The sequence below is a fragment of the Talpa europaea genome (genome assembly GCF_964194135.1).
Source record: "Talpa europaea genome assembly, chromosome: 13".
NCBI classification, from domain to species: domain Eukaryota; kingdom Metazoa; phylum Chordata; class Mammalia; order Eulipotyphla; family Talpidae; genus Talpa; species Talpa europaea.
Window position 1 is genome coordinate 7,371,530 of NC_140080.1, and position 72,089 is coordinate 7,443,618.

General features: G+C 41.7%; 3 protein-coding genes across 3 annotated transcripts in view; 1 reads left to right on the forward strand and 2 right to left on the reverse strand.

Moving 5' to 3' along the window:
* Positions 1-12,454: 12,454 nt before the first annotated feature.
* LOC311182876 (5'-3' DNA helicase ZGRF1-like) lies at positions 12,455-35,329 on the reverse strand (the record flags this gene model as incomplete). The annotated part of the gene is made up of 18 exons (XM_084251998.1): positions 12,455-12,612; positions 13,082-13,343; positions 14,091-14,225; positions 14,365-14,541; positions 15,421-15,544; positions 16,019-16,146; positions 16,893-17,040; positions 17,261-17,338; positions 20,863-21,022; positions 21,488-21,750; positions 23,989-24,103; positions 25,929-26,072; positions 26,682-26,821; positions 28,032-28,228; positions 30,149-30,333; positions 31,095-31,233; positions 32,562-32,614; positions 35,317-35,329. 18 exons carry the CDS (start codon positions 35,327-35,329, stop codon positions 12,455-12,457), a joined length of 2,619 nt encoding a protein of 872 aa, XP_084108124.1.
* Positions 35,330-36,535: 1,206 nt separating this feature from the next.
* LOC311182877 (5'-3' DNA helicase ZGRF1-like) lies at positions 36,536-52,362 on the reverse strand (the record flags this gene model as incomplete). The annotated part of the gene is made up of 9 exons (XM_084251999.1): positions 36,536-36,550; positions 40,206-40,391; positions 42,448-42,531; positions 43,162-43,235; positions 44,967-47,232; positions 48,130-48,315; positions 49,582-49,641; positions 51,328-51,408; positions 52,342-52,362. The coding sequence occupies 9 exons, from the start codon at positions 52,360-52,362 to the stop codon at positions 36,536-36,538; spliced, it is 2,973 nt and encodes a 990-aa protein (XP_084108125.1).
* Positions 52,363-56,367: 4,005 nt separating this feature from the next.
* Positions 56,368-72,089, forward strand: part of LARP7 (La ribonucleoprotein 7, transcriptional regulator) — a gene marked incomplete at its 3' end in the record, with an annotated part of 17,166 nt that continues 1,444 nt past the window's right edge. The window contains exons 1-12 of the mRNA XM_084252863.1: positions 56,368-56,472; positions 62,450-62,653; positions 63,092-63,192; positions 63,281-63,364; positions 63,492-63,656; positions 63,737-63,827; positions 63,903-64,253; positions 64,335-64,479; positions 66,114-66,265; positions 66,982-67,097; positions 70,084-70,243; positions 70,485-70,576. Of these exons, the coding sequence (XP_084108989.1) occupies positions 62,452-62,653; positions 63,092-63,192; positions 63,281-63,364; positions 63,492-63,656; positions 63,737-63,827; positions 63,903-64,253; positions 64,335-64,479; positions 66,114-66,265; positions 66,982-67,097; positions 70,084-70,243; positions 70,485-70,576 (1,659 nt within the window). The 5' untranslated portion in view covers positions 56,368-56,472; positions 62,450-62,451. The remainder of the gene's footprint in view (positions 56,473-62,449; positions 62,654-63,091; positions 63,193-63,280; positions 63,365-63,491; positions 63,657-63,736; positions 63,828-63,902; positions 64,254-64,334; positions 64,480-66,113; positions 66,266-66,981; positions 67,098-70,083; positions 70,244-70,484; positions 70,577-72,089) is intronic.

The window sequence follows — 72,089 nt, forward strand, 5'->3', positions numbered from 1 at the left end:
CTTGGAGCCTGGTGAGGACTGAAGGAACATGTCTGAGTGGATGTTGGATTTTTGTTCACGTGAATACAACAGAGAACGAGAAAGGTGGGTTCTGAGGAAGTGTCAGTCTTCAGACGTCTACCTCTCCCTGCAGGAGCTGCTGCACAGACAGACACCTCGGTAGGCTGGTGTGACAGGCTCGGTGGAGACATCCCTCCCTGGACGGGTGTCTTTAACGTTTTGGTTTGGCTTGGAAATGCCAGGTTGATAGGATTGTGAAATCTGCTTTGGTGGAAGACAGAGGACTCAGTTAAGCAGGGGAGTAAAGAAAACAAAACTTGATAGGCCTGTGGAAGTCACCGCTCCCCTTCCCCAAATCAGGTGGGGTCCATGCTCAGTGTTAGCGAAACACACTTGGCGTCTTGTGATTTGTGTCTGTCCTTGGGTGTCTGACTCCCCAGTTTTTATATCGTCACGAGATGTTTTTATGATACCCTGAAAGGGTATATGCCAAGACTTCCTGACATCAAAATATTTCTGTACTGTCCGTAAGATGTTAGTGTGTATTTAACTATATCCTAGGGAGGCCGTTAGTAATGGTAAAGAGTGTGAGGGTAAATTGCACATGCCTGATTCTCCACGTTTCTTTCCTTCGAAAGGAAAAAGCAGGGCATCGTTGGTGGTGCAGGGGTTAAAGACACAGCGCTGTCAAGCTATCACCAGCCACTGCAGCTGAGTTTGCTCCCCAGCCAGGGGGCTACCCACATGGCACGGCAGACCTCTCCTGTCTCGCCCGCTGCTCCCCTCAGCAGTGTATTTCAGTCAGTCTGCCTGTTCTGCTCCCTGCTCTGTCTCTGGTGAATCCTCTCACCCCCCACACTTCTGGCCTGTACCCCAGTTCTTGTATGCATGAATAAATATTTTTTTCAAGACAGGAAAAGTATTCCAACACTGCTAAGAAACTCACAGTTGTGTCCTTACTCATCCCATGCAAATGTGAAGATGACATGGAGTGTCCAGGCTTTCACTTTGTAAATAGCAATGTCTCTGGCTGTGGACTGTGGTGTCTGTGAGGTTGTTGTGCAAAAACAAAATCACCCTCTGTATCATCTTGGAATTCTCAGACGCCTGCTGTGTGTATTGTAGGTTTCGGGAGATCCTGTCTCTTGATGGTGGAACACTTGGGGAATCTTTTCCCAGTGCGAAGAACATTTTTTTCTTTTAAGTAAAAGGACCCTTCTAGAACAATCTAGTGTGATCCAAAACACACACACACACACACACACACACAAGCAATCCCACCCAGTTGCAGAGCCCTGTTTGTTCAGCACTTTGCTCAGTTGTGCTGAAAGCAAACCATTTCCATTTGCACCCAGATTTGCAAAGACATGACCGATGCCAGCTACCCTTCGCTGGACACCGCTAACACTCTTCACTTCAATAAATTCAAGAGGCACTTGTGTGGTCTGCGAGACCGTCCAGATGAAGCGGGGCTGCAGCTTTGGGGGGAGGGGAGGGGAGCGAGTGAATAGAGTCGGGGAGCCGGTGACCGCGGCCGCTCCTGTCCACCGCCTGAACTGTCCTGAGAGGTCAAACTGTTCATCTCCAGCCCCTCTTTCAGCCGCGATCCCGCTCCCAGGGAACAAAGGCTCAAAGCAGGCAGTGATCAAGAAACGGGAGCACAATGATTTAAACTCATCCCCGGGCCTTGCAAAGAAAGGGGGCTCGAGAGCTTGTAGGGAGAGAGAATTGGAGTTGGGGGGGCCGGAGAGGGGGGCGTGGAGATCTTTAGAAAGTCTTTGTTGCCTCTAAGAAGCTTGAACTTTGAGACGACCCAAAAGCCCTAAAGTTTAGGGTAGGTGTCGCGGGCCTGGGCTGCATCCCGTGCACACTGCGACCTCACAAGTGGTCTGGGCGCAAATAACCCGTAGCTGCCCCGCCGTGGCAGGCGCGTGAGGGCGGGGCGGCCGGAGGGCACCTCTGCAGAGAGTGCAAGGATGAAGGTGTGCCTGCCCCCGCCAGCCCCCCAGTTCCCAGAAAACCACCCCCCACCCCGCCCCGGGGAGGGAGCGTGGACTCCCCTGAAGGGCTGGATGAGGCGCCTGCCCAGCCCTGACCCTGGGGTGAGTGCCCGGGAAGCTGGGGCAGTGCCCACGGGGCGCCTTTACTCCCCTGCCCTGGCTAAGGAGCAACTGGCCCAAGCTGGCGGCGGTGGGAAGGGCTGGCTTCCCCCAGAGGGTGTTCGTGGGGTGCTGGGGGCCAGGCAGCTCCTTTCCGGAGAGCCAAGGAGGCCGGAGAAAGGACACACTTGACTTCAGGCTCCAGGGTCGTCGGTGGCCGTGGTGGGCGCTCCCCGTGCCACCTTCCCCCGCCCTGGTGCCCCGTCCTGTCCCGGGAGGGTCGGGGTCCCCGAGCCTGGAGAGGCCCAGCCGGGTGGAGCTTCCCGCCAGCCCGCCCGTCCTGCCCCAGAGTGTTGCCCGGAGGGCGGGTGCCGCAGAGGGGAGAGGAGTCGACCAGGGGAGAGGCAAGCTGGGGAGCTGGGAGATTCACCTCGCGGCCCCCAGCCTCGCCCAGCCCGCGCGGGGTGCTCTTGGCAACCACACTCAGGGGCTGCGTGGAGCGCGGCCCACTCTGCTGGCCGGTCACTGGGGAACCCCCCTTTCCCAAACCCTCCCCACCTGCTCTGCCAAGGCGAGCCCCACAGGCGCCTCCTCGCCCCTTCTGCTGCGGGACACCCCCTTCCTTCTCCTGCCAGGAGGGCGGGCGCTTTGGGCCAGGTCCCCAGCCCCGGCTGCTCTCTGCTGGCTCCCCTCGGGTGGCGGGACAAGAACAGCCGTGGCGTGACGTGGGGGGGGGGCCGGGGACCCACTCGGGGGAGCTGACCGCCCATCCCCGACCCCCTGCGCCTGCAAAAAGGGCCGTGGGCCACGCCGGGCCGGTGCCAGCCCGAGGGGCTGATGGCTGAGCCCGGGGACAAACACGATTACGAGCTCGGGGCCCCGAGTCAGAAAGTCCCGGAGACTTTAGGCTGTTAATCCCCGGCCTAATCCCCCCTTTGGCGTGTCGGCGCGGCGCGGCCCCGAGAGTGGCTTTGTCGTGTCTATTGGCGTTTAATCAAGCCGGGCCCGCTGAATGGGCCGCCGCTCTCCAGCGGTAATTAATTCCCCATCTCGCTGACCCGATTGTCTGGGGACAGCGCGGCGGCCCGGCCAGGCCCGGTGCCCCAACCCCCCCCACCCCCCCACCCCCGTGGGGTGCGGGCCCTCGTGCGCCGACAGCTCGGGAAGCTCTTTCTTGTCAAGTCGCTCGAGCTGTTGTCCTCGGGCACCTTCTAAACCTCAAGGACCCTTTGCTCTCCCCGGGCGTGGCCACCTCTGCGGCCCTTGGTGATGTGGTGAAAGGCCCCTGGGGTGCTGGAAGGACTGAGACCCAAAGGAAATGTGGCCACGCGCCTCGCCCAGCCCGGCCCTAACCTAGAGGACACAAAACCCGCCCAGAGCAGCCCAGGAAGGCCCCGAGCGCCTTCTCCCTCCCTTCTCGCCACCCAGGAGAAGACCAGCGCAGAGCGAGAGCAGAGCCCCTCGGGTCTCCTCTGGACAGAAACACAGGGTTTGTTGCCCATGGAAGCTACAGGGGAGTTGGGGTGAGAGCTGACCTCTGGCAGAGACTTCAGACCTGCAGCTTTGGGGACGAGGCTGCCAGCTCGCTGCGTGTCGGATCATCTGTGCCTCCTGCAGCCACCGTATTCTCCCCGGGCTCCCCGTGTGCGCCGAGGCTGGAGCAGGCCCGGGGAGAATGCCTGGCACGGGACCACTAGTCCTGGCCCCACAGAGCTTCCATTCAGAGAAACAGATTTTTTTTTTAAGTGGGGGGATACATAAGTGAGAAAGCCCTGGATTACACCCGGCCGCAAAGTGTCTTGTAGCACAGTGTGGCAGAGAGTGAGGCCATGTTACATTTTTTTTAAAGACTTACTTATTTATGCATACAAGAGCTGGGGTACAGGCCAGAGGCATTGGGGGGTGGTGAGACGATCCACCAGAGACATAGTGGGGAGCAGAACAGGCAGACGGACTGAAATACTCTGCTGAGGGGAGCAGGGGGTGAGTCAGGAGAGGTCTGCCGCGCCATGTGGGTAGCTCCCTGGCCGGCCAGGGATCGAACTCATGCTGCAGAGGCTGCAGATTGCTCCATAGGTTACGTCTTAACCCTTGCACCACCAGGGAGGCCCCCACGTTGTATTTTCAGAGCTAACGTGCCCCATGAGAACCCCCAAGTTCAGGGTGGACCTGCTAGGGGACTGATTCTTTTATTCCTTCCTCCAAGGACATCTCGAGCGTGCAGCGCCCTGAGAGCTGCTGGCAGCCGGGCCAGCTCGGTGCACGGTCAGCCGCGGGGCGTGTGCAGCTGCGGGGTGCGTGGTCAGCGTGGCTAATGCGGGGGGAGCCTCTCACCCTCCGCGCCCCCGAGGGGCCGGGTCTCCAGGCCCAGGACGGCGCGGCCCGGGCGGCGCTCCCTGCACAAGTAGCTCTTCTATGTCTTTATACGCACTTCCAAAAAAACTTCGCAAGTCACAGAAACAATTCAGAATTCAACTAAGAAAATACAGAGTGAACCATATGGCCCGGGTGGCTGGAGTCGGCTGCATTTTCCTGCAGACAAAGAAGGGATTGAGAGTTGAAGGAAAGGAGAAAAAAACCAACTTTCCGGCTGATGAAGCTGTTGTCTGGGGGCGATGATCCCAACGCTGAAGGCTTTATTCGGGGCCCGGCGGAGACGTGATATGTCATATGATTAGCATCTTTCATATTTACAAGAGTGGTATGGGCTGCCAGTCTCGAGAGAAAGGCCGCAGAGAGACGGGGGGCATATGCTGCAATGGATTTAGCATTTGAAAGAGAGAAAAGGGATCGGATAAATACACTTAAACGAGGATTTCGTTTTCCTCCTGTTGAGTTCTAATGGATTGTTGATTGAGATTTTAGGGGCCTGGAACCGAGGTGTCAGCAGTAATTTAAAGAAGGCATTCAGCTCCCCAGCGCCTCTTTTCTGCCATCCCCCTCCTGCCCCTCCCACCCGCTCCCATTTGCGCCTTCAAGCAGTGCGGGGGCGGAGCCGGCTTTACCGCGCACACACATGCACACACACACATGCACACACACATGCACACACACATGCACACGCGCACCCGCCCATGCATGCGCGGACACATATAATATCCCGAGTCTGGGGGGCCGGTGGCTTCATGGCTTCGGCAGAGGCGCCCTCTACAGCCCTCCTCAGGCGCCCACGGGTCCCCTCCCACCCCACCCCCAACCTTTTCCATCACACCTGAGCTTTGCAGGTGGCGCGGGCCGGCCAGGGATGGGCGCGCAGCGAGGCCTTCGCGCCCCCTGGCGGACCCGGGTGGTGGCCACAGTGTTTGTTGGACTTGACAGGGGCGTGGCAGCTCTGGCCGAGGACACCCCCTCATGGTGGGGGCCTTCCTCGAGGCTGGGGTGCCAATCCCAGGTCACCTGGCCACTTCTCACCTTCCCCCTCAATGCGTCAAGGCGCACGTGGTAAGTAGACACGCACGCCCGCGTTTTGACTGGATTCTTGATTTTTTGTTGAGTCCGTAAGTTCTTTGTAGGTCTTTGGTGTCAGTCCTCTGTCAGGTTTGTAGAGTGCAAAGCTTTTGTCCTAATCTGTGGGGTGTCTCCTCGTCTTCCTTATTATCTCTTTTGCTGCACAGGAGCTTTTTCGGGTGATGTAGTCCCAGCAGTTTATGTGTATGTGTTTTTTTTTTTTTAAGATTTATTTATTTATGCATACAAGAGCTGGGGTACAGGCCAGAGGTGAGGAGGGTGAGAGGATCCACCAGAGACAGAGTGGGGAACCGAATAGGCAGATTGACCGAAGTACACTGCTGAGGGGAGCAGCGGGGGAGTCAGGAGAGGTCTGCTGCGCCATGTGGGTAGCTCCCTGGCCGGCCGGGGATTGAACTCGTGCTTCAGAGGCTGTGGATTGCTTCATAATGCGGTGCTTAACCCCTTGCGTCACCAGGGAGGCCCCCCAGCAGTTTATCTTTTTCTTCATTTTCTTTGTTTTGGGGATGAGTCTTTAAAGATGTTTCTGAGGAAGCTGTGTGGAGGACCCTCAAATTACTAAAAAATGGATCTACTATGACCCAGTCATTCAACTCCTGGGAATCTACACAAAAACATTAAATCAAAAGGATTTTGATTTAATGCACCCCTATTTTCATCATCACGTTATTTACAATAGCTAAGTTATGGAAACAATGTAAATGCCCCCAAACAGATGACTGGATCAAGAAGATGTGGTCGTATACACAATGGAATTCTACTAAGCAATCAAAAAAAGATAAGCTTATGCCATTTGCAACAGCATGGGTGAGCTGGGAGGGATTAGGCTAACCAAAATAAGTCAGAAGGAAAAAGATAAGTATCAATGATTTCACCTATATGTGGAATATAGAGAAAATGAACAAAGCGTCAGAAAAAATAGGAATAAATAAAAACCTATGCACCCAGTCTAGTAAGTGAGCAAGTCCTGGCTCCAAGACTCAGGCCAGGAAAGAATAACTAGATAGTGATTTCAATCAGAATTTGCTGGCAAATGGAGATTCTCTGTAACTTGGTATTTAGGAAGATTTAAATATGTGACTATAGAATACAGAGTGAATTTTACAACTGTAGCGTGTCACGTCAAAATTTAGAGCAACGTAGCATTGCGAGGGATGGGAAAAGTCACTTTTTCTTCTCCTCTTCCACATCAGGATCCCCATTCTTCTGAGTGATGCTGATAATAGGACAGGCTGTGCCTGTGGGGGCCTCTGCTATATGCCAACCTCTGTACCTCCCTCTCAATTTTGTGGTAAATCTAACTGCTCTAAAGACAATTGTCTTTTTTTTTTTTTTAAAAAAAAAAAAAAGATAAATTCAAAGGACTCTCCCGGGGCGGGGGGCGGGGGGAGGAGCCAAAGATATAGACAAAAATAGGTATTACATACTGAGAGACCAAGTCCATCGTCTGCCCAGCAGAAGTTCCAGAGAGAAAGAAAATAGAGGTGATGCAGTTTGTTCCTAAGTGAATAGGTGAATAGATTTAAAACTAGAATTATTGTCTATTCATGCAGCAGAGTATTAGTGTAGGGTAAGGAAAAAGTATCAGGCTTTTCTGCCCTCCCGCCATTAGGACAGATGAGGGCACCCTGCGGTCCCGAATGCATGCCTGATGGCAGCACCTGGAGTGGGTACACCCGGGCCGAGAGACTGAGTTTATAAGGGCGGCGTCATGGGCACGCCAGCAGAAGCCAAGAATGAACGGAAGCCGAGGCAAGAAGAGAAGCAGAAGCAGAACCACGACCACGAGAGAGCAGAGCAGCAGAGAAGGCAGGAGAGCCCAGACAGAGTGAAGACTTGCTGGGGGCTGGGAGGCCTAACAGCCTCCCGGCCCCCCAGCACCCCTGCCTGCCCGTGTACCTGGTAAATCCCAGTAAAAGCCTGGAAAGCCACTGAGGGCTCTGACTCCTCCTTTACCCCGTCTGCTGGATCAGAGAAGCTGCGCTGTGGCCCAGTCCTGCCCCTACAATTAGCATTCAACATAATAAACTGATGATCCTCCTTGGAAAACATGCTGAGTCGAAAGACCAGAGTGGGGCGTATGATTGAATTTCCTATGAAGAGCGCAGGCAGGCAAAGCTAATCTGTGGTGACAGAGTGGATTAGTGATTACCTGGGGTGCAGGAGGGACTGACTTCGTGGGATGGCGTGTGTTGGAAACCAAACCGGCAGGAGAATGACTGGAGACGTGAGTGGAGGAGCTTATTAGGGACATGGAACTTCCGTGCACACGGGACGCGTGAGATGAGTTAGCGCGAATGCGTTGTGGCGTCCATCTGCAGCGGCGTGATTTCCCCGGGCACGCCCAGCAGCCCAGGTGTGAGAAGATGGGAAAGGATGTGTGGACTCGGCCATGGTCAGAGCTGTTTATCCTCAGGAGATAACTGCGGCCGTGAGACAGTGTCCCAAGGGGGATGAGTGTGTTGGAACAGTGACGTCTGGGCAGCCGGGGAAGACAGACGGGCTGGTAGATGGGCAGAACGGCCCCGAGTCAGGAGTTCAGAGATCACAACGAAGCAGAAAGTCTTGCAGTGATGGGGAGGCTGTGATCAGTGCCACCTTGGAGTCATTTAGGGTGATGAGAAACCCCAGGTGATTTTTTTTTAGTATACACAACGCGGCTTGAGCTCTAGGACTTATGTTCCATAAAGAAGGTGCGGCAGAAGCGCGGCTAACAGGCCAGCATGTAAAAGCAGGAGATCTTTTATATGTATTTCCTTGCACGTCACTAAAATATTTCTGGAAGTCAAGAAATTGACAATATGGGTTGACTCCGGGGAACTGGGCAGCTGGGCACACGGGAGCGAGGGAGACATGTCACGTTATTCTCTCTTGTTCCTCTTGAATGTTGAGCTGCGGGCACGCTAGCACCAGCTCCAAAATAGAGAATTAAAATCGAACAGAAAAGAAGGAAAAAGAAAGCAGATGTGATACAGTGAACAAAAAGCACAGAAATTGAGGTACTGGCGCTGAACTATATATATTCTGTATATCTATGAACAAATGCTAGAAGGTCAGCGAAAGAAGCCTAATTTGGCTTGACAATACGGGAGGAAATATTTAAAAAGAAGGCCCTTTCTAAAAGGCACTTTTTAAAAGATCGCGTGAACATTGCAGACTGGATGTCACTCACCGGCTAAGCCCTCGCAGCGTGCCTGACGCGGGCCCCAGATCACAAATGTCAAACGGGGCTACCAGTGCCCTGAAACCCACGCTGCCGACGAGACCGGCAGTGAGTGGTTTAGTCCTCGCCCCCTTGGACGGTCCAGGCTCGGCCATCACCCTCCTGCTGTGCACTCCCCTAGCCCAATGTCCATGTGCCTCACTCTGTGCTGCCTCCAGGCGGGGCCACCGTCTCCGTCACTGCGCACTGAAAAGGCTGGGGAGCGCTGCTGATACGTAAAGGAGGCCCCAACTGGTGAGAGGCGCAGCTGGTTAAATGCACACGCGTGTGCACACACCTGCAGACAGACACACACCAGGTATGAGACCTGGGGTCTCTTGGTGTCTCAGACTCCATCAGCCACGTTGTCTTCCCTACGAGTTCTCTTCGTGCACACCCAGCCCTCTCCCTGCCTGATCCCAGAGGGGCTGGCCTCGGCCTCACACCTGGACGCCAGCCCTGCCTCTGCAGACCAGGAAGCCGAGGAAGTAACAGATAAATGGGCTCCCAACTGTCTCCCCCCACCCCACTCCTGCCCTCCTACGGGCTCATTTACTGTATTATTAGGACCACATTTGCCTAATTACAGGGTAGAATAGTAAGGAAAATCAAAAAGCTAATAAAAGTTTTTTTAAAATCAGCTAGTTTCAGGCAGGGCGAAAGGAATTCAGAGGCTGGCAGAAAGGCGTGGATTGTACGTTCCCTTTACTTTCTAATCCAGTCAGGCTAATAGAAACCAAAAGCACAACTTGAACTGAACGTACATTTCACTCATGACTAATTACAAAGCAGGCATTTCAAATCAGTTGAGCTAATGTTTTTAGAGCAATTATTTAATTTTCAAGGTCCAATATCTGTCGAGTAAATCACCAATTTCCATTTCATTCTTATTTAATATAAAAAAATCTAATTAGTACAAAGCTATTTCACAGCTGTCTTTAAACTGAACCGTAGTGAGAGCATGCAGCAGTGGCTTTCCTTGGCATCTCCAAATCAAACATCCGCTTTGTTGAAATATTAAAGAACAATCCTGGGATTTAATTTTATTGTGAAGTTTCAAGCTGGCCTTCATAATCTCAGATTTTAACTTGTGAATTTCCACAACAAAGTCAAATATTGAAATGTACATTTCTAAAGGTAAAGACTGACTGCAGAGTATGACATTTATTATTTTCTAACCCACTGTTGATAAGAATTTTAACAATCACCAACTCAGCTATTAGTACATTTTTCGCTAGTCAGTTTTTCTTGTATTAAGTAGAAAAATGGATTTTCTAGTAGGAAACAGACCTTCCAAAACCTGAAAATATAAATTATTTCTTTCTCTAATAACTTTATATATATGCATATTTCTACTTTCACAGTTATATATATTTACATATATCTAGTAAAATATATTTATCGGATTGCTCAAGCAAATATATTGGTTTGTTTTTTTTTTTAAAGATTTATTTATTTATTTATACAAGCACTGGGTACAGTCAGAAGCGCGGGAGGGTGAGAGAATTCACCAGAGCCAGAGCGGGGAGCAGAGCAGGCAGAAGGACCGAAGGACACTGCTGAGGGGAGCAGCGGGCGGCAGGAGAGGTCTGCGCGCCATGTGGGACCCTCCTCCGGTGGCCGGGGAGCAGCCGGGGATCGAACTGGCACTGCAGAGGCCGTGGGCAGCCTCACAACCCAGTGCTCAACCACTGCGCCACCGGGGAAGCCCTAAGCAAATATATTGTTAATGAATTATTACATAAATTAACCGAGGAAAGTTATCAAGAATTAACTCTGAGTGGGTGAGAGAGGATTTCTGGTTTCTCTTTCACCTTTTCATAAAGCAGCACACAGTGCTTGGCCCTGATAGTTCTCTTAAATGCTTACACCCAGATGCCTAAGCCTGAGACTTTCAGACAGTCCCACTCTTTGTTTTTTTCCCTCTGCCTCAACTCAGCATTAGCTTGGATCCAGTTTGTCTTCAAAGCCTGCCTTGCCCCAAGGCATACACTTCCAGGCACTCTTCATCAAAGCCTGAGATTTATACTCTGAAGAAAATCATGCCTGGGGGCCTCCCTGGTGGCCTAGTGGTTTTCTCAGCACTGTTACTGCTACAGCCTGAGTTCGATCCCCAGCCAGGGAGCTACCCACATGGCACGGCAGACCTCTCCCGTCTTGCCCGCTGCTCCCCGTAGCAGTGTATTTCAGTCAGTCTGCCTGTCCTTTTCCCCACTCTGTCTCTGGTTAATCCTCTCACCCCCACACCTCTGGCCTGTACCCCAGTTCTTCTATTAAAAAGAAAAAGAAAAAGAAAAAGAAAACCATGCTTCCTTGCTCAAGTTCTCTGCTGAGAGGTTCCCTGTGGAGCTGGCTGCTCCTCTTCCTTCCTCCAGGGAGCTGCTTCTTCAGGACAGCCTGATTCTTCCACCAGTACCAAAGCCAAACTGTTCCCCCTTCTAGAGAGAATGGCACAGGGAAGAAGGGAGATAAGGGCCTGGAAAAGAAACAAAAGAGCAGAACCACATTCTCTCAGTCCAGCTGTGTACTCAGTGAGAGACTGCAGAGGCAGAAATGCCTTGTGGTCCCCAGCAGATGCAACACCTTTCCAACATCCTGTTACAAACAAGAGCTGGTTCCAGAATCAAAGGATTACATTTAAGAAGTGTCAGAACAGGGCCTCCCTGGTGGCGCAGCGGTTGAGCGCTGGGTTGCGAAGCTGCCAGCAGCCTCTGCGGCGCCAGTTTGATCCCCGGCTGCTCCCCTGCCACCGGAGAAGGGTCCCACATGGCGCGCAGACCTCTCCTGCCGCCCGCTGCTCCCCTCAGCAGTGTACTTTGGTCCTTCTGCCTGCTCTGCTCCCCTCTCTGGCTCTGGTGAATTCTCTCACCCTCCCGCGCTTCTGACTGTACCCAGTGCATGTATAAATAAATAAATAAATCTTAAAAAAAAAAAAAAAAAGTGTCAGAACAGCTGGCCGAAGAAAGCAAGAACATGACTTAGCTCTCAACCCCAGCCTCTGCCCCAGCCACTAGGGGCGCCTGTGGAACACCCCTAACGTCCTCTAGTAGGGGACAGACCTAGAGGAATTCTCCCTGGGGCAACCAGACCCGGAGGGGCTAATCCTGAACAGTCAGACCTGGGAAAATCAGTCCCACAACTCTGGCGAGGAACCCCGGCAGCCCCTGATCCAACTCCCTGCCATGATTTGAAGACCACCTTGGAAACTTCTGGGGAAAACCCTGTGATAATACAGCACACCGCTATGTATTTTAGTGCCCAGCAAATCAGATTACTCCTTGACCGTATTAAAGCCTGAAGGTGTGTGCACGAGTTTATTACTTAATCTCAATTTGGGCGTGGCTGTTACTACTGGTGGGATTTCTCTTCTTTTTGTTCTGTATCTTGGCCTTCTCATCAAGCCTTCGGTGCCGTTGTAGGGGGTTGGGGGTGGGGCTGGAGTCTAACCCGGGGTTTTAGTAGGGCCAACGAACAGTAATTTTAGGAAATAATTTATTTTTACTAGTACGATTTAATACTAATGGCAACATCTGCCTATCCTAATGGAAGCAGTATAAACTCCTTGAAAAATTTTATGTTTATTTAATATTAAAGATCGTAAAGTATTTTTTCTATAACAAGGGCTTTGGGATAATAAAAAATACAGTATTAAGTGAGTTTGCACTTAAATATAAATATATAATATCTACACCATGTCTTTTTGTGAATGAGATTTGTCCTTAGATTTATCTTTTTCACTCCTTTTCTTCTGCTTTTCTTCTGCTTGTTTGTCAAAATAATCTTTAAGGAGATGGTTCAGCTGTGGCTCAAACTGGTCTGCATGTTGTAATCCATCTTTCTTTCCTTAAAAAGATGTAAAACAAGAAACATTATATTGTATTTATTTTTAAAGATTTATTTTATTTATTTATGCATACGAGAACTGGAGTGTAGGACAGAGGTGCGGGGGCCGGGGGAGGGGGAAGGTGAGAGGATTCACCAGAGACAGAGTGGGGAGCAGAACAGGCAGATCTACTGAAATACACTGCTGGGGGGAGCAGTGGGCGAGACAGGAGAGGTCTGCCTTGCCATGTGGGTCAGCAACCTGGCCTGGGATCAAACTTGTGCTGTACTGGCTGCCGACAGCTTGACAGTGCCGAGACTTAACCCCTTGCACCACCAAGGAGGGCCCATACAGTATATTTTGTAGTGGCCCCAAAATATCATTTCAGTCACTTCCCACAGTGGCAAATTCAGAACTGTTTCCTACCAGAATCCTCCCAGGCACTAACAAAAAATCCAGTATACTTGAATTAAAAACATTTTTATTTACCTTCACAGTGTTGGATCACGCGCCCCCATAGTCGATTTTTCCTCAGACAGGCTAATTTCCCCACAATCAGCAAATGCCTCCTTCCTCTGGTCAAGGCAACATTCATTCTTTTTTCTGAATCAATGAATCCGACTTGCTGAGTCCTTACACAGGACAGAATAATCACCTCCTTTTCAGCTCCCTGAAAAGCGTCCACCGTGGACACCTGCACAGCTTTAATATCAGGATGGTCAAAGTCCCCAGCACTGAGTAAGTGACAAAGCTGTGGAGGAAGGAGGACAAGGCTTAGGCAGTGCAGTGACCGTGAAGAACACAAGCGCTGGGCCCACTCACCGAGGCCGTTTGAACTTTAATCACAGTTCAGCATTTAACGTTAGTTTTCATGCTCTGTTTTATGACTCAACACAGCTTTAGTTAGTTTAGTTAGCTAGTTTTTAAAAGTGATAAATAGGTAGATCACGACATTAATTATGAAGCCAAATCAGAAGTAATGATTTACCAAATTGCTAGGGAACTCATTTGGATATGTTAATGTAGAGTTGACAATAAGCTACTAATAAAACAGAAAAAATACTAAAAAAGTAAAAGCAATGACTAGTTAAAAGTAATTGGTTTACGTGTGCATTAGTATCTGGTATCTATCTTTGATTTCCTGGTAAAATGTAATAATAATGAAATAACATTTTGGAAAACAGAGATTCAATCCCATCTGTCCCAAAACACAAAGCATACACCATATTTTCTTCCCTCTAATTTGTTTATTTGCATTTTTGCCCCAACAGCTGTAAACGGAATTTAATTAAAGCTTGTTAGGTTTACATTTAATTATACAGAAAAAAAGCCAGACCAGACAAAAATCAGAACATTTCTTTTTTAATACGTTAACTATAGTCCCCAAAGTTTTTCAGGCACCAACCAAGCACAAGGAGGCAACTACAGAGGTGATATCAGATGCTATAACATTATAATGTGATGATATACGATGAATATCATCGTGTGTCATACACACCCGGTGCATCTGGGACTTGTATAATGTTATCACCCCAATCATAGAGCCCGCTATTCCGCTTGCAATCAGTGATTGAATCAGCTTGAGTGTAAAAGCAGCTTCTGCCACATTATGAAAGCTGTTATCTCTTTCAATCTGGAATGAGAAACAGAGCCTAAATTATATTTCCCAGAAAGGTTACGGAAAGAGCAAGAAAATCATACAGACAGCAACAATGAAAATTAAAACAGGAATCTAAGGCATGTTAACACTCATCAACATGAGTGTCATTTACCTGCTCCAGTCCTTTGACGTTATAGAAGCACAGGCTTGGCAGCCACTCCAACAAAGGGCTCCTCTCTGCCTCCGAGATGCCATTGATGAGGTGTCCTTCATAAAACAGATCGTTAGCAATAGCACTAATTGTAGGGTGACACCGGTATTGGGTTCTCAGTAGAACTGGCTTGTGACCCTAAGAAATGTTAATGCAGAAAACTAAGAGATTAGAACAGCATTTTTTTCCATAGGGGAAGAAGATAATATTTAGAAATTTTTAAATATTGCTACAGTGAACCCTAGGAAACAAATTATAACATGACTACATAGACGATCAAAATGATTCTTTAAAAAAATTACTAAAAATATTTTCACGGTACACTATTACTATACTGCCATTGAGCCGTTCACTTTACAGTGATTTGTTTTATGTTATGTGAAGCTCCCCAACAAAGTTTATCAATTATTTTTTTTTAAATGTTAATGCAAAGTAGAGCTGGTTTGGGGGACACGAATACACACTTTATAGGTTTTTAATTTTAGAGCAAAAGCAATATACTTACTACCCATGACTAAAACCTATCTGGAAAAGATTATTTTTTTAAAGGGGACACTTAAGTTACAGGATATACTTATACCTAAGCTGAGCGCTTTCTAAAGCAACTCCAATGAAAATTATTTTAAGGCAACTACTTGGCCTTCTAATATTTTCACTTTCTTTCCTTTTTTTTTTTAAAAGATTGATTTATGCATGCATACAAGAGCTGGGGTATAGGCCAGAGAGGCGGGGGGTGAGAGGATTTACCAGAGACAGAGTGGGGAACAGAACAGGCAGACTGACTGAAACACACTGCTGAGGGGAGCAGCAGGCAAGACAGGAGAGGTCTGCTGCACCATGTGGGTATCTCCCTGGCTGGCTGGGGGATCGAACTCATGCTGCAGAGGCTGCAGAAAGCTTCACAGGTTGCATCTTACCCCCTTGCGCCACCAGGGAGGCCCTAATATTTTCACTTTCTATCAACTACAACATGTATAACCAGTAAGTGATGAATCTGTATAAATTTAGCAGCACTACCATTAGGCAAAGTCGATCAAAAAGAGTCTGTTCCAGTCCATTTTCATGAGCCGCATCAGAACCTTGAATAGTAGGAGGGAGCTGCTTAGGATCTCCAACAAGAATCAGCTTTTCACATTCAAATCTAAAAACAGAACTTCAGAAATTAGTATAAGCACAGGAAAAAGCATGCATTGACACCAGTTACTGCACTGTATTCCAAAATGCATTTCAAAAATCAAAATACCAAGAAGCATTCTGAAAACTAACAAGACTTAACAGTGCTAATGACTATATTCAAAGGCTTTGAAAAGTTACACAGTAAATAAATCTTTATATTTCCCCCCCCCTTCTATTTAGGTAACATTGGTTTACAACACTGTGTATGATTTAGGGCTCTAGGTTCACCCTTCATCAGATGCATGTTACCACCCCACCCAAGCACCCAAGTCCTAGTAAAGAATCCTTTCTCCACATAAAACCTGCCAAGTGTCTGCATGGAACTAGGATTTCACAGAACACACTTTGGGAAACAATGGCTTTCAGAATGTGTAAACTCTCAGATTTAGAAACTTTCACAGATGTGAGGAAATGTTTGAAAGAAGAGTCTGCAGGTTACCTTGCAATGGGAAGGAGAGTGGCGGGTTCAGTCATCTGACTGCACTCATCGAGCACAACGACCGGAAATGTGAGCTCATTCATGCACGGAAAGGGGCAGGCTGCGCAGGTCACCCCAACTACTCGGACCTTTATTACAACATTATTAATGAACAACTATTTTTTTAAAGACTAATTTATTCATGCATACAAGGACCAGGGTATAGGCCAGATGTGCAGGAGGGTGAGAGGACTCACCAGAGACAGAGTGGGGAGCAGAGCAGGCAGACTGACTGAAATACACTGCTGAGGGGAGCAGCAGGCAAGACAGGAGAGGTCTGCTGCGCCATGTGGGTATCTCGCTGGCCAGCTGGGATCAAACCCACACTGGAGAGGCTGCGGACAGCTTCACAGTGCTGTGCTTAACTGCCTGTACCACCAGGGGAGGCCCATTAATGAACAACTATTAAGAAAGTAAGAGAATGTATTTATCAATCAACTTGTCTGCACACCTTAGTGGAATCTAAGCTCTCAGGGTCATTTACCTAAAGGAACTTTTCTTCATGGCCAGGACTAACAGGGTTCTGGGGCCTCCCTGGTGGCCTAGGGGTTAAGTCTCAGTGCTATCACCCCTATGGCCTGAGTTCTATCCCCAGCCAGGGAGGTGACCCAGAGGGTGCAGCAGACCTCTCCTGTCTCACCCACTGCTCCCCTCAGCAATGTATTTTAGTAGATCAGCCTGTTCTGCTCCCCACTCTGTCTCTGGTGAGTCTTCTCACCCCTGCACCTCTGGCCTATACCTCAGTTCTCCTATCCAAATAAATAAGTATTAAAAAAAAAAAATAACAGGAATCTGAATGGTACATAAATGAACCCGCATGGCGCTGCCCCCTCACCTGCTTCAGCAGTGCCCTGTTGGTGCCCAGTTTGTGCTGCTCGATGCTTTTCCTCACATAGACTCTCTCCACAGGAGTTAGGTCTTCTTTCATTAGTGCATGTAGTTCTTTTAATTGTTCATTCTCATTTTCTGAGCCAGCATGCAAGCTAAAAAAATAATTCCATAAAGGAACACACATCTTTACTCCATCTTTCAAAACATCACAACAGACTAAAATAAAAATTTTATAAGTTAAGTGAGAAAAAGAAAAGGCTTTCTCTACTATTCCTTAAAATTTTACCTGAAATTCCAACTTTTAGGTAAGCGTTACATAAAATTATTATAATTCTGTGAACATTCTGTGCTTCTGAAATTTAGTGTTCTTACCTATAAGGTAAAATTGGCTTGGCAATCTTCCTAATACTCCCAACTCGGACAAACTTTTCAAATCCAAGACTGAGAAGCCTTTGAGAAAAACAAGGTAAACTCAGATTTAGAAAATAGATTCTGATTTAGAAAGAATATTAAAAAAATTCATGTAATATGTATGTAATTAAAATTAATTTTGCATAACAGATTTACTTGTAGCTATGTAATTCAATGTGAAATGCCTAAAATCAAAGTAAACTCAATATACCTATTTTTTTTCATTTAATGCATTTTATAGAGAATTTAAAAATATGTAATATCTTATGTGAAAGGCTCTTTAAATGTTCATAAAATACCAATGTTAATATTTATCACAAGTGGGCCTCCCCTGGTGGCGCAGCGGTTGAACGCTGGGCTGCAAAGCTGCCTGCAGCCTCTGCTGCGCCCGCTGCTCCCCTCAGCAGTGTATTTCATCGTCTGCCTGTTCTGCTCCCCACTCTGGTTCTGGTGAATTCTCTCACCATCCCACGCTTCTTACTGTGCCCAGTGCTTGTATAAATAAATAAATAAAATCATTAAAAAAAATTATCACAAGTAAAATATTCCCTAAAGACACAATAACAGAAAGCAAGAATTACCCTATATGCAACATAGAGATGTATAAGGAAGAGTGTTAACCTCTTTATATACTTTCTCATTTAATACTCAGTCGTTCTGCACAGCTTCTCCTCGTAGTGGTAAGAACACTGAAACTCAGAAGTGAGATACTGCTGAGATCTCATAGCAAATAACGAGTTGCAAGTTGGTTTGTCTGCAGAGTCTATGACAGTCTTCTCCATCCACTGTCCCTCCCCAGTGAGGGGTTGAGGAAGAAGCCCTCGCCTATAAGATCAATCCCTCGTTGAATCTTAACAGCTCGAGTGCTAAGCCAGAAACAGAGCAGGAACTCAGTGAGCAACTCATCCTCACTTCACCCTGGGGTTTAAACAAACTACAGCTCTATAGTTTTCCTAAATATCTTTGCAGCAATTTATTAAATGTCAATACAGGAATAGATTTCAATTTTTCCATTTTGTATAGTTTTCATCTTGGAAAACATTCAGCTACTTTTTAGTCTGAATTACGAGTATACACTTTTTCAATGCAAAGTTTGTGTGACTTCTACAGTAGATGATGTAGTGTCCTCCACTACCATAGGGTAAAAATGTTGCATTTCTTCTCAAACACACTGTCCAAGGGCAGAGCTAACTATTATTTCACCTCCTGGCATAATGTGTGGTCCCAACCTACATGCAGCTGAGGCATAGAGCCAACTATGGAAACCCATTCCTCAGGCCTTTATTTCACGCCTACACAGGAAACAATCTCTTCTGATGTTTTCTGTTACCTTTCCTTATTTGGTGCTTTCCTCTTCATTCTAACTTCTTGGGTTTTTTTCTTTTCTAATAATCTACAGTTAAATTGTCATCTCAGGCTAAGCAACCTAAAGTGCTTTCTAGTTTAGGATCCAGGCAACTCCTCACTCTCTTGCATTAAAAATGTCCTCAAGGCAGCCATCCTGCCCTCTTGTGACCATGCAGGTCCTTCTCTTTTTCTACCTCTCTTTCCTAACAAACCATTCCTTTTAAAATGTAAGAAAAATGAAAACAAAAATGTCCTAGTCAGTGTTTTAGGCTATTTAGAAGAGTACAGCTGGCAGAAACTTTGTAAGGGCAATTTTGCAAAGTATATTAAGAAACTTAAAAATGTTCATAGCTTTAATTTTATTTATTTATTATTTTTTTATTTTTTAAAGATTGGATTGATTGATTTATACAAGCACTAAGTACAGTCAGAAACGCGGAGAGGGTGAGAGAATTCACCAGAGCCAGAGCGGGGAGCAGAGCAGGCAGAAGGACTGAAGTACACTGCTAAGGGGAGCAGCGGGCGGCAGGAGAGGTCTGCATGCCATGTGGGACCCTCCTCCGGTGGCCGGGGAGCAGCCGGGGATCGAACCGGCACTGCAAAGGCTGCGGGCAGCTTCGCAACCCAGCGCTCAACCGCTGCGCCACCGGGGAGGCCCTAGCTTTAATTTTAGACCTAGGAATTTTTTCTAAGGAAAAAATTGGAAATGGGAGGCAAAGATGTTTAACAATCTTTGTCACAATATAATTTATAATGGCAACATTTTAGAAAAAGCTACTTATCAAAAATTGCTTCAAGTACACTATAAACAAATCAATGACTATACAATGCTATGAAAAATTACATTTTCTAATATTTATTATCATAATCAACTTTAAGTAAAAAAAGTTGGACACAAAACCTTAAGTATTGCTGAATACCACATTTGGAAAACAAGTATCTGTGTATGCATAAAAAAAACTGTAAAGAAACAATAAGATGTTATCTTTATAATCTTCATATATTTCACCATAAGCACCAGCACTTACTAAGAAATGGACTTTTTCCTCCTAATCAAACTTTGTCACTTGTGTTGACATTCATATCATTAAACACTGGAATATTGGTAAACTATTACATAAATTTTTTTTGGTATTTTTTTTAAAGATTTATTTATTTATACAAGAGCTGGGGTACAGGCCAGAAGCGCGGGAGGGTGAGAGGATTCACCAGACAGAGCAGGGAGCAAAACAGGCAGACTGACCGAAGACACTGCTGAGAGGCGCAGCGGGCGAGACGGGAGGTCTGCTGAGCCATGTGGGTTGCTCCCTGGCCAGCCGGGATCGAACTTGTGCTGCAGAAGTGGCGGACTGCTTCACAGTGCGGTGCTTAACTCCTTGTGCCACCAGGGAGGCGCCCCTTTTTTTAATATATTTTTAATACAATCTCACACAATTACAAAAATTTTATACCTGCATAACAGGTATAAAATTGCTATTGCCTAGTGTGGATCTGTCTTATTACTGCCAAAAATATTTAAATTAAACTGGTTAGCAGTTTTACTATTATATGTCTATATAAACAGGTAGACAAGAGATTGACCTAGAACTCAGTTATGCAATTTCAGCCAACTTCAAAGTAATACACCCAAGGCCCCTGGGCCTGGGACAGGACTCTGACATGTCTCAAAGGCATGGCATCAACACCTCTGTTGGTTTCCTTTGGTCCCCTAGCACATGGGGAGATGCAGAAGGCCCAGGCCTGCACTGCATGGGTGAGCTGGAGGAAGGGAATGGTGAGCATGGGGAGCCACTGCTTTTATAACACGCCCTAAGCAAGCTTGCTTTTCATCCCAAAGGAGACATTTATTACCTCATCACCAAGGTTGCTTCCGGCCCACACAACCAAGAGAAATTTCCTGGGGGAAAGTGATCAGGCTTCGACTTCCTGGCAACCTCCCCCACCAACACACTTCTCAGCCATACATGTTCTTGGCTAAACTCAAATGTTTCCACGAGTATCCCTTCCTTGTACTTAACTCAAGTTTGGTAATTCATATTATCCTTCTTACAAATGAATAAGTTATTCCGGTATTGTTTCATGGATACTGGCCCTTGAGCAAGAAACAAAGGTCTTGTGTCTGTGGTACACCCTGCAGGAATACATGTAGACACAGTGGAGTGTGCTTCAATGATGACCTAAAACATAAGCTACTTAAATATACTTGTCACACCTACCCAAGAAGCACTCTGTCAACAGCTACATTAGTGGAGGAAGAAATCAGAAGTTTCCATGGTCTTGCATTTCCAGCTGTAGGGGCTTCACTCTTTTCAAATAGCTGCACAAAGAACAAAATCACCACTGCCAGCAAGTAACTCTTTCCTGCTCCAAAAACACCTAATTATGTTAAAAGACAAAATAAAGGTGACATCAACAAATTAAATCACACACACACACACACAATTTATCCATCTATCTCCCTGTTGGCTTTCATTTAATGCATTTATTCAAAAAACACCAAGTACCTGCTAAATGCTTAGTACAATGATAAATAGATAAACTGAAAGGTCTTCACATTTAATGAGCTCATAGTCAAATTGGAAAGACAGTGACGCATTAACAATATGTTTGTGTGGGATCAGAGAGAAGTCTCTCGGTTTTGGTGGAAAAGGGACTTCTTCCTAGAAATAAGAAGCTGCAGAAGTAAGTCTACAGAATAAGAAATTCAGACTTGGGCCTCCCTAGTGGCACAGGGGGTTACCTTGGAACCTTGTTTGACTAGGGAATCATCAAGCTGGCGGAGTTACAGAAGCTGGTGTAACAGTGTATTTATTCCCGGCAGTTTTCCTGCTTGCTGCTTACCATGAATGATGGTGATGGGGAGGCTGGGAGTTTGCGGCGTCGCCCCTCCTCCGGCACTTGTGTGTGATGCCATCATTTGTGCTATCTGCATTAGGGCTGCGGCTTGATCCGTGTTTAACTTGTGGGCCTGAATGAACTCACTCGCTAACTGCAGTGTTGCTTCCCAGCTGAGGAGTTCACATTTCATGTTGCTATAAGAGCAGGATGGTGGGATGAATTTTCTTTTGTTGACTCTCTTGTTGCTACCTGTTGCTGATGAAGACCTAGTAAGAGGGTAGCAAATCAGATCATTTTGAAAAAGATGAGTCGATTTATTCATAACGTAGCCTTCTCTTTATAAGCATAGAAAATATTTTTCTTTACGGGCACAAATGGATATATATGCCAGTCTGGAGGGTAGAGAAGAGAATTAACATGTGCTGGTACTACGTTAGCAATCTTTTTACATATATTTTTTTGAGTTAATATTTTTTACTAAAATATTTTATTTTATATAATTCTTACATCTTTTTTCATCCTTGCACAATGTATGCATTTTCATTTTGGTTATATTCCCCATACAATTGCAACCCCCCCCCTTTATTTTGACTCTAGTCCTCCCTTTCCCCGCTCTTCCCCCACCCCATAGTGTGTCTCTGATTTATAGTTGCTTGTTGATTTTGATTTTTACTTTGTATTGATTAGTCTTTTTCCTGGTCTCTTATTTAGGTTTTCTAAATTACTGCTATGAGTGAGACCATCCGGTATTTTTCTTTTTCTTTCTGACTTATTTCGCTGAGCATGATCCCTTCTAGCTCCATCCATGTTGCTGCAAATTGCATGTGTTTATCTTTCTTGATTGCTGAGTAATACTCCATTGTGTATATCTACAAAGAGCTGATGAGACTCAACAAAAACAAAGAAAATAATCCAGTCAAAAAATGGGCAGAAGAGCTAAAAAGAAATTTCTCTGAAGAAGAAATGCAAATGGCCAACAGGCATATGAAAAATTGTTCAACATCACTTGTCATCAGGGAAATGCAAATCAAAACTACCATGAGATACCATCTTACACCAGTGAGAATGGCACATATTAAAAAACTAGCAACAACAAATGTTGGGGAGGGTGTGGAGAAAAAGGAACTCTCCTGCACTGCTGGTGGGAGCGCAAACTGGTCCAGCCACTATGGAGAGCTGTGTGGAGATTTCTGGACCTACTAAACATAGAGCTTCCATATGATCCAGCAATTCCACTCCTAGGTATTTACCCAAAGGACACAGAAACAGTAATTCCAAAGGGCACCTGCACCCCTATGTTTATAGCAGCACTGTTTACAATAGCTAAGCTTTGGAAACAGCCCAAATGCCCAAAAATAGATGACGGGATCAAGAAGATGTGGTACATATACACAATGGAATATTATTTTACATATATTTTAATGTCATCTTCACAACAGCAGTAAGTAGTGAATTATCCCAAACGGATACAGAAATGTTATATCTCCCCATACAGCACAGTTAATAAATGGTATATACTAACTTTAAAGCCCATGTTCTAACACATAATGCTGACTGAGATCATTAATATGGCCTCTATTTCTGGTATAGTGCAACAAATAAATTGCTTTTATTCTTTTCAAATTGGTAAATAATATAATGAAATCATAAGGATATTTTTATCAAGGACTTCATTGTGGTGAGAAAAATGAAACACTAGTCCTAGATCGATCATAACATTCCAAATTAGTAACTAGAGTTTTTCTATCATTTTAATGCATTTAATATATCACTTCAGATTTTAAAAAAAGGGACTATGTCACTTGGGAATGGGATATAGATACTATCGAAAATAAAATCAGTACCAATGTACAAAATGGAGTCAAACTTGTTCAATGATTCTTTTAAATATTGAATAATGTGTACATAAAAATAAAGATGAAGGGGGAAAACAACATTTAAAATATCCTCAAGAAATTATTCCTTGGGCCTCCCCTGGTGGCACAGCGAGCGGTTGAGCGCTGGGCTGCATGGCTGCCTGCAGCCTGTGCACCGCTGGTTTGATCCCCAGCCACTGGCGAGAATCCCACATGGCGTGGCAGACCTCTCCTGTCTCGCCCGCTGCTCCCCTCAGCAGTGTATTTCATCAGTCTGCCTGTTCTGCTCCCCGCTCTGGCTCTGGTGAATTCTCTTACCCTCCCACGCTTCTGACTGTACCCAGTGCTTGTATAAATAAATAAATACATCATTTAAAACAAAAAAAAAGAAATTATTCCTTGACAAAGGGAAAAAAATTGCAGTATTTATAAGCTCCTATCACAATAAACAGAGGGAAGAATCGGTGGCTGGATGAATGGAAGTGATACATATTACCTTTTCTTTTTTTTCTTTTAACTACTAACAAATAGTAATCTCATAGTCTGAAAGATATTTAAAAAATTATAATATACTTTTATTGCATTTTCATACTCACATTTGATCACTGTTTTTGAACACCAGTGACCCAGAGATCAAAAGCTACTTACATTGTTAACAGATACTGCATTAGAGGCAGCGTAGCTGGATTAAAGTGGTCCTGAATGTTTTTCAAAGTGGTCAGCTCTGTGCTGGCATTACAGACTAGTAACGCGTGCACCACAGCTGTAGAAAGGACAGAGAAATAGAACATTTAATACCAATATGATAGATCATGAAATACTGTTAAATATCCAGATAATTCAATAGTTCACTACTGACTCAATTATAAGACATAAACTGTTAGTATATGCAGAGCTCCTTTACTCTGTAAGCTACTCATTCACATTTTATATGTGGATACTCATAAAATGTGTAACTCAAGTCAGATCTGGACTTCCATCACCAGGAGATGAACAAGAACATCTGAGTGAGGGCCTAGTGGCACTACTGGATAGCAGAGCGATGATAACAGCACACCGCTTTGTGCTAAACTATAATATGTGTCATTTTTGAACATTTTTCCTACATTTCTTTAATTATTTTATACATTATACAAAAAGCAGAAAATTACAATGCTGATATTGGTGAAGAAATAACTACAAATATGAAAGCATGCATACAGTGAAAAGTTCACTAATTAGATAATTAGAATCAAGCTGGTATACTAGATTTGGTTTGGAAAGAACAAAATCAGAAGTTAAAAATGTGTATGTGTATGAAACCATTGAAATGTATCATTAAACTCTGTCTTTTAGTTAGGAGCCAAATTCAAGCAAGACAAATTATTCCAGAGAGCAAAATGTGTACAGAAGTCTACAGATTCACAGCACTGGATGGAATTCAGCTAGCTAAAGCTTCCTTTTTTTTTTTTTTTTTTTTTTAAAGATTTATTTATTTATTTATACAAGTACTGGGTACAGTCAGAAGCACGGGAGGGTGAGAGAATTCACCAGAGCCAGAGCAGGGAGCTAAGCAGGCAGAAGGACCGAAGTATACTGCTGAGGGGAGCAGCGGGCAGCAGGAGAGGTCTGCGCACCATATGGGACCCTCCTCCGGTGGCCGGGGAGCAGCCGGGGATAGAACTGGCGCTGCAGAGGCTGCGGGCAGCTTTGCAACCCAGCACTCAACCGCTGCGCCACCAGGGAGGCCCTAAAGCTTCCTTCATTAAAAGGAAAATGAGGCAATGTGCATATACTCTCAAGGATTTCTCAAGACAAATGATAAAATATTCTCAAGATAAAAATCATATCCTCCTGCTAAATTCCTGGATAATCTCTTGCAAAACCTCTAAAACCTTCTCAGTGTAACAATAAATAAACAAAAATCTGTTTATTAAACATACCTTATTACTAGCCAAGAGAATTAGAACTTGATGTAAGAAATGATTTGAGAACATTCTTACTTATGTTTAGCGTTTATCATTTTAGAAATCAGGTATGTATTGTAAATTTCAATTCTGACAATATTTAAGTGAGGCTCAAGATCTTATTATGAGCCCTCTGAGACTTGGACTGCAGAAATAGAGTCAACTGGGCCTCCCTGGTGGCGCAGCGGTTGAGCGCTGGGTTGCAAAGCTGCCCGCGGCCTCTGCAGCGCCGGTTCAATCCCCGGCTGCTCCCCGGCCACCAGAGGAGGGTCCCACATGGTGCGCAGACCTCTCCTGCCTCCCGCTGCTCCCCTCAGCAGTGTACCTGGGTCCTTCTGCCTGCTCTGCTCCCCGCTCTGGCTCTGGTGAATTCTCTCACCCTCCTGCGCTTCTGACTATACCCAGTGCTTGTATGTATCAATGAATAAAAATCTTTAAAAAAAAAAAAAAGAAAGAAATAGAGTCAACTTCCATACACATTTTCAAGAACACATTGTAGGACACATAGAACACACATAGTAGGACGTACAGGGGGGTGTTTTTTGTTGGCTTTAACAACCCCAAAGTTAGCCTTGTTGCTCAAAATCCATCTCAGGCCTATCATTGTTTTATACTGATTAAGACGGATATGTTAATACTTACTGTTAGTGGGCCAGTTGGAAGGGAAATAACCTTTCAAAGGTAGTAGCTCCACCTCATTGACAGCTGAGGGTCCAAAGAAAGCACTACATGCAATAAAAGTATCCAGTTCAAAGTCTAGCGTTTTGGAAATCACCCAAAGGTCATCTGAAATGGCAAGCATTTTTTTAAAATGACTCAGAGTTATGCTCAATGCACAGCTAAGTGGATTTCTTTGATGCTTAGTCTGCCACTATTCTCAAAACATAAAAGAGGTTTTTATCATCTATTAGTTTCCAGATTAAGACCCGCACACATTTCATTTTCATGTTTTTAACTTGATGAGTCTTGCTTTTAAAGTTAGTTTTAGAATTGTAAGAAAATACATAATGTGGGCCTCCCTAGTGGCACAGGGGGCTGAGTCTCAGCACTATCATGCTATCGCCAGCCACTGCAGCATGAGTTCGATCCCAGCAAGGGAGCTGACCCACATGGCACAGCAGACCTCTCCTGTTTCGCCCGCTGCTCCCCTCACCAGTGGATTTCAGTCAGTCTGCCTATACTGTTCCCCACTATGTCTCTGGTAAATCCTCTCACCCCCCACACCTCTGGTCTGTATCCCAGTTCTTGTATGCATAAATATTTAAAAAATAAATAAAATAAGATATAACTCACAATATAATCTATTCAACTGTACTTTAGGAAATCTAATATAAAAAATTTGCAGAACTGAATTGACAGGCTACACTCAGTCACCAACATATCAGATCAACTTACTTTTGCTGTAAGTTGAAGAACTTTCCTTCCGACTCAGCTTAAGGTAAAGTTTGCTTTTAGGTTCATTATAAAATTCAGGATTTATAGTAGTAAACTTCTTTAGTTTTCCATATTGTTTCCTTTGAAAACCAAATCCTTTTCTGCAAAATGATTAAAGAACAAAATAAATTTGATATAAGGTGCAAATTTTTTTAACTGAGCTAGCTCACATCATCCAATTTATGTATATTTTGTGAAATGATCACTTATGTCTTGTAACATCCAGTACCACATTTCTTGGGGATGACAATTTTAAGTCTACCCTTTTAGCAACTTTCAAATATACAATGCAACGTTACTACCTTTTAAAAAAAAATCATTGAAGCACAGTGTGAGAAGGAAAGAACTGGGGGGTGTGTGTGTATGTTTATATAGTTTGCTACATGTGTACAAAATGTAAATAATGGGCCTCCCCGGTAGCACAGCGGTTGAGCGCTGGGCTGCGAAGCTGCCTGCAGCCTCTGCAGTGCAGGTTCGATCCCCGGCCACTGGCGAGGGTCCCACATGGCGCGCAGACCTCTCCTGCCGTGCCCACTGCTCCCCTCAGCAGTGTCCTCCATCTGCCTGCCTGCTCTGCTCCCCGCTCTGACTCTGGTGAATTCTCTCACCTTCCCACACTTCTGGCTGTACCCAGCGCTTGTATAAATAAATAAATAAATCTCTCTTTTTAAAAAAAAAAAAATGTAAATAATATAATGTCCAAGGAAAAAAATAGCAATCCTTACAGAATCACTAGTTTTAAAAAAGACTGATAGGAAAAGTATCCAAAAGATAGAGAACCTCAGTATCTCCAACTGTCAAATGGAAATAGCATCTCCATTATTCCTATATGTTATAGGATAGTCTTATGTTTAACTGAAATTATCCATGTAATGTGCTTACAAAAGTGCCTGGCATTGATAAGTTCCCAATAAATATTGTCATTAATAAATTACTATACAGACTGTCATTATATTTACTTTCTGGGAGAGCCCACTTTTATAAGACACATTTCTCAAAAGCAACGTTCTATAGAATACTAATAAAAATTACTCTTGTGGTTGAATAGGGTTTCCCTTAGGATTGTGACTATATATTAAAATGAATAGAAAAATGGTGTTATTGCCAGTTATTCTGATACTGCTAACCCTGCTTGATGGTTAGAGGGGACCAAAAATACCTCTAGGGACTTAGTTCCATTTTATAGCTATAAAATCTGAGATATTCTCTTTTAGGTACTTTTCCTATCTCAGGTTCTTAAAATTGGTAATACTGTCAGGGTTACGGTTTCTGATACAATTACAGGTGGTTATTTGGGACCCTACCACATACCTCACTGAAAGCTGGCATTCCTCATAGAGGGGTAGCTTTTGACTTCTTAAATATAAGCCAATACTCTTTATATCACTTAGGACCTTCATAGGTAGAGACTCTCCCTGTGTTAAATATCCTGGAGTCACTGCTTCAAACCACTTGAAAAATTTACATTGGTCAGCTTTGGGCCCATCACAGGCATAAAAGAGACGACCCTAAGGAGGAAAAAGGAATTAAGTTTAGTGAGAAAAATGAAGTTTTTATTCTTACTGTTTTTGTATTGTTTGTCAAGACTTTTATAAAGTTTGCTTGGCATTAAAGCACTTCAACAGTTAGTCACTATACAACATCCATTACCACACATAATTATTATTCATTTATTTTTAATAATGTAAGCAACAAATTAAATTTAAAACCATCTTTTGCATTTTTTCCTCTTAATCAAACATCACATTATTCTGAGAATATAAGCTTATAAAACCCACTGTTTTTCTTATTTAAAATGGTGACTACAAACAATCTGAAAGCAGCCAAGAAACTGCTACAAGGACCATCATATGCATTTCTTCCCAGTCTTGTCTTTTCTCACTCATATAACACACACACACACACACACACACACACACACACACACACACACGATGATACACATGCCTACTGTTTTATTTATTTTTTTTTTTTTTAAAGAGGCATGTATTATTTATTGATTTGTTTATACATGCACTGGGTACAGTCAGAAGTGCGGGAGGGTGAGAGAATTCACCAGAGCCAGAGCGGGGAGCAGAGCAGGCAGAAGGACCAAAGAAGTACACTGCTGAGGGGAGCAGCGGGCGGCAGGAGAGGTCTGCGCGCCATGTGGGATCCTCCTCCGGTGGCCGGGGAGCAGCCGGGGATTGAACCGGCGCTGCAGAGGCCGCGGGCAGCTTCGCAACCCAGCGCTCAACCGCTGCGCCACCGGGGAGGCCCATACTGTTTTATTTTTAATACAATTCACATAATGATATATTTTCTACTTTATAACCTAACCTTTATACCCAACAACATATAGTGAGCATAACTATGTCATCAAATAATTTTAAGAAAAAGCAGACTTTTAGTGACTCTGTTATTATTCATGAATTCCTGCTTTAGACAACTATTTTTTTCAAATTTCAGTGATTTTCCAATGATTATTTAAGTGTATAATTTGGGGAACATAACAAGTAAATTTCAGTTCAAATTTACATTCTCAACGAATGATGAGGTAGAAAGTGCAAACACTGGAAGAAAGTTGTATTATGAAAATGCAGTCTTATAAATGAGTAAAAACCATCCATCAATATGCACATTTTCTTACGGTCACTTCCTCCATAACAGCATGTAACAGCCTGTTCAATCGGATGCTTTTCTATTCCTCTGACCACATCTATTACTCATACCGAGGGCCACACAGAAGACTCATCTCTGCACTCCATCCACCCCTACTTTGGGATAGTTTCCCTTCTCAGTGCCCGCCCTGCAGCATGGCCATGTTCCTCCTACTTGATCACTTACGACATTATAAAAATGTTCATTATATAAATGTTCCCCTTCATGTATCGCTCTCTGTCCACTGCTAAGCAATTGCTCAGCAATTACTCATATTTTCTTATCCTAGCACACTGATCATCTCAATAAAAATTTGAGGGTTTACTATATGTTAGTTATTACTGCCTCAAGTAGGAGACTCCTAATAAAACTTACTGTTAAGCAACAGGTTCCCAAGCTTTTATAAGACATGTATTTGGGGGGCCTCCCCGGTGGCGCAGCGGTTGAGCGCTGGGTTGCGAAGCTGCCCGCAGCCTCTGCGGCACCGGTTCGATCCCTGGCTGTTCCCCGGCCACAGGAGGAGGGTCTCCCACATGGCGCGCAGACCTCTCCTGCCGCCCGCTGCTCCCCTCAGCAGTGTACTTCGGTCCTTCTGCCTGCTCTGCTCCCCGCTCTGGCTCTGGTGAATTCTCTCACCCTCCCGCATTTCTGACTGTACCCAGTGCTTGTATAAATAAAACAAAACAAACAAACAAACAAATAAATAAATAAAAATACATGCCTCTTGGGAAAAAAAAAAAAAAAAAGACATGTATTTGGTGGGCATGGAGAAAGCGTGGGAACAATACCTTATTTGGTCCTTCCTTTTTAACCATGACAAGTTTCGCAGGTTGCTGATGATGGCAGGATGGCACATTATTTTCTGTATTTTTCGGTTTCTCTCCTTTGGACGATGTGTAAAATGATATGTCAACTTTTGAAAGAGCTTTATGCAACCTTTGTGCCAACCCAAATAGCAAAATATTTAGATGTTCTACCAAAAAAAAAAAAGGATAATGCAGATAAAAACACAATATGATTTCGCAGTTGTTTCATGTATTGTCAGTGAAATTTGAAAATATCCTTTCAATAAACTATATACTAGTATCCTAATACTAATATCCACTTAATAAAGGCAACTTTTGACCTTGTACAACAAAACACGCTATCAAAACTAATTGATTATGCGTTATACTTAAAATTTCTGACCGAACTTAAAAACCATTTTCTAGTTGTTTTTTTTTTTAAAGATTTATTTATTTATGCATACAAGAGCTGGGGTACAGGCCAGAGATACGGGGGGGGGGTGGTAAGAGGATTCACCAAAGTGGGGAGCAGGACAGACTGACTGAAATACACTGCTGAGGGGAGCAGCGGGAAAGTCAGGAGAGATCTGCTGTGCCATGTGGGTTGCTCCCTGGCCGACTGGGATCAAACTCATGCTGCAGAGATTGCAGATTGCTTCACAGTGTGGTGCTTAACCCCTTGCGCCACCAGGGAGGCCCCCATTTTATAGTTTTAATTTTTAAAAGTCAAAACTATAACTAGAAGACAATGATGTCATTTCCCTCTTTGAAAATTCAATTTTGATCTGAAATTAGAATAAGTTATTGTCAAAATTAGAGTAAATGTGGAAAATAACAGATATCATATAGAAAGTTTTTCATGAAATTCACAACATAAGGTATTATACTTTCTCAGTTACACTACTCACATAAAGCAGCAGTCATCATAAAATGAAAAAGTCAGTGATACCTATGAGACAAGATGTAAAAATCTGCTTATATTGTGTAGGAGACTCAAAAACAGCTGGTATGCAGATTTGCCTTTGGGGAAGATAAGTAGATTTTATTTTCTGCCCACTTGGGAAGCACAGCTCAGAGTCACTGATCTCCTGAAATAGAATAATTCAAGTTATAATTATTCCAGGAAAAATACTGTTTACTAATAGAGAAATTACTTTCTGGAGATATGCTTAAGAAAATAATCAAATTTTCTTTTCATATCCAGGATCCTTGAAAATCATTTTCTAATTTTAAATGAGAAATTTAGCATAGCAGGAATGGCTTTGTCCCACACTCTTAATCATAAATAGGATTATGTAAACTTTTCTTCCTGCACCTTAATAAGTTGTAGAATATTTTTCGCTAGGAAAAACTTAACAATGTGAGTGGACAGTTATGTATCACCATTTCTGCATCACAAGTATAATAAAAGTTGTTCACAACCAATGTATAATGCGATGTACCTTTACCCTAATAATGACCAGCAAAACTGAGCTGATAATGAAAAATGAAAACAATTTTGGTAATAGAAATAGTGGAAATGGTCAGAGAAACAGAAGCTACAATCTTATAAGTATCTACTATGTGTCAGAAATTGTACCAGCTACTTTCAAATATACATAATGTCATTTACTACTCAACTACTAAGAAAGATCTTGAGTCAAAGTAGATATAACTGTAGCTTGAGTCCTGGAAAACTTAAAGCAGTGGAATCCAAGAGGAGTCAACCCACTGTGCCATCATTGATTGCTCTTGTGCCACTTTGGTGACTCCTTTGTTGAAATCCAGACAGAAACTACTGGGGAAAAATGCAGCAAGAGACAGTACATTTCCTCACCTGTAAATCTCCTGTTACACTGTAGTTGTAGTAGGCACAATCTCCTAACATATTCTGAATTTCCTCAGTCTCAGAAGTTTGCTTTAAATTCAAAGAATGCTCCTTTCTGGAAATTGCATCTTGACCACTAAAAGCCTGTTGCTGCTGCTGCTGCAGCATGTTTTTCATCATTTCCAAGTGCACAGCGTCTAACGTGCTCTCACCCACAGCATCACGCCACCTTTCCCCTGTATCACTAACATGCATCTCAGAAACGGCCTCAGCAAAGAAGCCATCTGTTCCTCTCCTGCTAGCTCTGTCTGGAGCAGCCAAGGTGCGCTGTGTTATGTTTTGATATTTCAGCCACTTGCTTTGAATAGGTACGTTATCAAGAAGCAAAACATCCCCCGGAGTCACATCCCTGAATTCTTTAGAGAAAGAAGTTTCACTTTGGTTCGCGGGCCCAAAGTTAAAGGAAAGAAGTGCTGACTTTTCCCATTCATTGAGCATAGAGGACCCAGAAGTCTCTAGCCTGTCACAGTCGATCACATAGGAACAAGCTGAGTCATGTGGCCTGTCAGCAGGTGGCAGAGTAGTAAGTGGGATTCGGGCTCTACTTACAAATGGGAGCCTTGGAAGGTGCTTATTCTCCAGAGAACTGGATTTTTTCATGACTGAAGGGGAAAAAAAGCTGATTAAATAAAGATGTTATTGTCATCAGACTCTAGGAAACAATGGGTATCTAAACACAAAAGCATAAAGTCTAACTTGCCTTACAAAAAGACCCAAGAGGCCAAAAAAAAAAAAAAATTTTAATCTCATAAATAATTCAACATTTAATTAATGAACCCAACCTTTTTTTTTTTTTAAGTTGATGAACTTGAAATCCTTCTCTTTTTTCTTTTTTTCCCTCTCTTTTTTTTTTTTTTTAAGATTTATTTATTTACATAAGCACAGACTGTGGCATGTGGGTATCTCCCTGGCCGGCCAGGAATCACACCCTTGCTGCAGAGGCTGCAGACAGCTTCATAGCACTGCGCTCAACCCACTGTGCCACTGGGGAGCCCCTTTTTTTCTCTTAATTAAGGACTCACCCCACCCAAGTGATACAGTATTTACGGGGCACTTAAGTTTTCAACTTTACAGCCAAGAATAAGCTCACCATCCTCATTTGACAGATGAGAGGATGGAGACCCAGAGGTAACATGATACCCATTGGAGGGTCAGAATGAGAACCCAGAACTAGAACTGCTCTCTGCTTTATGTTCCTCCCCCAGAGTTCATGGTTATTTTATCTGACTATGGGATTGTACTCCCTTTACATATTTACTACACTCATGATTAATATGTTGGCCTTCATTTTAAAGAAGACTTTTAGTTTTCTATCTATTGGTGTGTGATAGCAGTTCAATTCCGGTGAACTCAGGGTATAGCATATTTTAGCTACAGTTCTGAAAATTTGAATAAATAGATGAATAAAAAATACTGCATGGGACTACATAAGCTTTAACATTTTTATCTGATAGTGCTGTGGTTCTATAATAATGTACCTTCTTGATAGACTAGTCGGTAAGTCCATATTCTTTTATAAAGCATTAGGATGTATTTGTTAACAAGTCAGTCATTACAGAGTGGAAGATTGATGTTGTGAAACCCCCTTTTACTCAGTTGTCCCTCCACTTGTTTTGTATTACCCCTCGGCCCAGACCATCACTTCCCCCCCAGCCACACCCAATACCTAACTACCCGTCCCAACCACCCATTCACATTACGAAGTTTCTTTTTTAATATCATCCACTCATGACCAAATCTAGTTCCAGCTCATGGTTAAGTTGTTCAGGAAACTTGATACTTGATGGCTGAGTGACAGATCGATGAAATATGCTCATCTTTTTAAGGAGTTCATCATAGCTGCTATCTCCACTTCCTTACCTCTCGCTTACTATTTATTTAATCCACTCTAAACTGATTTCTGTTCTTACTATTTGAGTGATACTACTCCTGCCAAGGTCACCAATGATCTCCAAGTTGCCAAATGCGTGTTTCTGTTCTCATTTTATCGGATGCCTCTACAATAAATTACATGGGCCCCTTCAACCTCCTGATACTTCAGAATGGGATAACACACTTTTCTGTATACTCTATTGAAATGAACCCATCCATTCTCATTGCTTTAAACTTTCCTACATGCCAGTGATCACACAGACTTATCCTGTGGAACAGACCCACGTGCTCAACTTCACATCTCTGACTATCTCACAGACATGCCACATCTATTACTATATTCTCACCAAACCTGTTTCTCCTCGCTGTGGACTGAGTTGTACTCCCATCACCTAGCCCTGCAAATTTCACATGCAAAGTCCTAACCTCTAATGGACTCTGGGCACAGGGTCTTTAGGAAGTAATAAAGGCTACATGAGATCCTAAGAATGGGTCCTGAGCAGAAGGAACTACTGTCTTCATAAGAAGACAGCTTGCTAGCTCACTCCATGTGATGCACCAGCAAAGGCCACCTGAGAATGTAGTGAGAAGGCAGCCACCTGTAAGCCACAATGAGAGCTGTCACCATAAGCCAAATTGGCCAAAGCTTTGATCTGGGACATCTTACCTCCACAACGGTGACAAAATATGCATTTGTGGTATTTTGTTATGGTAAGTCAAGCAGAGGTACATACTGCAATTGGTGAAAACCACCTCAGTCCATCCAGCTGCTAAATTAGCAAGCCAGGAGTCTCTCTCCTCCCTTTTCCTTCACCCTACTGTCTACATCCAACCTAGAAACATCTATGCTTCTACCCCCAAAATTTATCTTAAATCTGTGTATCAACTCCTTTATACTTTCCTTCATACGTTGACTGTCCCATCCCTATTGCAAGTCATCACCATCCAGGCCTCTCTTAACTGGTTTCTCTGCTTCCAGCACCACGTCCATCAAATGCATCTTTCACATAGCAGTCAGCACAGTTTTAAAAAATGTAAATTAAGGCGTGAGACTTTCTGCTGACAACCAGTGATTTCCCAGTGGAGCACAGATTAAAATCTAAGTTCCTAACCTGCCCTGCAAGACTTTGTATGCAGGCCCTGCTCACTTTCCAGTCTTATTCTCTGATCACCTTACTTACTTACTTAGGTTTTCCCTTCACTCGCTCAAGCCCACCCAAATCTTTTCAACCTCAAGATATTTACACTTGCTGCAGCTTTACCTAGTGCATTCTTCCCCCGACCTGTTGCCATAACTGGAAGTCTTTCTTAGTCGCCCATTCAAAAGCAGATGCCCCTGTACTTTCTCAGAACCCTTATGGCTTTCCTCCATAGCAGTTTCCTGTTCTCTTGATTAACATTTCTCTGGCCCTGCTGACCTCTAAATGCTTACCTGTTTTATCCATCACTCTATACCCACGTCTTAAAAGTTCCTGACCTACAGAAAACACTCAGTAAAAACCAATTCCTAGGGCCTCCCAGGTGGCGTAGCGGTTGAGCGCTGGGTTGCGAAGCTGCCCGCAGCCTCTGCGGCGCCGGTTCCATCCCCGGCCACCGGAGGAGGGTCCCACATGGCACGCAGACCTCTCCTGCCACCCACTGCTCCCCTCAGCAGTGTACTTCAGTCCTTCTGCCTGCTCTGCTCCCCGCTCTGGCTCTGGTGAATTCTCTCACCCTCCCTCGCTTCTGACTGTACCCAGTGCTTGTATAAATAAATAAATAAATCTTTTAAAAAAAAAACCAATTCCTATTGATGTGGATTTTAGGGATCGCAGTAAAATTACATCCTCTAGTTCACACATGCTCCACACAGTTCTGATTAAGATCAGGCTGGGCATCACATGTCACTACTTAATAATGTTGGGACTTTTTTCAAGTTATATTTTCTAATTAGTTTAGGAATGCTATTAATTTTCAAATTGTGCCTTTAGCTTCTTTACAAAGTTATTGAACTTTTAATTTTTTTTTTTAAAGATTTATTTATTGGGCCTCCCTGGTGGCGCAGCGGTTGAGCGCTGGGTTGCGAAGCTGCCTGCAGCCTCTGCAGCGCCGGTTCGATCCCCGGCTGCTCCCCGGCCACCAGAGGAGGATCCCATATGGCGCGCAGACCTCTCCTGCCGCCCGCTGCTCCCCTCAGCAGTGTACTTCGGTCCTTCTGCCTGCTCTGCTCCCTGCTCTGGCTCTGGTGAATTCTCTCACCCTCCTGCGCTTCTGACTGTACCCAGTGCTTGTATAAACAAACAAACAAACAAATAAATAAATACATGCCTCTTAAAAAATAAATAAATAAAGATTTATTTATTTATGCATTCAAGAACGGGGTTACAGGCCAGAGGTGTAGGGCAGGTGAGAGGATTCACCAGAGACAGAGTGGGGGGCAGAACAGGCAGACTGACTGAAATACATTGCTGAGGGGAGCAGTGGGTGCGTCAGGAGAGGTCTGCTGCGCCATGTGGGTAGCTCCCTGGCTGGGGATCGAACACATTCTACAGTGGCTGCAGTTAGCTTCATAGGTTGTCTTAACCCCTTGCGCCACCAGGGAGGCCCTGAACTTTTAATTTTTAATTGATTCTTCTAATTCTTATTTCTTCCTTTCTAATTATGTATGCCTCTCACTTCAAGTGATACTGCAAAAATCAACACAATTTTCATTAACACAAATGATAGTTGTTCATATCCTGTTATCAGTAGTAGAAATTTCTAGTTAGAAATTACTCTGGCCTTTCTTTTTAAAAAAATTATTTATTTTTTGCATATAAGAACTGGGGTATAGGCCAGAGGTGTGGGAGGGTGAGAGCATTCACCAGGGATAGAGGGGAGAGCGGAACAGGCAGATGGACTGAAAACACTACTGAGGGGAACAGCGGGCCAGACAGGAAAGTCTGCTATGCCATGAGTATTTCCCTGGCTGGCCGGGGATGGAACCCGTGCTGCATAGGGTGCAGCCAGCTTCACAGTGCTGTGCTCAACCACTTGCACCACCAGGAAGGCCCTACTCTGGCTTTTCATCAGTGAAATAATGTTGGTTCGTCGTTGATAAATATTCTGGATCATATTTGAAAAAGTCATCCACCTAAAGATTTTTATTTTCAGTGTTTATTGATTCATTACTAAATAAGCTACTAAATCCTTACTCACAAGTATAAAACTTTGTTTATGTTATACCTTATTTGCTTTCTAAGAAGTCCTCTTTGCTGAATTAAAATTACAATCCAAATATTGATACGAATGTTCTGAATTTTTAGGAGAGAAACCTAAAATTGCTATGTGGGAAAAAAAACATGGATTTTTATCCATATAAGTTGTTCACCTTCAAATGACTCTTCAATGTTATTTTTTACTTACAATCATTTTCAATTGAGTTGTTCTCAGACTCAGCTACCTCTTGAAAGTTACCTTCAACACTGAAGCCAGTGGCTCTTTTTGAAAAGTTTTCTTTACCTGGGAACTGGAAACAAAGGTCCATTTATCAGCTACTTAAAGAAAAGCTTGCCTATGAGTGCATATTTGTATCCTTAGCTACACATATATACTGCTTATGGTTAAAACATAAAGACAAAAAGACAAAATATGAAGTCAGTTCTATTCAGGCAAAATAGACTATCATCTTCTATCCATTCTTATGACTTAAATTTTTTTTACATCATAGTGTCTCTGATGCACCTTAAAAGTGGGATGCACCTTAAAAATGATGATGTTTTGGGCCTCCCTGGTGGCGCAGCGGTTGAGCGCTGGGTTGCGAGGCTGCTCACAGCCTCTGCAGCACCGGTTCGATCCCCAGCTGCTCCCTGGCCACCGGAGGAGGGTCCCACATGGCGCGCAGACCTCTCCTGCCGCCCGCTGCTCCCCTCAGCAGTGTACTTTGGTCCTTCTGCCTGCTCTGCTCCCCACTCTGGCTCTGGTGAATTCTCTCACCGTCCCGTGTTTCTGACTGTACCCAGTGCTTGTATAGATAAATAAAAATAAATCTTTAAAAAAAAAAATGATGATGTTTTTACACCTGTGTAGCACAGTCCACAGATGTGACAGAGCCATGTGGGTCAATTCCCTGGGAGGGAGAGGGTAGGAGGATCGAACTCAGACCACAGTGGCTGGCGATAGCTTGACAGTGCTAAGACTTTAACCCCTGTACCACCAGGGAGGCCCCTGGTGTCACTTATCTTTGGGGAGAATGGAAGGAGTAAAGATTGAAAGGGGGGACAGAAGGGGCCTTCTGGGGTGCTGTTAATGCTCAATTTTGTAAGGCTGGTGCTTATATGGGTGATTCACTTTATGGTAATTCACTGAGCTGGACACTTGTGGTCGCTGTGCTTATTTTGTTTGTGCACTGTGTTGTTTTTTTTTTTAAAGATTTATTTATTTATACAAGCACTGGGGTACAGGCCAGAGGCACAGGAGGGGAGACAGAGTGGGGAGCAAACAGGCAAAAGGACCAAAGTACACTGCTGAGGGGAGCAGCGGGCGAGATAGGAGAGGGCTGCCGTGCCATGTGGGTATCTTCCCAGCAGTCCGGGAATCAAACCCATGCTGCAGAGGCTGCGGACAGCTTCACAATGCTGTGCTCAACCGCCTGCACCACCAGGGGAGACCCATGTGTGTGCACTATGCTTTATTTTTTTTTTTAAGATTTATTTATTTATTTTTATTCATACAAGCACTGGGTACAGTCAGAAGCGCAGGAGGTGAGAGAATTCACCAGAGCCAGAGCAGGGAGCAGAGCAGGCAGAAGGACCAAAGTACACTGCTGAGGGGAGCAGCGGGCGGCAGGAGAGGTCTGCGCGCCATGTGGGACCCTCCTCCGGTGCTGCAGAGGCTGAGGGCAGCTTTGCAACCCAGCACTCAACCGCTGCGCCACTGGGGAGGCCCTGCACTATGCTTTAATATTAAAGGGGACATGTTTGGTAAAATCTTTTTAACAGATACTGTTTAAGATACATGCACATCATTCTCTCTCCCTGACCTCTATTTTCATGCCCTGCATTTGCATTTGGCAACAAGATGACTATTAGTTGTTATACTTAAGAGATAGATGGAAAATACTAGAAGAAGAAAAAAAAATCTACTAAATGTTAAATAAATTTCCTTTATGTAATCTGCTTATTTGCATTGCCATGAAATGCTTGTCTTTTCTAAAGTGAAGAGTAATCCTTTAAATTTCTGATCCTAAACAGGCAAAAATCTTTCTAATAAATTATTTTTGTGGGACTTAGACCAATTTGAGATATTATGCTTATTGTCAATTTACCATACTCCTTTTTTTTCCCATAATACTTTTATTGAATATATAAAAGGAAGCATAGTAGGATATTCTATCATGGATTTTGACTATTTTTTTAAAATTTTATTCTTATATTCTCCATACAATTGCAACCCCCTTATTTTGACCCCAATCCCTCCTTTCCCCACCCCCCCCCCATAGTTTGATATTTTCTCTCTTATAGTTATTCTTTTTCCTGGGCCCTTATTTAGGTTTTCTAGATTCCTGCTATGAGTGAGACCATCCGGTATTTTTCTTTTTCTTTCTGGCTTATTTCGCTTGAGCATACCATACTCCTTTTTTTTTTTTTCCCCAATAATCTTTTTTTTTTTAAGATTTATTTATTTATTTGTTTATTTATACAAGCACTGGGTAGTCAGAAGCGTGGGAGGGTGAGAGAATTCACCAGAGCCAGAGCAGGGAGCAGAGCAGGCAGAAGGACCGAAGTACACTGCTGAGGGGAGCAGCGGGCGGCAGGAGAGGTCTGCGTGCCATGTGGGACCCTCCTCTGGTGGCCGGGGAGCAGCCGGGGATCAAACCGGCGCTGCAGAGGCCACAGGCTGCTTCGCCACCCAGCGCTGAACCGCTGTGCCACCAGGGAGGCCCCCATACTCCTTTTTAACTTGCAACTATATAAAGATTTAAATCTATTCTTAACAAAATTTAGCATTGACATCAAGAAAATGATTTGGGGCCTCCCAGTGTCGCAGTGGGTCGAGCACAGCGCTGTGAAGCTGTCCGCAGCCTCTGCGGTTTGATTCACCAGTTCGCCAGTTTGATTCCTGGCTGGCCAGGAAGATTCCCACATGGCGTGGCCGACCTCTCCTGTCGTGCCCACTGCTCCCCTCAGCAGTGTACTTCAGTCCTTCTGCCTATTCTGCTCTCTGCTCTGTCTCTGGTGAATTCTCTCACCCACTTGCGCCTCTGGCCTGTACCCCAGTGCTTGTATAAGTAAATAAATCTTAAAAAAAAAAAAAAAGAAAAAGAAAATGACTTGGCAAGATGCAACTATAAAAATAGTTTACCTGCAAGAAGTCAATCTGCGTACAGGTGCTGGGCAATTCTGTTGTCAAAAAATGAGTGTTTGTCACGCAGTTTCCATACTCAATGCTCTCGGGAAACTGACTGCATCCCAGCTGGGAGCTAGGCCCCCTGAGCATCACCGCACTGCTAGCTGATCCTCTCACTGGGTGCCCTTGGAACTCAACAGGCTACCGGCAAATTATTAAAAGCGAGAAGTGCATAAGTAAATATTGACAATGTATATGCAGAATTCACCTTTCTATTAGATATTACTTGATATAAATAATTACTAAAGGACTAATGCTGAAAACCTAGAAACACTCCTATTATCCTAAACATATGTTAAGGGCAATTAAGTTAAAGTACATTGATTTGCCTGAATTCAACTTCAACATTAATAAGTGATTTGTTATATTAAGCGCCTAAGGATGAGCATAGTAATAATGGGCTAATTAAGCCAGAAAGACTTAGCTGCTCCTTTCCCTATGCTCCCATCGTACAATACACAATTGTCCTTGATAGACTTACACATACAACAGTGGGGTTTCTTATTTGTATACTAACTGTACTAGAAGGTCCTTGAGGGCAGGGGATTTGTTTCATTGGCTTATCACCAGCATTTAACACTGCTTAGCAAGTAGGAGGCAATCATTAAGCATTATAGTAAGGGAAGAAAAGGAAGGAACACAGGAAGCAATTTCCTTTGCTTGAAGGTTTTGTAAACTATCATGCAAAAGGGATGGTGCACTCTCTACTTCCCAGGAAGATCTGGAATGATTGCTGTAAAACCAAAAGCCAGGGAGTAGGGTTCCTGTACAGACCTGTACCTTGAGAGGTGTCCCTTGCCCTCAAACCTGGTGGGCTCTCCGGCCTCCAATGGCTCTTTGCTGCCCTCTGGAGGGTGCTAGGATTTTTACTTCCCCTACAGCGACAAAGCCAAGCCAAGCCAAGCCAAGCCAGCATGTAGAAAGGCAGGATTGTTAATAGAGCCAAGTGCCCAAAGGATTGATTTATTTCCCACTGATAAACTAACAAAATTACAATAACTTAGAATCTGAATGTCTTCTCATTTTAAAATGACTCTAGATCACATGTTTGAAAGGAAAATCAAATCCAAAATGCCCTATATGGACTTGTTGAAATTACTCAGAATTTAAAAACATACATTTCAGTGAAGGTATTTCTTTTTTCAATACATAAATATGTTTATTTATTTATTTTACATCATTGTTTATTTTTTTACATGTTGCTTTCTCATTTCAGGTGTGTAGTCCCTGTAAAATTCCCACTACCAAAAAGTCACCCATGAACCATCACCAGTCTCTTGTGCTCTTTCCGCCCATTTTATTTTGTTTTTCTTAATATTTATTTATTTATGCATACAAGAGCTGGGGTACAGGCCAGAGATGTGGGGTGGTGGGTGTGTGTGAGAGAATTCAGAGACAGAGCGGGGAAGAGAACAGGCAGACCAACCGAAATACACTGCTGAGGGGAGCAGTGAGCGAGTCAGGAGAGGTCTGCTGCACCATGCGGGTCACCTCCCTGGCCGGGGATCGAACTCATGCTGTAGAGGCTGTGGACAGCTTCATAACCCCTTGCGTCTTAACCCCTTGCGCCACCAGAGAGTCCCTTCCCGCCCATTTTAATCCCTCTTCCCCACCCCTCTCCTGCTGAAAGTCTTCGATTTATAGTTGCCTGCTAATTTTGTCCTTTTTTCTTGATCCCTTATTTGATTCCCCTATATTCCTCCTCCCAATGAAGAGTATGTCAACTACTGAGACTATTTGATGGGAAAACACATTCTACACAGAAGCCTTGTGTTCTGTGCTGCCTGTAGATCTCTTCAGAGGTCTCTGGGTTTCGGGAATACTTCTCCACATTCAGTCGTAAGCAGAAGTGGTGCAGACTGTAAGTTAATGGCCATAAAATCTTCATTTTGTTGTCCACAGAACATTCGTTAATTGTACTTCCCATGTCTTTGAGTCCAACCCTCCCCTACCCCCCAGTCCTGTGTGTGTGCGTGCACGCACATCTGTATACACATGCACACACATACAATGTTTAGTGCGTTAGTAATAGAGGACTAAAATGGCTGAGGAGACTTTTTAGTCAAGACTGAAAAAAAGTCATTAGTTTCTGTTGCTCTTAAAACCAGGTTAATTCATAAGCTCACTAACCTCTGTCTATGAAAACCTCGATACATGTGGAAAAAACAGAACAGTTGATTACAAAATAAGTTCTTACCTTATGGTCACTGGTTCTTCTCTCTTTTTCTTCAGACAAAACAGGTAGAAAATCAGGCTTTTCTTCACCTTCCAATGAAAAAAACTGAAATAAAACAGCAATGTATGTTAGAATAGTTCTGGAGATGGTTCATGAACATGATGGGAAAATGTTCCCGAAGCTTCACGTGAAATTTGTACTTTGAAAATACACTCTTCAGCTCCATCTGTATTTCTTTGCTCATAATTTAATACCTGGCAAAGGAAAGCTCTAGCAGAGAAGGTCCCATGGTCATTAATTTTAAAACTCACCATATTAGAAAATTAGACCTCTAAAATTTTAATCGAAACATTGGAAAAATTGTTGGGAGTATTATAAATCACACATGAAACCTGATACTTAAGTTACATAAATATGGACTATTTCTCTTAAAATTAGTATGAAACTATAGTAGGAAAAATAGTAAGCAGTGTAACAGTTTAATCTAAAGAATCAATCCACTTTTGTTAACCTAAAACACAAAATGGAGACGAAAGCAATTGGTATTTTTAGTTTATCAAGTAACGACATAAAATGACCACAATTTCCAATATAAAACGTAACTTAGAAAATGAGTTCAACTGCAGCATCATCATTTTATGTTTAAGACATATGGACCTCTCCATTACCAGTCTCATTACAAATTATAGAACATTCTATATCAAACTAAAATATACCAGTAGAAAAAATACGTACCTGTTGAGAATCTTGGTTCAGATGAGGCGACTGTGCGATAGCTTGTGAAGCTACTGTAGTCAATGGTTTCCTAGCTACAATGGATGAGATCAAAGGCTCTTATTTGCATCACACACATTTTAGTGCCCTAAACTTAATGTTTTTTTAATTGAATGAAACAAGGAATAAAACTTAAATTTTAAGATAAGGCAAGATCTTGGTAATTGTTGAATCTGGATTGTGAGTATTCAATTCTCTGTGACAAACACATACATGTTTACAGTAAAAATACAAAATAATTTAGACTGAGAACTTTTTTGGTTACAGTAGTAATAGAAGTGTTTTCTTTTCTTTAAAATAGAAAAGCAGAGTCAAAATTTAATAACCTATACTAGAAATGCTGACATATTAACCAACTGTTAGAAGCAAGAAAGTCAAACCACCATTATGCTGCTGCTATGTATGCATGCAGAAAAGGGAAAAAGCACTTACTGCTACTTGTGAGGCTATCTCTGGCTTGGGACAAATACTTTAACAATTACTTTCTAAGTACAGTGTGCCAGGTACTGGAGAAGCAGCAGTGAGCAAGACAAACATGGTCTCTGGAAAAGGGAGGAACACAGATTAACCAGCAAGCCAGATGAATTCAGATTGTGATATCAAGGTAGCAAAGGGGGATATAGCAGAATAATTAGAGACAGGATGCCCTAAATCAGAAGACTTCTCATGGGAAGTAACATGTAGGCTGAGACCTGAAGACATGGGTAGGGGTAAGTTTGTTCAGACTAAAGACCAAGTGAGCATAAAGACTGTGAGACAGGGAGGCTGGGAAGTCTGGGAATGGAGCAGACGGGATGGCTAGACCATGCATCTTATCTGCTGTTTCAAAATAGGGATCTTTTCTTAAAAGAAAAAGTGTACATTCAATAATCTTAGTGTTTTCTAAGTCACCAGGAAGACTATTATTTAAAAGTGATTTTGGGGCCTCTCTGGTGGCGCAGCGGTTGAGCGCTGGGTTGCGAAGCTGCCCGCAGCCTCTGCGGTGCCAGTTCGATCCCAGGCCACCAGAGGAGGGTCCCACATGGCACCCAAACCTCTCCTGCCACCCGCTGCTCCCCTCAGCAATGTACTTCGGTCCTTCTGCCTGCTCTGCTCCCCGCTCTGGCTCTGGTGAATTCTCTCACCCTCCCATGCTTCTGACTGTACCCAGTGCTTGTATAAATAAATAAATCTTTGGAAAAAAAAATAAAAGTGATTATGGGGCCTCCCCGGTAGCGCAGTGAGTTGAGCACAGCACGGGGAATTAGCTGTAGCTAATTCTGAGACTGGTCTGAGGGACTGTGGTTAAGGAGACTTTTTACTGTTATCCTCTATTAGAATGATTTTACAGAGTCACTTTATTACTTATTTAAATATGATGTAATTTTTTAACAAAGCCTCCACAACAAATATCTTCTCATCATTTGGGCTATAAAGAGAATAATCCTCTAACATAATGTAGCATATATACATGTCATGTAATGCTACACACCTGAAATCTATGTTATAAACCAATGTTACGTCAATAAAAATTTTAAAATCAAAGAACATAAAATATATAAGTCAAAAGACTTAAAATAATAAAAAGAATTTCATAAAAAAGAAAATTACATCAGTATAAATGGCCACATTGCTAAAACAAAAAATTTGTCATACTGAAACTGATAGGAAGTGTCAGTATTTTCTTAAAGCAAACAAACAAAATTAAGATCATAATTAAATATTTCCACCATGGGGAAATAAAAAGAGAATGAACAATCCAAAACAAGTGTGCCATCCTAACTAACCTTCAGGACTGCTCTCTGGCTCATAAGCCTGTAGACTTTCTTGCTGTCTAAAGGTAGTACTTTGCTTTTCCAATATTTCCAAGCCTTCTAAAGCTGTACTATGTTCAGACAATGACTTTAAGAGGGAAATGTTATTCACTAATTCAGAAAGTTCTGAAGAATTTCTAGGATTATTCCAGTTGTGTTTTTCTCTCTCAGTTTCTACTTCAGTAGGACCATGGAGTAAATTTCTAATCCTTCCTAGATCTTCAGATTCAGGAATATATACTTCTTTGTCTTTGGAAATAGTATGTCTTTTTCCCAGAGGGTAAAACAAAGAATTTGAAACTTGGCTGCTTGACTTAGCAAGTGCAATACATTCTTCAGAATGATTCTGATTGGGGTTTAGTAGCTGGACACTGCCATCACTTACAGAGGTTGATAGTAAAATCTGTTCATCATTCTTCTCTAAATCACTTCCCAAAATAAAAGCCTGAGATTGAGCCTGTTCTGAAGATAAGTTGTTTTTGGAAGTCTGATTAGTAGCCATGTTTAAATCAAGTGTATGTAAATTTGTCTTTGTACCTTTAGGTTTATTCGGGAGTGAAGCTAAATCATAGTTAATTCTGACTTGTTGGCTAGGTTGATTCGCACCTTCACTATTATCTACATAAGCATCATCTGGCCACTCTAATGATGAGTCAAAATGGTTTAATGAGTCACTATCTGCTTTCTCTGTTTCTTTTCCAGTGTCTGCCACATTACAAGGTCTTGTGTCAAAGCCTGCATGAGTTCGATCACAAAATTGTGATGGCAGAACCTCTTTAAAAGGAAATATCTCTGTAGGTTTGCCCACAGTAGATAGTGAAGGAGGCAAATGTTCACTGCCAGCTTCTTCACAGCCGGTATCCTCACATCTCTTTTGAACACTTGAATGGCCACCATGAATCAAAGCTTCTGTTACCCAGCCCTCGGAATTCTGAGGAATTTCATTGCTTTCTTGTGATTCCTCCTCAGTGTCACTGGTTTCAAAATTGGTCAGATTAAAAGTCACCTCCACAAGGGGCTGTGTTACAGCACACATAGGTTCATGACTGCTATTAACACTTTGATTACCCGTATTAGGAAGCATGTCCATAATATTATCTGAGATCTGAGAATTATTACTTAGAAAAGATTCAATTACTAGCTGTTCAGATTCAGGCAGATTTGATACTGCTTGTTTATACTCCTTGTCTGGTACTCCACATATATTTATCTTCTGAGCATTTTCTCCAATAAGAATCGAATCTTTCATGCGCATACAGTCATTTTGCTTTACAGGTATTTCATAGTTTCCATGATCCCCAGATTCTAACAATAAGTCATCATTTTCTACATTGCTATAGGTAACACGTAAGCTATTGGTTTCACAGAACAAAGGAGTCTGCAAGTTTACTTCTTGATCCCAAAAGTGATCATCATCTACCAGAGTGTCTTCATTATAATTTTTCCCCTTTTCAGCACAAGTTTCAAAGAACTGTGTGCTTTTTTGCATCAAAGGGTCTTTCGGATTTAAATTTATGCTATCTTCCTGGTTCGTGTATTTCCTTTCTGTATTTTCATTTCCAGTAGGAGAACATACAGGTGAACTCCGTGACGATAAATACTTGCTCCACCGACTTGTGTTCCTCAGAGTGTTTTCTGATGGCTGCTGGTGATGTAAACTTTCTGTGCTCTTTACCTTGATGTACTCTTCCTGTTCAATGACACACCTTGGTGTTGTGGGCATTTTTAACTTTCCTTGTGGTTGTAGCTGAGGAAAACGCCCTGCAGTCTCACAATTTAGTTCTTGAGGCATACGAGTTGAATGGGACTTCAAAAGAGCTAGAATCTGTGCTTTGCTTCTGATGTTTTGTGAATCTCCTGAAGAGTGGGATGCCAAACCGTCTCTTGCCAGGGCCTCCTTCATCAGTGAAAAACCTGAATGCTGGTCTACAGAACTGCCCGGAGAGCAAAAATACTTTTCTTCACGTAGCATTTCTGGGTTAAACATGAAGGATGGAGTAGTGACAACTGAAGAAAAAGGCATGGCATTTACCGCTGTGCTGTTATAAGTCACAGTGTTCTCAGGATCTGTTGGTGTAGTATTTTCCTCTTTCTTCCCAGTGGTAGAAAACAAAGGAGATGTACTGTAGACTGGATTAAGAAAAACAGGGCCAGGTTTCTTAGCCTCAAGTGATGTAGCTGATTCACGATTTTCTGTGATAACCATTTTTTTTGGCACTTGACGTGGTCCTTGAAAACCCTGAAAATATTAAAAAAATTATTTGCTGTTCCAGTAAGTACAAAGACAATGTGAAACAAACCAGCTTTTTATAAAAGGGAGCAAAAGGAATATGTGTGTCTTGTAAGGTAATATAATAATCCAGATAGAAAGTGTGCAAAGTTAAAATGCAAACACTCATCTATATTAAGCTTTTTTTTTTTTTTAAAAGATTTATTTATTTATACAAGCACTGGGTACAGTCAGAAGCGCGGGAGGGTGAGAGAATTCACCAGAGCCAGAGCCAAGAGCAGAGCAGGCAGAAGGACCAAAGCACACTGCTGAGGGGAGCAGCGGGTGGCAGGAGAGGTCTGCGTGCCATGTGGGATCCCCCTCCGGGGCCGGGAAGCAACCGGGGATCGAACCGGCACTGCAGAGGCTGCGGGCAGCTTAGCAACCCAGCGCTCAACTGCTGCACCACCGGGGAGGCCCTGTATTAAGCTTTTTTTAATAATTAGAGTTTACCTCCTTTCTGCCTAAGTATGTACTATAAAGTACCATTTTAATGAGAGTATAGTTGTTTCGAAACTCAGTACTTTTTTTTTTTTTTTAAAGATATATTTATTTATTTATACAAGTACTGGGTACAGTCAGAAGCACAGGAAGGTGAGAGACTTCACCAGAGCCAGAGCGGGGAACAGAACAGGCAAACTGATGAAATACACTGCTGAGGGGAGCAGCGGGTGCGGCAGGAGAGGTCTGTTGTACCATTTGGGACCCTAGCTGGCGGCCAGGGATTGAACCAGTGCTGCAGGGGCTGCGGGCAGCTTCGCAGCCCAGCGCTCAACCCCTGCACCACCAGGGGAGGCAAAACTCAGTACTTCTTGAAATGATCTTACAAATGTATAATGATATATTATTTTCCACAAAGAAACTTACAGTAAACTTCCTTTTTAAGCCAGCAGGCTGACATCCAAGGGACCGACCAGAGGATATGAACCTTCTTGAATTTAATGCTGGTGCTTCTTTAATGACATTTTGTTGCATAGTTAGGCTTCCAGCAGCTTTAACCTCTTCGACTGTGATTAGGTAGCGATCACTTTCTAAGTCATCTCCAGGTTTCACCTAAATTTTATGGAATAAATGTCAAAATCATACAGTTCTAATTATTTAATTATCAACGTATTTCTATAAGTTCACTACCAAGACATAATGTTCTATAAACAGTTGCTGAATGAAGGAATAAAAACTACATTCTTTATTACTATTTTCTACTTAACTATCAACAAGCATAAAAAAGGATAATAACAGAACAAAAAAATTTACCAATTTGTTCATTTAACAATGAACAAATTGAACTATATGCTGGGATATAAAGATTTATACCCTTCTCATGGAGTACACTTAGAATTCATACAACTAAATGATTTTTTAAAATAACAGGCATTAGGGGCCCCCTGGTGGCACAAGTAGTTTAGTCTCAGTGCTCTCAAGCTATAGGCAGCCACTGCAGCATGAGTTCAATCCCTGGCCAGGGAGCTGACCCACATGGCAGAACAGAGTTCTCCTGTCTTGCCCACTGCTCCCCACAGCAGTGTATCTCAGTAGATCCACCTGTTCTGCTCCACACTCTGTCTCTGGTGATCGTCTCACCCCCCGCACCTCTGGCCTGCACCCCAGTTCTTGTATGCATAAATAATAATATAAAAATAATAAATCTTTTTTTAAAAGTTATGGACACCAACTTTAAAAAAATAAAAATATGCACTTGAACCCTTTTAGAATCACTGTAATAAATGACTAACAAGCTATACAACTTATTTCTAATTTTCAGACCAACCCAGTGAGGTCTGTCAGTGGTCTGCATTTTATAGAAGAGACATTAGCCAGAGAGGTCAGGTGCTAGGAAGGGTGTGGACCCAGAATGGCCAACTCTAAAATCTTTACTGTTTATACTAAAATATGCCTTTCATTCCCCTCCCTTCCTTTTTCCAACATGTGAAAAGCACAAAATATTAAAAAAGTACAAAAGCAGAAAATATGTTGAAAAGGAATAATTTCACAAAATAAGTAGTCCTCTACGTAGCAAAACCATGTAAGAGATTTAGACTACAAAGGGACCTTCAGGGTTCAAATCCCAGCCCACACTGTAACTGTGAACAGGGACAAGTTACTAACGCTTCTGTGCCACAGTCCCAGTCTATACAAACCACAGCGCTGTGTGGAGATTCAGTGACACAAGACCTAGAAGCACAAAGTCTGGCTGATTCTTCAATAAATACTCTAATTATTACTACTAGTACCATGATGATACTAGTTAACCATATTCAAAGAGGAAGTATTGAAAGAGATTTTAAAATAACAAATTAAAAATTAGAAACATTAAAATACCTCAGGGCACTTAAGAAATATACTGTCCAAACATTCTCCTTTGTCATCATATAAAATTGCCTGATAAAAACAAAATCAATGTTAAAAAGGAACAGGGCATAATTTTGTTTTCTTAAACATCTTCAGTAGCAAATCAAAAATTGTTACATAAGTAAATCATGTAATGAAAGGATTAACCACTTTGTTAACCTGGATTAGGAAACACATCTATTTCAAGTATTTACTAAGCATCTACTTAATCTGTGCCAAGAGAATAAAAGCACATGCATAAGAAATTCAAGAACCTTAATGCCACCAGGAGAATCTTGGAAAGGAATTAGAAGGAAAATGGAATTGGAATGCAGTCTAGGGGGCAAAACAGGGGATGAGATCAGGAAAGCTGAAGTAGGGAGCACTGGGGAGATGATTATCGCTTGAAGTAAGCCATCAGCATTGGGATAATAGTTTATGATATATAATGAATAAAACTTGTTGAATATAAGGTATATGGGTGAGAAAGGAACGGACGGTTATTACTGATTTCTGGCTTCACCTTGTGTCACTTGCCAGTTTTCACAGCAGTTTCTCCACTAGACTCTTAAATATTACAGTTTCCATTACTTTATAAGACAGTTTTGCATGGATTGTGGTAATGGTCACAAAACTCTGCAAATATACTAAGAACCACTAAATTGTATACTTTAAATGGATGAATTGAAAGTATGTGAACTATAGCTCGATAAGGCTGTTTTTAAAATTTGCATTTCTGAGGGCTCTTTTTTACTTGATTGTTTACTTTCTATACCCTAGGCACTATGATCCTCATCCATACAGATGAGAACGTGTCAATTTTTGCTCAAATCCTTCCTATGTCTCCACAGCTCCTAAAGAATAAAAGCAAAAGTCTTACAGTGACCAACAAGGCCTTCATATCTCTTTTATGTTCATTCTTGCTTTGTTTGCTCTACTCCTAGCTGGTTCCCTAACCCATCAGACACACACACATATATAAATATATATACACCCATCTATATTCATTTAGCTTACTGGTCTGTCTCCTCCATATAATTTCTACAAAGTCATGGACTTCTTCATGCCCTTCAACAGTGGGAAAGTGCCTAATTTATAACAGGTGTTCAAAAAAATAGCTCTTGAATAAATGAATCAAAGTACCCACTCCAGGAGCTTTAAATACTATCCAAATACCGGGCCTCCCCTGGTGGCGCAGCGGTTGAGCGCTGGGCTGTGAAGCTGCCTGCAGCCTCTGCAGCGCCGGTTCAATCCCCGGCCGATTGCGAGGGTCCCACATGGCACGACAGACCTCTCCTGCTGTGCCCGCTGCTCCCCTCAGCAGTGTATTTCATCACTCTGCCTGTTCTGTTCCCTGCTCTGGCTCTGGTGAATTCTCTCACCCTCCTGCGCTTCTGACTGTACCCAGTGCTTGTATAAATAAATAAATAAAAATCTTTAGAAAAAAAAAAAAAGAACATAAATACTATCCAAATACCTAGGATTCCCAGTCATTAGCAGCAGCCCAGAACCCTTTCTTGATTTCTAGGTCCCTAAAGCCAATTACTATCTACTGAGCTTTTAGAAAGAACAAATTATCACTCTGATGTGGTACTACTCATTTGACAGCTTCTGTTTTCATTTATGTCAACTAATGAACATAGCTAACATTTTATTATCTATAACCTTTCCCTTAACATTCAATCAAAAGGCTAGAACTTAACTTTTGGACTCTGTAGTCAACTGCTTTGTACTTACTTTGTTTCCCACGTGAGTGATCTTCAGAAGTCCATCTTGCCACACTTTCGACTTCTTCATCTTTTGATGAGTATACAGTACCTTATTTCAAAAGGTATGAAAGTAAAGAATGGTTTGTATTTCTATGTATCCAAATCTATACATTTATATACCCTTTGTAAATAGAAAGACATCTTTTATCAAAATAAAACCATAGATATCATAACAATTACAACAAAGCATCAATTTTTCTTTTTAAAGGAAACCGGGTAGTAAAAAGGGAGGGGCAAAAGGAAAGGTAAAATTACTGAAAAGTTAACTGAGAAACAAAAATAGTTTTGGTGGGAAACTTTTGCTGATGGTAAAGGAAAAAGTTTGGTGGGTTGTACCTACTCATGCTGTATGCAGTTCTCAAAGTGTAGTCGGGAGGCTCACAGAGGGCCCCATAACATTTTCAGGGGTTGTAGGTCAAAACCGTTTTCACGGGGTTATTTTTATTTTCACTTACATTCCTTTGGGTATGCATAGTGGACTCTCCTAGACTTGCATATGTGCAATATTCCAAGATTCAATTTCAGATTAAATGCAGAAGCAGATCTGAGAATTTAGCTGTCTTCTATTGTCAAATGTTGTGGGGCTTTGCAAAAAATATATAGCAGTGATACCCTTATCAATTTTTTCCTGTTATTTTAGAAAATATAGCTATTTTCTATCTCCTTAAAAATTCATTTTTAATGAATTAATACATATTTTTCATGTTTCTATTATAATTTCTAGTGTGAACGGAAATGATAGTTATATATAAGCATCATAAGCAAAAAAATCTTTGGATCCTCAATAATTGTTAAGGGTATAACAGTATCCTCAGTTTATGAAGCACTGGTTTAGAAACAGGCATACTAGCTCCTCCAGAGAAAGAAACTTCCAAAGAATTTGATACAAAGGACTTTGTATAACAAAATGTTAACAGTGAGCAAGAGAAAGGTTACCAGATGTAATAAAGGGCAACATTTAAGATATACATGTAAAACTTACAATAAATTCTTCACTTTCCATTGTTTAATTATTATATAAAGTTCAGTTCAGAAAACAGTCAGCAGTTATTCCACTATTTATATCACCTAAAATGAAAAATGGTAAAGAATATTCAATGCTGATCAAAAGAATAAGAATCAAATTCAATTTTTCTCCATAAGTTGCTGATCCAAGAGAGGAATCTAAAACTTCTTAGGGAAACACAGTGTAATAAAATCATCTGCTATTGAGGACACAAAGTATGACACAAAAGTGTGGGTAAAGAATTTGCCAAGCAAAAAGAAAACTAAGTAAAATATATAAAATAATTCATAGTCTGCAAACATTTTTCCAGGTGCCATCAAATATATATTAAAGAATGAGCTTCAATTTTTTTAAGTTTTCTGAATTGCTGTGGTCACCACAAGATGGCCCCCTTGCATTTAATTTTTTTCTTTTACATCTTAAAAGTCAATATACCGGGCCTCCCAGGTGGTGCAGCGGTCGCTGCGCCGGTTCCATCCCCAGCTGCTCCCCGGCCACCGGAGGAGGGTCCCACATGGTGCGCAGACCTCTCCTGCCGCCCGCTGCTTCCCTCAGCAGTGTACTTTGGTCCTTCTGCCAGCTCTGCTCCCCGCTCTGGCTCTGGTGAATTCTCTCACCCTCCCGCGCTTCTGACTGTACCCAGTGCATGTATAAACAAAACAAAACAAAAACAAAAAAAAAAAAAAGCCTCTATTAAAAAAAAAAATTAAAAGAAAAGTCAATGTACCACAGCTTCTATTATGAAATATAAACTATAATACTTCTATAAAGAAAACACACAATATCATTGCAAGAAGTACTATAGTTATCCTATGCTACTGGATAAAATTCTTATTGTGCAAATTTGGAAATCTAAAATCACCAATGGAAGATTGAGAGAGATACTAATGGAAAAAAAAATTCTCTAAAGCAGTGAATCAAAGGTATGATCCCTGGACCAAGAGCACTGGCATCATTTGGTTAGAAATTCACATTCTTGGGTCCCTACTCTGACCTATCAAGTCAGAAAGCCCAGGTCTATGTTTCAACAGCAGGTGATATTGACATATGTTCCAGTTTGAAAACACAGCCCTAAGAGATCTTGCGGGGGGGGGGGGGGGGGGGGGGGATTCAGTAAAGCCGTAATTTGCAATTCTGAGTTAATTTCCTCTTTAATACATATAAAATAGGCCACCTAAGTATTACTTATAAATTACAGGTATTATTCAGTAGTTACTACATGCCAGAAATTATGCTAGGCTGAGCTACTAAAATGAACAAAATACTATTCCTACTGAGTTTTCTGCATAGTGATAAAAAGTAATTATAATAAAACATGACAGGAGCTAGCACAAGCGGGCACCAACTTGATCTAGGGCATCGAACTAGGCTTCCCAAAGGATGTAACATCTAAGCTGTAAATAAGCACTAACCAAGGAAAGATGCCAGGGAAGGTGTTTTGAAAGAGAGATCAGTATGGACTAAGTTCTGTGGGAGGCACAGCAAGGGATGAACTCAAACTCTAAGCTGTACAATTAAAGGGTCAAGTGTAAAAGAGTGAGTGATAAGGAATGAGACTAAAAAAGTGAGCAATACTAGAATTTTGTGTTATATTGAGGTGTTTGGACTTGCTATAAAGACAGTCAGCCATGACAGGTTTTAATAACAATATTACATAATCTGACTTGAGTTTTACAAAGGTCACTCTCTGGCTGCCACGTGAGGTACATGAGATATATACCTCACAAAGACCCAGACCCAGAGTAGCACTGTCTTTCAGAAATAGAACTCCCATGTCCTAAGTCCCTCCCCTCTAGCCCACAGGAATTTCTAGATTCCTGGTGAGTGCTAAGATAAGCAATCCAGAGAAACACATCAGATTTTGGAATTCAAAACTAAGTAATCTAAACTCTTGGTGCTGTATTCACAAATACTGCATTGTGTTACTGTAACAGGGTGGTCCCCAGGAAAGAGGGAGGTTCCCTGCCCCACCCAAGGGAGGGTGGAGCTGAGCAGGAAGGGGAGAAACTGAAGAAGAGACTGAGGAAGGAAGCAGGATGGAGCCAGGAGACCTGGAGGAGGCGCATGGAGCCTAGAGACACGTAAAGAAACTGCACTTGTCTTTTGGTCGTGGACTGGGTGACACAGATGAGGGTGAGACCCGTGGGGAGGTGACAATGGCAGCTTTTATCTTGATGTTGATTTTGCTCTTTTCCTTCCGGGCTTGTCCGGTTGTTTGTGACCCTTTTCTGTGGGTCCCCACTGGAAGATGCTTTAGACTTGTAGCAGGCTTTGGGGCCTTGTTCTGGGCCGATCCCATATGGATGGACTTTTACCCACGAGGGGTCGGGTCACTTTGGGTGCTTCACTTAGACACTAGACTCTTTGCCTTACCTGTATTGTTTCCTAGTTTTATTAAAGTTCCTTCCCATTAAAGTCTCCTATGTTTTGTGTTGATGCGGCGGATGGCAGAACCCATTTAGAATAGGCAGGTTTGCGGGGTTTGGGCTGCCCCTCTCCCTGTCCTATAACATTACTACTTATTGAGTACCTACTATCTATCAGGGGACTTGGACTAGACATTGTCCACGTGTGAACGTGTCTTCCTGTGACTTGGACTAGATATTACATATAATAGCAATAGTCTTGTGGGATCAAAGTCTTGTGATTCTAGAATAGATATTATGACTTAAAGATTACGAATCTAGTATCCACTAATTTAGGATTATTTATATGCTATTAAGGAAGTGCAAGATAAATCCCCCACTGTTTTCCTATATTAAAGATATTATTTATGGGCTTTACAATTTAAAAGGAACTGAGAGGGTCCAAACTCTCATAAATGGCAAATTAGATTATAGGATTAAACCTTTAAAAAAAAAGGCTGAGTAGAAGTTAAATATTTACAAGAGTCTTGATTCTTACATTCAAGGGATTGTCAACAAACCTTTTTTTACCATGAAACAGGAAAAACGATATTAGTCGACAGCATCATATATTTAAGTGACATACAAGGGAAAAGAATATTCTGCAATCTTGCGGATTTTCTATCTACACTTACCAAACAATTCAAGTGTTGACCCCCTTCCAATAGTTAAAAGTTTAAAGTGCAAAGATATTTTCAAAATGGTGTGGCCATGTTTTTTGATAATTACGTAATAAGCACACACATACATACCACACGTACACACACGAAACATAATCATTGTGCTGTTGTATACATGTACATATAAAACATGATGTTCTCACTACAGTATGAACCATTATTCCTGTTAAGGAGCTATTTTCGGTCCTTTTATTTTGAAAGAATCTATTCAATGCCTAGATGAGTCATAGATTTAAACGTTTTAGAGTCAAGACCCCAAGATCCTTTTGCACCGTCTAGTCCAAATAACCACAAGCCCACAAAATTCTGCCAAAATTCGAATCACCATGACTGTCTGTAAGCAAATGACAACAGACACTTGACCCTCTGTCAGTCATTAGAACAAACAAAACCCTCTCTGGTCTTCACATGTGTGCAGGAATTGCAGAGCAGGGGCTGGGCAAAGCGGTGAAGTTTAGACACCAAATATTAAGAGAATCCGGGCGAGCTGTGACTGTCCCCTCCCCAACCCTGCCTCCCTGCGCCATCCTTACCGAGCCGGTGCTGCTGGGGCACATTCTTTCGTCCCTTCACCCCAAATTAGCGACGCGGTCTCTCGCTCCAATCCCCCTGCCTCTTCCTGGGGACCCTCAGCCAAGAATTCTCTTCACCTGCCCCATCGCACAAACCCCATTTTCAAAATTACCCCGCGAAAACGCGTGACGTCATTGAGCCGCGACAGCAGCAGATCGGGCCCCACCACTTAGCCCGCCCACCATCGGCCGAGCCACAAGCCACGTCTTCCAACAGCCAATCAAATTCTTCATTGGTTGCGCCCTTCGTGGCCCCGCCCCTCAAGCACGCCGCTGCCTGTGACGTAAGCGACGGCCGCGCCGCCTCTGGCCCGTCTGTCTCAAGGCGTCTTGGAGAACGGCGTCTGTCGCTCGTCCTATGACGCGGAGACAACCTCCACTGTGAGGCGCAGGAGACGGAAGAAGCTGAAGGACACACTCTCTGGCCCCGTATTTTGGGACGCGGACGGAGTAAGTGACAAGTCGCCTATAGGGTCGCTCAGGTTGGGTGAGGTCTGAATTCCTCTCAGTTCTTTTTCATACATCCCATTCCCTCACCCCGCCCCCTCCCATGAGCCCATCAAGGCGCTCGGCGTGGTCTCTCTGCGCACGCGCGAAGGTTCCTCCCGTGGAGCTTGTGGTTCTCGTTCTCGCCAGTAGGGGGCGCGCGGTGACGGGACTTGGAGCGGCGGTCGCCTCGGTTGGCGTCGGTGCGGAAGGACGGGGGCCGAGAAGGACATTACTCCTCAGTTTGGGGTTGCGCCTTCGTGGCCCCAGAAAGAGTGAAAGTCAGGGCTTGTATTTTTAAATTAATTCCTTATCTTTTGCAGGACTCTAGACCTGGTTATCAAAGAGTTGGAAATCCTAACGAATAATAAGTTTATTTAAGTAAGTGTGGAGTGAGCGCGTTAATACGTCCACTTAGGAAAATAGGAGGCAAGTAACTTGGAGAAACGTCTTGGTGGACAGGTACGGACAGCGAGATGCCGTCTACCTGGGCCATGATCCCTGAATAGAGGTTTGTAACGCAAATATGATGACACGGCTCACTCAGAGCAGAGGCACAGCAGCAAGAAGTGTTGGGGCGCCAGGTCCCCTTCAATAGTCAATCAGCTATAACTAAAACAGTGGTTCGTAACCATGTTGGCACACCACTTCTTTTAAAAAGGTAAAAGCCACCGCTGACACTCCTAGGAAAAGACATGTACATGTCGTAACATTTTATTTTATTTTTTTAAATATTTATTTATGCATACAAGAACTGGGGTACAGGCCAGAGGTGTGGGGGGTGAGAGGAGTCACCAGAGACAGAGTGGGGAACAGAACAGGCAGACTGACTGAAATACACTGCTGAGGGGAGCAGCGGGTGAGATAAGAGAGGTCTGCTGTGCCATATGGGTAGCTCCCTGGCCGGCCAGGGGAGCAAACTTGCTGCAGAGGCTGCGGACAGCTTCCTAGGTTGCGTCTTAACTCTTTGCCTCACCAGGGAGGCCCTTATCGTAACATTTTACTTGTAATTTTGTGAGGGAAAATTGAGAAAGACTTTGAGATAGCTAAGGGAAAAAAACTGGGTGTTTCACATAGTTTGGTATCTCTGCCTTTCGTTGTCACTGAGCTGGCGTAACAGTTGTAAAACAGAAATTGGAGAGAGGCCTGTGGAACGTTGTCATTTTATATATTCACAAGAGTCTGTTATCTTTTTACTTAAAATTCATCTTTTAACAATTTTATTCATTTACAGAATGAAACCGACTGAAAAAACTTTGGGCACGAGGTTAAAAATTTCTAAATCAGAATATAGAATACATGGTAGACAGGTTGCAGTAGTTGTGCTAAAAGGTGGGATCTGTGGGAGTCAAACATACCAAAACCTCTCTCCTTCATTAACTTTGGCCAAGTCACTTAACCTTTGAGCCTCTCTAAAAAAGAAATTGGAAGAAATCCTAGTGGGATTATGTGGATTTAAGACAATGTATGTGAAATGACTAGCCTCGTTACACATTAATTTATATTCTTTGTTTAAGATACATGTTTACAAGCCCGTTAAATGTCAGTTGAACTTTTTTTTTTTTAAATAACAATCTTAAAAGAAGGTGCTAAGGAATTTCTAATGTTGAAAGTTTTTACGTTAGAGTCACAAAATTAGGTCTATGTTTTGGACAAGGTATATACTTTTTGCGAAGAAGGCATGGTTTCTAGAACAATTTACAAGCCAGCTTGTAACTATGGAAAACTGGATGAAGAGTCAATCCAGAGGTTGAACTCATAGGACTTAGTGACAAGATGCCAAATTATAATAACAATATTATGTTATGATACAAGTTGGTAAATTATGGTAACTTTTTCACTGGCTTGGGCATCAGGAAACAGACTTTGATAGAAAGAATGGTCGAAGTGCTCCATTAACATTATCTTGGTAATGGAGACAATCCTATTAGGTATAGGTTTTACCCACAATTTATAGGCCATAGTGAGATGAGGTAACTTGCTTAAAATGTATGGCTAGTCAATAGCTTGATTGGTTACCACAATGGAAGATAATTTTCTTAAATAGGATGAGGATGATGAAAAGAACAGACTTGGTAAAAGAGATAATTTCGATTTGGATGTATGATGTATGAAATCACATTTGTTATCACATTGATGTCCTTTTGGAGAGTGTTGGGTTCAGACAGGGGCGTCTCGGGTTGCAGCTTCATGGGTTGCGTCTCAACCCCTTGCGCCACCAGGGAGACCCTCTTCTGGTACTTTCTACAGCAGTGTGATACTTGTTATAGCAGTTGGCTTAAGGACTTTGCATTTCTGGTGTTGGCTTTACAACAGTGTCCTCCAATTTCTGATCTTGTGATGCCGCCCTCCTAAATTTTCTACTCATAACCTCCAACAGCAGCATATCGAGAAAGTAGACTTTGAGGATGAAGACTGTAAAAGAAATATTGCTCTATAACTTTATTGTGATTTTTTTTTTTTTTTAAGATTACAAAGTGCAACCATGTTATATGCACACTAGGCAAGTTTCTGAGCTTCTCCAAGCCATAAAAATGGTCCATAGAAAGAATGAAGGACGGCCTCTGGGCCGAGATCTGAGGCTGATGGAGAATCCTGATTCCCAGGAGAATTGTGACTTTCTGTGCTTATGTTACAGGACAGGGAGAGGGGCAGCCCAAAACCCCCAAACCTGCCTATTCTAAATGGGTTCTACCATCCGCCGCATCAATACAAAACATATGAGATTTTAATGGGAAGGAACTTTAATACAATTAGGAAGCAATACAGGAAAGGCAAAGAATCTAGTTTCTAAGTCAGGCACCCAATGATACCTGTCCCCTCGTGGGTAAAACTCCATCCAAATGGGATTGGCCCAGAGCAAGGCCCCAAAGCCTGCCCCAAGTCTAAAGCATCTTCCAGTGGGGACCCCCAGAAAAGGGTCAGAAATAACCAGACAAGCCCGGAAGGAAAAGAGCAAAATCAACATCAAGATAAAAGCTGCCATGGTCACCTCCCCAAGGGTCTCACCCACATCTGTGTCACCCCATCCACGACCAAAAGGCAAGCGCAGTTTCTTCACGTGTCTCTAGGCTCCATGTGCCTCCTCCAGGTGTCCTTCTGGATCTCCATCCTGCTTCTTTCCTTTCTCCGTCTCCTCTGTAGCTGCTTCTCTCTCTGCTCAGCTCCACCCTCCTTTTGGGTGGGGCAGGAAACCTGGAACCTCCCCCTTTCCTGGGGACCACCCTGTTACACTTAGACTGTTCTTTCCACAACTTCTTCAGAGGGCGATTTGGACAAGGAAGGGAATTGGAGAGCCGTCCCATCTGCCCTTTATAATTTGTAGTTATTTCCAAAGGAAAGGTTAGCAGTGGATACTGTTGTAATGATAATCCTAGCCAACATTTGTCTTTCATTTATAATTCCACCCTCTTACAAAAGAACTTAAAATGCTTAACACTATAAAATGCTTTTAAATCCAGTATTTAATCATTTAACTGTTTAGTTGGTGATCAACCTAAAGTCCCTTCCCTGGGAGCTTTTATATTTTAGTGGGTAGACAGACAAAAAAAGTATTATTCCAGGCGGGGATAGGAGGATATGAGAATAGAAAATGGTGCCTGAGGGGATACGTAGGGTTCAGGTTGGCAGGGCAGGACTATTTTAACCTGGTGAGAGAGACCAACTCTTTGAGACTATGACTTTGGTGAGACCTGGATCTAGATGTGGCAGGGGAAGTAAAGGGAGCAACCAGAGCACAGGCCTGGAGATGGGAATGGCCTTAGTATGTTTAAAGAACGGGGTGTGGTGGTTCAAGTGAGCTGCTGTGAGAATTGTAGGGGATGAGAGTATCCCCAGCATGGTGGGTTAGGACCTACTAAGGATTTTGGATTTTATTGTGTGATAAGAGACCTGTAGAGGTTTTGTGTATGAAATTGACATGATATGGTTTATAAATTTAATTGATGGTGGCTGCTCTCTGGAAAATTGTTAACAGAAGAAGGCTGAAAGCAAGTAGATGTTTGGAAACTTGCGGTATTTTAGACAGGACAGGCACAATGATAGCTTGAAGTAGAGGGTGAGATGTAAGAATGAGAAGTATTTGGCTTAGATTGTAAAGGTGTATGTTAGTGATTGGGCTGTGCTGTGCGGAAAAGAATCAAGCGTGATTTCAAGAATTCTGCCTTCAATTTTGTAAGTGGTGTTTTCCTAGATGGGGAAAACTAGACAAATGGAGCTTTGTTAAAAATTTGAGTGTTCAATTTTTGCCATTTTACATTTGAGGTCTCTTTCAGATAAACAAGCAAATGTCAGATGACAGTAGAATATTGGAATGGGCAGCTAATGGGGAAAGTCAGGGCTGGCTTTGTAAAACATAAGCATAAAGCCAAGGAGCTCAAAGGCAGGGACCCTCAGAGGCTGAGTGCACAGGTTAGGGAGCCCAGTATTGAATGCAGAGTGGAAGGACTCGGAAAAGGACCAAAACTCTCCTGGAAACCACATGAAAAAAAAAAATGTTTTCCCAAATGGAGTTCTCAACTGCAAGTGCTGCTCAAGTATGTCCACAGTGGGGGCCTCTGTTCAGTTTCACTAGACAGGTGGGAAGGAAGGCCTGAAGGGGAAATGGAAAGAGAGTGAGGTGAGTAGTGCACTTAGGGACACTAAATGAAGCCTGATAGGTGTTTATCTGATGATGAATTCCCACTCTCTGTAGCTTCATTTTGTGCATTGAGCTTGTATCATCCTAGTATTTCATTGCTCATGTGCTTTCAAATTTGGTACTTGGGCTAATAAGCTTAAGCCTGTTCTAAAAATGTCTAAAAATGCCAAAAGATCCCTGGACCAGAGTATTTTGTGAACCAGCTTAAACTCATACTAAATACTCTGTTGACTTTGGTGAGAATGCTTATTTAATTGGAGCTTTGAGATGAAATCCTTAAGTGGCTTTGTACCCTCTTACTGGATTCCAGTTGAACCATCTTGCATTCTGTACTGTCACTGCTGCAGTGAGATCTAATACTGTGTTAATAAGCTTAAAAAAAAAAGAATACCAGGCAGAAGCAGTAGGGAGATTATTTTCCTCTTTTAATGCAACATTTAACCCAGATCTGCTGCTTTTCTTTTTATTACCTCCCCTCCCCCACAACAGACTTGTATAGCTTCCACAGATAGGGTCACCTTGATGGGTAAAAAGCCTTAGCTTTTCTTTTTTCCCCACCAGTCTCTTTAGTTATTCTGGGTTACATGGTCCCACAGCCTGCATACCAGCTAATAGAGCTGCCCATCTCTGAACAGGGAAACAGCTACCATTCTCCCCATTTGTGGTTACTAACCAGTTTAAGCATATTATGGCAGACCCACTCAAGCCGGGTATTAAATTAAGCCAGGCTGGATGTTCTGGGATGAAAGCATCCCAGACTCGATATTAAGCATTTTTGTGCTTGTGTTCCTAGTGATTAAATTAATATGACGGTTCATTTCACACTTTCTGAGTGTCCATCTGGGAATGTGTAAGTAAACAAATTTTTTTTCAGTCATTTATAGAACAGACACTGCATAGTAATGATGGATAGTGGTTATAAGTACAATGGATAAGGTGTTTCAGAGCACAGTAAGTTAAAGTTAAAAAGGCCTAAGTGAGACCCATTTATAGCTTGGTGAGATAATTGTATAGATTTTACACTGTACTAGAATAACTTAAGAACTACAATTTAGTTCTTATGTCATTAGTGTCTGGAAACAAAGCCAGTGCATGTTCCTTAGTTGATTGTTGAAAATTGGTCATATTCAGAAAATTGGTCCTATTCAGAGAAATGTTACCCTGAAAAAAGTTTGTTCTGGCACTCAGCCAGACTTTGAAGTTCGTTCTCCCTTCAGAAAAGTAAAGGCTATGTATTTTTTCATGATTAACAGTTCCTTTCTGTTGCTTTAAATATCTGCCTTTGCTTCCTTCGTTTTGCAGGAATGGAAACGGAAAATGGGAATCAAGAAAAAGCAATGGAAGAGGAAAGCACTGAAAAGAAAAAAGAAGTAGAGAAAAAGAAACGGTCTCGAGTTAAGCAGGTGCTTGCAGATATTGCTAAGCAAGTGGACTTCTGGTTTGGAGATGCAAACCTTCACAAGGACAGATTTCTTCGGGAGCAGATAGAAAAATCTAGAGATGGATGTAAGTTTTTGTTTCAGTTTATGTTAATGAAACCAGCATTTTAGACATGTTGCCTTTACTTAATTTACTTCCAGTTATTTATACTGTTATAGAAATATGTACAATATGCATCAACAATTAGATCTAATATTTTTCTAATTTCTTAAAATAAAGACCAGTGTAGTGCATTTTTTGCCTTTAAGTAGCACTATAATCCCAAATCATTTGGATGACCAATCATGCTGAAAGCGTTAATATAAAGAAGCACCTTACCGAACCAAATCCCCGAAACACCTTCTAGTTTCAAGAGGGACATAAATGTGTGAACTAAATAAAACTTGACAAAAATTTTCTGTCCCACTTGCATAGAGGGGACCAGATTAAATTCATACCAAATAGCATTTACTCTGGTTTAGCTTTCATTTATACTTACTTTTATTTGCTTTTTACTTTCATTAGATGTTGATATATCACTTCTTGTATCTTTCAATAAGATGAAAAAATTAACCACTGATGGGAAATTAATAGCCAGGGCACTGAAAAGTTCAGCTGTTGTAGAGGTAAGAAATGTTACTATTTTATCCATGTTTTCTGTTATTATCACAATTCTTAAGTTTATTAATAACCTTGCGTGTACCATTTTTAAAGCTGGATTTAGAAGGCACCAGAATCAGGAGGAAAAAGCCTCTTGGTGAAAGACCAAAGGATGAGGATGAGCGAACAGTGTACGTGGTAAGCTAAATGTTTGCTGCTGGTACACCCACTCAGAAAAGACAGAAACATGTTCACATTAGGGTAGAATTTATTGACCTGAATAAGAATGCTTTAAATATTTAAAAATGTTTCTAATTTGTCATAGGAATTACTTCCCAAAAACGTTAATCACAGCTGGATTGAACGAGTATTTGGGAAATGTGGCAATGTTGTTTATGTTAGTATACCACATTATAAGTCAACAGGAGATCCAAAGGGATTCGCTTTTGTAGAGTTTGAAACAAAGGAACAAGCGGCAAAAGCTATTGAGGTGGGTCCAGCACCTAAAGATTGGAAGAAAAGGAAATTAACAGATATTATAAATACTAACATATTTTGCAATCATTTCAGTTTCTTAACAACCCACCAGAAGAAGCACCAAGAAAACCTGGTATATTTCCTAAGACAGTGAAAAATAAGCCCATTCCTGGCCTTAGAGCAGGTGAGTTATTTAATGGTAATAAAAATAGATGTTTTAAGTTTAAGTGAGACCTAACAATAAATAGTATTGTTACAGAAGAAAAGAAAAAGAAGAAGAAGAAGAAAGGCCGAATTAAGAAGGAAGACAGCGTCCAGACCAAAGAGGTGACTGTGGAAACGAGCAACGAGAGCGCCTGTAAAATGAAAAGATCGAGGACCACATCGGAGGGCTCTGAAGTAGAGATCACTGAACCTCAGAAGCCGCCCTCAAAGAAGAAGAAAAAACGGGAAAAAGCCGAAGCATCTAGCTTACCTTTAGCCAAAACAGGGAAGAGGAAGAGAAGTAGTTGCGAGGATGCAGAATGCCTAATTCCCAGAGCAAAAGTTAAGAAAATGGCTCAGAAAGATAACATTAAAGAAATGTCTGAGGTTTCCAAAGAAAACAAAGGTACATACAACTCTAAGGATAGGGATCAGAGGAATCTAAAGTTTTTCTTGTTTCTTCACTTCCATCTTTTTATTTCTTAAGATTTAGAAGTCTCAACTGAAGAGGAAAAAGAAACTGGAGATATTAAAGATGGATCCCTCTTGAAAGCAAAAAGGAAGCATAAGAAAAAACATAAAGAGAGACATAAAATGGGAGAAGAGGTTATACCATTAAGAGTAATATCCAAGTAAGTCTGCGGCACAATTCCCGTTGATAAGTGACACAAGCCATCACCATTGCTAAAGTGCAATTCCAATTTGTAATTTACAGAGTTGCATATTAGCAACAGTAATGGCCTGTGGTCAACCACTGTGCAAGTGTGGGTATAATACGATTGAGGATTAAAAAGGAACCACCACACTAAAACATGGAAGCACTTATTTTTAATCATGGCACAGCAAGTGCCTCCATGTTAAAGTAGTGGGTGTTCCTTAACAGATTTAAAGACACAGCTTAAATACCCTGTAGATTTGCAGTTCAGGAGGAAGCCTTGTAAATGTGTGACAATGTAAAAGTAAGACTTACCATCACTAAAACATGGAAGCACTTACTTTTTTAGCTTCAAAGCAAGTACATCCACGTTTAAGTGGTGGGGAGTCCAGTCTAAAATAACCTTGGGACCATGAACATCCTTTAACCTGTAATCCAGTTTAGAAAACAGTCTTTGGTGCAATAAATGTGCAAGTTTGGAAACACCTCCACTGAAACATGGAAGCACTTACTTTTGCTTTACATAGCAGGTACCCCCATGTTAAAGCAAAGGGGATCCCCTTGGCCTCTCTAAAGATTCACCATGTCACACCCAGCAGAGTAATTTGAATTCACTTCTACTAAAACATGGAAGCACTTACTATTTAAAGTCACAGAGAGCACTTCCATGTTAAAGTTAAAGGGAATCCAGCCACTCGGAGTAGAAAGCCAAATCAGGGAAAAAAAAAAACAAAGCATACCTTTTGGAGAGAAGTTTGTCTTAACCTTCCTGGCTTAGTTTCCAAAGTTCTGTTTTCCACTAGAAGGTTAAAATGCAAAGACTTCTGGCACTTCTATTTATACTATTCTTAACTCTTGAATTCCTTTTGCCTTTTTATCTCAGAGAATCATTACAAGAGCCTTTTGTTATTTTAATTTATCAGCTCTCTGGGAAGGTATGATCCTGGGTGGGTCTGGATACTTTTTTTTTTCTTTTTTGAAGTATACAAATGTCAATGTTAACAGCTAAAACCATTACCACAAAATATCCTCCTTTAAAAAAAAAAATCCCCTATCTGCCTGTTTGATGGTAGAGATTAGGGTAACAATGAGGCTCCTGTGGAGCTTGGGAGGCATTGTGTTTCTATCTGGAGGAGCTCTATCTGTTTGAAGAAACATCTACATGTTAAATGTATGTAAATAAATAAATTGCTTCCATGGGGTGTTTTTTTCTTCTTGGAAATCCCTTTTGATTCAAGTAAATACTAAGGAATGTTATCTCTTAAATTGGAAGCAATTTAACAAATCTTTCCATTTTAATCTATCATTTCCCCCATCCCAACCCTAGAGATGACTGACCAAGTAAAGTTACTAGTTAATTATCTAACTCAAAACGTCAAATATTTGAAATATACTCAAGCATTGAATCAGCAAATTTAAAATATTTAATCTGAACGTTGGGGCAGTGATAATTCACCTTTACTAGTTAGCTAGGTGTGCTTAAGACTCAGGAAAATAACTTGAGGATTGCAGTGGTCTCTAATCACTGCCACTGTATATATTTGGGTATTTACTGTTACTCTGTTACCACAATTTTAAAGGTAGTTTTGGTTTTTCTTTTTTCCAATACAGGAATGAATGGATGGACTTGAAAAAAGAGTATTTAGCACTGCAAAAAGCTAGCATGGCTTCTTTAAAAAAAACAATATCCCAAATAAAATTGGAATCAGTAATGGAAACAGACCATGGAGTACCTGATAAGTCTGCCGTGAAACATGAAAAAAGTAAAGATCGCTCTTGTTGTCTTTAGCATTGTATTCAGTATTCCGTTGTACCTGTATACTAAACTGCCACTTCTGTGTTACAAGATAAACTTCAATTTAAAAAATAAAAATTATGCTATGGTCATTAGAACAATTAGGAACTCGATGTAGTTATTTGAATGGCTAATTTTAAACTGTTATTTTTAATCATGTAAGTTTCCTCTACAGTCTGTTGTTAAACAGATTGAGTAATGAGTGCCTATGTTATGAATTGAGGAAGTTAGTATAGATAGACTCATTTCTCATCTTTAATTTCGTTCCATAGTAAGAACAGATTACAAGAGTCTTGCAAAATTTTCACACTTGAATCAATGTATATAGCATATGCATATTTCTTCCTTTATTTTACTTCTTTATTTTTAAGTAAATGTCTTTGTTACGTGGTTCAGGGAAAGGAGACTTTTTCCCTTAAGGGTTGGCAAGTTTTTCTAACAACAGCAGTTTGCATTTTTTTTAGTGAAATGTCTTTTTAATTTAACTCAGGATAATCTGCATTGAACAAAGCAGTATGACATATAATGTAATACCTTATTACTTTAAATATTTTACAATTAAATTTTAAATTAAGTATTTAAATCTGCCTAAGAAATCATTGTCATTATTCTAAAATCCTCCTACTAAGTGTTACATTAAGTGCAAGAGATTTTATTTCTGGAATTTCCTTTTCAAATCAACAGCAGACAGTGCTGAGCCTCCCCCCCAGAAGATGACTGCTGCAGGACCACAGTTTGTGAGTGGGGTGATTGTGAAGATTGTTAGCACTGAGCCTCTACCTGGCAGGAAACTTGTCAAGGTAATGCTTTTTAGGCCCCCAGAGCTTTTGTCTCTTTTAATTCTCCACTTAAAAACTGCCTGTGTGAAAATGTTTTGAAATGGAAAATGAAGAAAATCAAATTAGAACTTGTTCATCTTGGTAAACTATTTGCAGGGTTTTGATGCCACAGTAACTTTTAACTTGTCTTGAAGAAAATCTGAAGACTCATATTTTTTATTGGATCAGATTTGGATAGAACACAGTTCAAACATCCTTCTATAAGACAGTCCTAATGTGTTTATTTTTATTGGTGCCCCTGATCATTGTGTGGTTGAATAAGAAAGTTATATTCTACTCCTTGTAATTAAAAGAATAACTATGAAAACTCACTTTAGGGGAATTTTTTTCTGTTTTGGGAGAAAAGGAATTTTAGAAAAAAGCTTAGTGCCAAAACTTTAAAGAAAAGATTTAATCAATATGTAGTGTTGACCTGAAGTTATTTTAACATTGTGATCATGTTGTCTCCTGTTGGAACAAACTAGAGAATTTGTCGTTTGCTTATTAGCATGCTTACATTCATATTCCTACAAGTTTCTGTGACCTAAAAAAAGAGCATGTTTTAGGAGACATAAAAAATGATATCCATGTTTTTCACTTACCATGCCCTTAGTTTATTTTTGTCTATTTAAATGCAGGATATCTTGAAGAAAGTAACCTTTTATTCACATCAGTTTTTTAATTAGTTTAATTTTCAGTCCCTGATGATTTCTAATTGAAGCAATTGCCAAAAACCGTAATTGTTTAATTGTTTTGAAAAGCTACAAGTATTTTACATGCTTGTGGAAATTAATTCATAGTTCTGAATAACTTGTAGCACAAATTGTTATAGTGCTCTTCGCCAATCTCTTGTTTAAGTTCTGACACTGACAGTGGTCACTTAGTACTGTTTTTGTTTGCCCAAAGATGCATTCATACTAATCACATTTTTTAACTTACATAACCACTGAGGTTACTCACTATAAAAATCTGTAAGCATGGTCTCACTCATAGCAGGAATCTAGAAAACTTAAATAAGGGACCAGGAAAATGAATAACTATAAGAAAGTGAAAATCAAAATCAACAAAAAACTATGAACCAGAGACACTTTTAGGGTGGCGGGGGCGGGAGGGGAGGGATTGGGGTCAGAATGGGGGGCTGCAATTGTATGGGGAATATAACAATAAAATTTATAAAAAAAAAAATAGGTATTAAAAAAAAATAAATAAAGCTGTATGTGAAAATTGGAAAAAAAAAAATCTGTAAGCATTCTTTGTCTAAAACCCTATCCTAAAAGCCAACAACTCACTATCACTTAAACTTAGATTCTCTTTCTGATAGTGATGTTGGAGTTGGTCAACCCCAAATTGGTACTGCCAGCTTGCATTATAGGGTGTAGTAGGGATATAGGATTTCTGATAAGAAAGCTGAAGTATTGAGGATATAAATAAGGATGTATTCTGTTTAGGCAGATTGCAAAAGGTTTCTAGAAAAAGTTATCAAAGTCTGATATTTGGGATGATTGGCATAGACTTAACTATATTTTCAGAGAGCTTTTAATATCTAAATATTTTTTTCATTTTTTCATCATGAAAATCTTAAAAGTTTACATTACCTGTTAGCAGTTACTTACATTTTGCGGAACAAAAATTGAGCTATGATGAGGGTCACTGCGGTCTGTAACTTGCCCATGTGATTATCAGGCTAATTTGTCATTCTAAGAAGGGTTTTAAATCCGGAGATTAGCCTGACATTATGATGGATATTTAGTAAATATCTCTTGAATTGTCGTCATCTAATCTGTCTGATAAATCAGTTGCAAAATTAACTAGCAGAGAATAAGTTCAAATTTCAGTCAGCTTGATGTTGATTATCTTTCTTGTTTTATGTCTAAATTTAATACTAATTACTAGACAGAGAAATAGGAAGAATTGCCAAGTGTATTTCCCAGTTCTCTTGCTAAATTGAGATGCTTTAAAACTTAGTCCTGGGCTTCTCTGAACTCAGGTTTTTAACCACTTATTCTTCATTTTAGCCAGTACACATTTATTACAGTACAATGAAATAGTATTTCCAGTCACTGTTCAATTCTCTGTAACTCAGATTTGGAACGTAAGCATTTAAAGGTAACCTAAATTACTTGTGGCTTGAAATTTGAGATAGAGACTAAAAGAAAGGGATCACGAAAATGCTTTTGTTCAGTTAGGAATCTACAGTTATTTCTTTACCTTAATGAATGGAAGTTGATGAATTAAGATTTAGTGTAACATTCCTGCATAATTGCATTGTATACTCTTGTAAAACCTGCTGTGAAAAAAAAAGGTTAGGAATGCAGGAATCTTGTTAATTTGACCTCACAGCAGGCATTATAGGTAAAACTTTTCCTTGCTGAGTGACCACAACTTGTTTAGAAGAGGTTGCTTTAGTTATTTTATCAGAAAGGATAAGCTCTTGAGCTATGTTCCTGGAGAACCTGGAATTTTTTTAGGTTCTCTAAACCATTTTTTCATTAGTAGGTGTAAAAGGTTGAACTATTTTTAAACAAAATTTTAAGTTATAAGTGGTTTGTGTACAGGTAAGTGGAAACACCTCCCCCAGTCTGTTCCGTATTTTTAATTGTTTTTTCCTTATTCTTACTAGGAGCACACTTGGAAAAACCCCTTTTCCAGGCTTAGGGGAGAGGGAAGTATTAGAGATTCTGTTCTATAGATCTGTTCTCCTTATGCAGTATTCCCATTCCAGTTAAGATGTGGTTGAATGAAAAGAAGAAAATTATTATTAGATTTGATGTTCCATTGTTTTTCAGCTTTGTCAAAGTCAATTTTAAGAGCATTTGTGTGTAGTTTAAAAGAAATGTTTGATGCAGAATTCTCTCATTTTCAGTTGTATGTGCTTATTTATTTAATACATTCTAACATAGCTATTGGAATATTTTTAGGATATTTTTAAGTATTTTATTAATTTTAAGCCTTTCAAACTCTGATGCAGGATACATTGGCTGCAATCTCAGAAGTTGTTTATGTTGACTTGCTAGAAGGAGATACAGAATGCCATGTTAGATTTAAAACTCCTGAAGATGCTCAAGCAGTAATAAATGCTTACATGGAAATTAAAAAGAAACACTCCTGGGAATTACAGATCCTCTCTGGTAAAACTTTATAGAATCTTCTTTAATGCTTAATTGTGGGACAATTGTATTATAATTTCTAGATTCAGCTAATGAAGCTAGTATATCTTTCTATTTGCATATGCACGAAGTCGCATTAAATGATAAGACTGTTGGGGGAAAGGATGTCCACAACTGTTCTTTTACTGAAAATAATGCCTAGAATATGTCACTTAATACATGTCCATATGTTCAGTCATCACTGGTATTGTTTATTTTTAAGGTGATCACGAACAGAGGTATTGGCAGAAGATTTTGGTAGATAGGCAGGCCAAGCTTAATCAGCCTCGGGAAAAGAAGAGAGGCACTGAGAAGGTAATCAGTTCATATTTGTTTTGCATCTTTTTTCCATTTTGGTTGCCTCAACTTTTTTGAGAAGTTCAGTGTCTCCTGAAAGTCAATAATGTGTAGCCCTAAAATTACTTTGGCTTTGCCCTGCACAGCAAAGACTGGCATGGCATCAGCTACATTTTAGGTTGAGAGGGAACAATCATTTCTCTAGATTTTGAAATGCATGAAGTTAGATTTACTTTCCCCACAAAGGGTATGCAGTTTTAATTTAGAGGTGCCCCCCCCCCCCCCGCCTTTGTTTAGTTTAGAGAGAGACAATTTAAATACAAAAAGCCTTGATTTCTGGCTTCTGTGTTTTGTAGCTTGGTGGTAAATGATTGTTTAAAGATTGTCTTAATGGTAAAAACAAATGTATTTCAAGTATAGTTTTGAAGGTAAGGACCTCCACAAATAAGATCAATAGACTTTTGCAGTGTTCTCTGTATCAATGATAAACTTTATTCCTTCTTCCCTGAACTAGCCAACAAGTAACATAAGCAAGCTTGAATATATTAAATCATTTGAAGCAAGCTCCTCTCAATTTTATTTAAATGTTGCTGAGTAATTCAGTCATTATATTATCAGTGAGCTGTTAAGTTTATTCCTTAAAATATTTTGTAATGATGAAACATAATAAGAAACATGATTAATATTACTATTACCAAAATGTTAAAATGGCTATTATAAAAATTTAAGAAAATTCAAAGATGAGGTCCATCCTTTTATGACTGGTTAGCAGGTAAAAAGTCAAACTCCCTAAAATATAGGTTTGTTCAATTTGGGGTTATAGTTATAAGTTTTTTTTTAACTTAAAACATTTGTTTTTCACCAGCCTTGTTTTGCATTAGAATTTAAGATGATATGGGGGGAGGTTTCCTACTGGTCTTTTGTTAATTCTGTTACCCTGAATGCTGATTGAATTTACTGAGCTGGGGAGGTCTTCTTCCTTCCTAAGGGCTTTCATATCTCTGAGGTGTTAATTTCAAAGTCTGTTTGAGATTATTTAAATGTTAAAATCACTAGTCCAAATCTCACAAATGAAATGGAATCACTTTGTTATATATACACTTATTTTTGTAGTTGGTGTGAAATTTCATTTAAGTTGTATATATTTCTTAAAGAAGGAATTACTACATTTGTTTTTCAGACTGATCCTAGGTCTGTAAATTCTATTTGAGGCAAGAAAATAAACATTGACTGGGAAATTTTATAAATTGAGTTTGTTCAGCCATTGAGATGGAGAGTTTCTTATCTCATTTCCCTGTTGCTGTATCATCAGGCTTCTCATTAGACTTTTTTTGATAAGGCCAAATATCTGAGACTGGGTATCCTAGCTGAAGTTTGTTGGCTCATCTGAAAAGAAACAGGATACCACACAATGTAGTGCTATCCATGCTTTTAGCCAGAAGTGTGGACTCTAATTAGTGTGTGTTTGTGAATCCATTGGATCAATATTTTTTGAATTGCATGAAAGAATTTTTGTATTAACTACTGTTCT